The 72,089-nt window shown below is 40.1% G+C and overlaps 1 protein-coding gene and 1 non-coding gene across 2 annotated transcripts; one reads left to right on the top strand and one right to left on the bottom strand.

Annotated features, from left to right (window-relative positions):
* Positions 1-21,252: 21,252 nt before the first annotated feature.
* On the top strand, positions 21,253-38,555 carry mmp17b (matrix metallopeptidase 17b). Its single transcript, XM_030061658.1, has 11 exons — positions 21,253-21,384; positions 23,463-23,595; positions 27,770-27,926; positions 28,372-28,480; positions 29,275-29,452; positions 30,436-30,612; positions 32,569-32,662; positions 33,553-33,626; positions 34,878-35,027; positions 35,637-35,888; positions 38,140-38,555. Exons 1-11 carry the CDS (start codon positions 21,253-21,255, stop codon positions 38,553-38,555), a joined length of 1,872 nt encoding a protein of 623 aa, XP_029917518.1.
* trnal-uag (transfer RNA leucine (anticodon UAG)) lies at positions 37,181-37,262 on the bottom strand. The gene has a single exon. It is a non-coding gene; the product is annotated as a tRNA-Leu (tRNA).
* Positions 38,556-72,089: the final 33,534 nt, after the last annotated feature.

The following is a 72,089-nucleotide window of genomic DNA, read 5'->3' as shown; positions in this document are numbered from 1 at the left end:
CACAGGTGTATAAAATCAAGCACCTAGGCATGCAGACTACTTCTACAAACATTTGTGAAAGAATGGGTCGCTCTCAAGAGCTCAGTGAATTCCAGCATGGTGCTGTAATAGTAATGTAATAGGATGCCACCTGTGCAGTAAGTCCAGTTGTGAAACTTCCTCGCTACTAAATATTCCACAATCAACTGTTAGTGGTACTATAACAAAGTAGAAGCGATTGGGAACGACAGCAACTCAGCCACGGAGTGGTAGGCCACATAAAATCACAGAGCGGGGTCAGCGGATGCTGAGACGCACAGTGCGCAGAGGACGCCAACTTTCTGCAGAGTCAATAGCTACAGACCTCCAAACTTCATGTGATCTTCAGATTAGCTCAAGAGCAGTGCGTAGAGAGCTTCATGGAATGGGTTTCCATGGCCGAGCAGCTGCATCCAAGCCTTACATCACCAAGCACAATGCAAAGCATCGGATGCAATGGTGTAAAGCACGCCGCCACTGGCCTCTAGAGCAGTGGACACGTGTTCTCTGCAGTGACGAGTGACTAGCAACTTCTGATCAACCCATATCAATTTCAGGCTTAAAATAACCTACTGGTTAAGCCCCACCATTTCCGGTCAAACTCAGCCAACGTCCGGGTTTAGCCACACCCACTTCCGGTTTCGACCCCGCCCACCCCGAGTATGGATACAGATCCAGATAGTGGTATACTCGCTCATCCCTACAATCTAGTAATGGAAGATAATGTAATAACGACCAATAATGTAATAATATACTAATATCACATTATTGAACTTTCAGTTATTCGATATAACTGTGAAAATGCATACACTCTCTCTTTCTGTCGCTTTTTCTTTTAACTGTTTTGTATGCATGTATGTAGAAATCTAACTTGTATATTTTCATTTTGTACCTTTTTCACCCTTTGTAGAGAAGGAGATTGAGGAACACCTGCACACCAGGGACCTCACTGAAGCAGAAAAGGCATTCATCCAGACATTGAACCTTGGACACATCTTAGCCTATTGCACTGTTGGATCTTAAGAAGGTTCTAAGTAGAGCTTCAAAATGCAAAAAGAAGAAATGGGAGTGAGACCAAAAAAAAAAAAAATGATTGCAAACAACCATTAAACTGAAATAGGCTGTTCATCAGCTGATCAAAAGTTTAAGACCACTGCCTTTAAAAGCCCAAACCTTGGCAAAAATGTGGATTCAGTGTCATTTTCTGTCAGGTATCCACACTGTTAATTGGGATTATGTTTTTCAAACATAGCTACAGCTGATCTTTACTGTGGATCACATAACCTTTGCTAGTATCCAAGTCACACTGACAAACGGTAACGTTAGCTTGTCGGTCTGGCTAACTACGTTAACAGTAACTCTGTCTAGAATTAGAAAAAGTTCAACTGCTTCACTTACCGTTTGTGGTGTGGACTGCACCTGTGGAATCATCCCCTGAAGTGCAGCCCACACACCAGCCATAATGGCCCTCTTGAGTTCGTCTGTTGGGAGCGAGCCCGCCATGTCTCTGCCTCTTCACCTCGCCTCACCCACTGAGCCGCAGTCGGTGGTGTGGGCAGGGCCGGGTGATCTGAGGCTACTGCCAGGATGTGGACGACGGGCGCTGACCTGCCCAGTTTGCATAATTTCTAAATATTTAGCTTTACACTTGGCGACTGATTTAACATTTACATTTAATGTTACACCTTACACTTAGCGACTGATTTAACATTTACATTTAGATTCAACATTTACATTTAGATTCAACATTTACATTTAGATTTAACATTTAGATTTATATTTAACAATTACATTTATATTTAACATTTACATTTATATTTAACATTTACATTTAGATTTATTTTTCATGTGTACACATTTTTTAACAATTATAGAACATGCTGTTTTACATGAATTTTTGTCTCAAATGAAAGAAAAATGAGCTAAATGTGAGGAAAGTGAGCTAAATGTTCGAAATATGTCTATAAAATGGTGACCGAATTTTTACATTCGGCACCCCATATACATATTCCTCCTTTGGCACGCGCACATTTTTCGCACACTTTAAGCCAGTGGTTCCCAAAGTGGGGGCTGTGCCCCCTACAAGGGGCGCAAAGCATTTGCAGGGGGGGCGCGGCGCACGGGAAATATACAGTATACAGTAAATGACAGCTAGCGTAACATGGACAAATTTTTGACGGAGCTCCCACGTAAACGTAAAGCAGAGGATGAAGCACAGTAAAAAGCTGCACACAATAGCGGAGGAATTAATACTTCCCTGTGCTATGGACATGGTGTCAATTATGCTTGATGACTCCGCAGCCAGCAAACTAAAGGCTCTTCCTCTGTCCAACAACACCATCGGCAGGCACATTTATGACATGTCGAAGGACATAGAGGAGCAGCTTAATGATAAGGTGCGTGGCAGCTGCTTTTCTCTGCAGATGGATGAAGCCACTGACAGTAACAAAGACTGTTTACTGATAATTTATGTCAGATTCATAGATGAAGATGACATGAGGGAGGAATTGCTTTTCTGCAAACAAATTCCTGGCAGAGCCACAGTAGAAGAACTGTTCAAAATCAGTGACACTTACTTGAAAGAGGCCGATCTGAAATGGGAGGACTGTGTGGGGATCTGTGGGGGGGATCAGACGGGGCGCAGGCTATGGCTGGGAAACGGGGAGGGCTGTAAGTGTGGTATATCCAAAATATATATATATATGGTCATGGTGGAGTTTAATAGTGAAACTGGTGTTGACCTGTTACTTCCGTAATTTTTGAGCACTTTATTTTTTTGCCAATTTTAATTTTTTTATTATTTCCATATCAGGGGTTACACTCAAATATTAATAATAATGTCATAATTGTTTGGAGATAACATGATCAGACCGCAGGGAAACAGGGAGGGCGGAACAAGTTCACGTTGCGCCCAGGTGATTCCAGGTGACGGACTCCGACGGTCCTTCCCTCAGAACATGTTAGAAACGCAACACGGGTGGTTCATCTCTCTCTTTCTCCTGTGACATTTCCCTTTATTTTTCAGGTTAGTACACTGTGACAACCACAAAATAACTACCTCTTAAGAGTTAACATACTTTAGCATTAGCAGCATGCTTTTGGTGATGTTTGTCAATGAGTAAAAGTAAGTTTGATGCGAGTTGAAATCTCCGCTCTAGTGAACAAAGCCGCTTGGCGGGAGTCTCCGGAAAATGGCGTCTGCCTGTTGTAAAGTAAGCGGAGCTCATGTACATTGTGTGTAGCCACTGTTTTTTATGTATTTTCCTCTTTTGGGCGCTGCACACCTGACAAAAACTGTAAAAGAAGTTATTTTGTTGGAGATTAATATTATCTGGTGTTTGTTCACTATAGGAATATTGTAGAAAATTACTTGAAGGGTTGATGTGTATTTTTGAATGTTTCTGTTCAGACAGCTACAGTTTACTGTGTCAATCTGTGTTTTCATTTTGTTTGATGGTGCTATTAATATTGTAGATGAGTTTATGAACATTCCCTGTCTCACATGCTGTGTTCTAAAATGTTGCACTTGCTATAAAAGCAAGATTTCAGGTTTTACCAACTAAACTGAATCTCTCCATCTGGTTTCCAGGCAGTCATACTCCTTACTGTATACACCATGATAGTAAACAAATAGCTGAAACCATTTCTCACATCTTAAATGCTTGCCTTGTTTACATGGGGCTCTACATATGCTATACATAGCGCCGGCCTCGCGCTGCACCCTCCTTGGCGCAAACCGGAGCGTCCTGGTGCCCAGTAATCACATACACAATAAATGGCTACGCCGTCGAGGTCAGCGCTGAGCGCGCGCTATGTGAAAGCCCCTTAACGTCTGAGAACATAGTTGATGATGTAGTGATTGATGCCGGCTGTCCTTATATTACCGGTGAGAAAAGGAAGAAAAAAACTTAAATAAGAACGAAATGAACGAGTATGGAAGAAAATGACATGGCTAGCAGCTGTGGGCAAATGAACAATCGTTTACATTGCTACGGTTGCTATGTAAGCACGACAGGAACGAAGCTAACGTTAGCTACAGATAATAAGTTTGAGACGGCTTAGTTTAAGTTAGCGTAAGTAACGTTAGTGAAAATGTCACTTACCTTTGCTTTTCTGTTAAACTTGGTCGAGGCAGACGACCCTCGGACTGAATCCATTTTTTATAAGGTCCCCGCAGGAGTCGTGGAGGGGGCATGTTGCAGATAGCTAGCCTCTATGCCAACAGTCACGTGACGTTGGCATAGAGCGTCTTAACAAATTCTATTCTTTTTTTTTTTTTTAAGTATACATTTTTATTTTATTGCACCAGAGGTTAAAAAATGTATATGTTTATAGTGAATTGTTATCTATGTTGTGTTTTTCATATTTGACACAAAAAAATTTAAACTGATCGACAGTTACACTTAGAACGTGCCCAAGTGCACAACACAAAATCTAGATTTAGCGGGACAACTGTAGAGAGAAGCCACAGGGAACTACAGCGCGATCGGAATGCACCTTAACTGAAGACATGTACGCACTGGTATATTTCTTTCAAGAGGAGATTTACGAGGTGATCCCAGAAAAATGGATTATTGACTTTGACGGTGTGATGGACGAAGACGTCGAATATGAGGTCAACTGGCGTGACGGGAGAAGTGGGAGAATTTCAAAATGTCCAGCAAAAATCATTGCTGTCAATGGTAAGTTAAGCTAAACAAAAGTAAGCTAACTTTAGGATTTCCCATTAATTAACGAGACTATGTGGCCCACCACAGGCTCATTTGGTCTGCCATAGTCTCTCAAAATTATTATTATTTTTAAACATCTTTTCACCGTCTCAGCTGTGTCAGTAATAGGCATGCACTGATTGCTGTGGTGGCTAACGTATGGTAAGCTAGCTAAATTGCTAATTGTGCAGTATGTGTTATGTTACATTTGAGATAAGATTTGATAGGATGTAGAGTCAGATTGGTCGAGAAAATATTTTTCTAACAGGCAGACAGTCATGTGAAACTAAACTGAACTCAGGTTTGCTCTACTGAATACCCATTATTTCAATGTAGACAAGTGTATTCGGGGAACGGTTACCTCCACATTAGAACTGTCCTGTGATTTTCAGCCCCCTTTTGTATCATAACAGATGGTGAACAATACATGACATTTATATTCTCAGCTGTCTGCACCCTGCTGTAAATAGTGATGTACTCATACAAGGCTGATAATCACAGATAGGGATGGGATTCGAGAACCGGTTCTTGTTAATGCTAGCACGGCCGAAGCTAGCACGGCTAAAGCTAGCGCGGCCAAAGCTACCATTGTCTAGTAGCACGGTTCTCAAAGTGGGGTCCGCGGACCACAACGCATAGCCACGGGGTCCGCGAAAAAAAATTCGCAGAAATGTTTTTTTTTTTTTTTTTTTTTTTAATTAATTTTTAAAAACTTTTTTTGTCCGTCACTGTAGTCAATGCTAATGGTACACAAAGGGTTACCAGTCGGTCTCCGCTATAATTCCCACCTCTAAAAAAAAACCTCTTAAAAAAAAAAAAAAAAAACCTCTAAAGGGGGTTTCACGTAGCGCGCGCTCAGCGCCGACCTCGGCAGTGTAGCCATTCATTGTGTATGTGATCACTGGGCGCCAGGACGCTCCACTTTGCGCCGAGGAGGGCGCAGCGCGAGGCCGGCGCTGCCGCGGGACAGGGCGCTGCCGCGGGACAGGGCGCTGCCAACTTGGGCGCAGCACCCTGTCCCGCGGTACCGCCCTGTCCCACGGCAGCGCCGGCGTCGCGCTGCGCCCTCCTCGGTGCAGAGCGGAGCGTCCTGGCACTCATACACCCTTTTAAAAAGGAAGGAGCATTGTCTAGTAACATGTTAAAGTGTTTTTGGATTTAAATTTCTACTTTAGAATTTCAGCTTCAGATTGAGGGAAAAAATGACTATTTGTTTTGTACAGTTTTTTTCCAAGCAGATTCGATCACGGAATCGGAATCGCTAAAATCCTGTCAAATCCTATCCCTAATCACAGACATGTCTGTAGTAATGATACAAGTCAAGCTCAACCGTAAGGTTAATTCGTATGCACTCTCCCTTTTAAATAAATAAATAAAACCAATATCCTTTGCAGAGGATCGACACAAGCTTGTCGAGCAGCTTAGAGGAAAGAGTTCCTTGGAGGGGGAGCGAGGAAGAGGAAAAAGGGAAAAAAGAAGGAATCCACTATACATGGAGGATGAGGAGGACATGGAGGAAGAGAATCCTAAAGTAAGATGTTATTATTTATTTCCCTGAATTTTACTCTTTATTTTTTTTATTCAATTTCCTCAAATATTGACAGTATTATTCTTGTTGAGAATCATGATTTTAAATTTTAAAGTGATTTTAAATTGAACACAGATAAAAAAAAAATCCGAAGTGATACCTCTTCTCTGAATAGACAAGCTAAGCCAGTGTGCTGCTGTTAGCCAGTGAAAATATAGCGGAGTGGCAACTCTTCACTTTGTTTCACAATCTATGTCAGTGCGCTGCTGTAGCTGGAGAGTTTCTCTGCCCTTTGGCTCGTGCGGTGCCGGTGCAGTTGTTATGTCAAATTCAGCGTTAAAAATAGATTCCGTTTTATTTGGCTAATCTGCACGCTTCACACAAGTCACCCAAATGGCCAATGGATCACTGGTATTTGCGAGCGCTTATGTTTTTCGCGCTAGGCGATTCATACATTCCACCACCGCCTGGCCTACAGCGGATGTGTTGCGGCTGAAAGCCATCCTCTCAGCGTGCACGCAGAAACTATTCGCTGCAGTGATTGGTTAATTCCGTTGTCAGTATTTCATGACGTATGGCCCAGTGCCCGCCTAACTCCCCCCAGACAATCCAAGCTAGCATCAACAACAGATTCCTAAAGGAGCCGCAGATTGAATATATCGATGTGCGTTTTTTCCCCTTTCCTCGTTTATTTTAACTAGGTGGTCAGTGAAAACGTCTAGGCGGTGTGCCTAAGAAATTATAAGGCAGGGAAAACCCTGCTTATGACTTTAGATGTGAATCGTCACTGGCCTCACAATTGTATTGTCCCGTCCTACTCGGTCTATTTGTTTGTTTTGCTGTTCTGTCCAGCGACATTTGCTGATCAAGATCACACATTTTATAAAAGCTATCATGTTTTTATTGTAGTTTAAATAATTTTTACATATCGGAGGAGTTCTCCTTTTGCAAATGATGCGAGCAGTGTGCGGGAGTTTTTTGTTCTACATATCGGAGGTCTACCATATTCACACGCAAGGTACTTGAGAGTGTCTATTATTATATGCTGTAAAAAAAAAAAAAAATTTGACGAGTACTTTTGTCCAAGGTAGCCAACGTTTGGGCTTGCGATGACAAGAAAACTCGTCAAAGGTCGCGAAAGAGTTAATGGACTCGTCCACCTTGCATTGCAGTAACAGACAAAGACAGTGCTTATAAAAAATTAAAGGCTATTGAATATATCATCATTATCATTTAAAAAAAATAAAATAAAGTGATGGGTAAAAATAGATTATGACGGGATTTTTATGACCCTGTCAGTCAAAATGACAGACAAGTCTAGCGCAACCTCTGGTCACACCTCTACATATTTTTCTGAATTTTACCAGGTAGAGCTAGCCGAAGGGGTCACTGTTAAAAAGACTGTCCTCACAAGACTGAGCAAGGACCCACGGAAAAAGGTCACTGAGCTCATGACCATCTTCTTTTCAAAAGAGGTCATGGCATCATCCTCCCTGTCTGGCAAGAGGACAAACGCATGGAAGGACAGACATGCAAAACCCCAGCTGGACCCCAGAATTGTTGGGGCCATAGCAAGTAAGTAGGACCTTTTCCTCTTCAGCAGGGTTCGGGTTGTCATATCACTGCGGCTACGGCCACGTCGTCTTGCTCTTTTTTTCTCTCTCTCCCTCTCTCTCTCTCTCCTCTCCTCAGCTCCAAACTCACTTGTCTACACTTTGTTAATGGGCCACAGTGTGGTTTTCCACACAGCAGTCAATTTAGTCATGTGAAAGAACAACAACAGTCTCAGTACAGATCAGTGAGTGCTGCTGCCGCTGTGTTTTAAAAGTGGGTTTGATTCTCGTGTCAGATGTTGCGCCAGCGACTCCTCGCTCTGGCCAATCAGTGGAAGGCAGTCAGTTGACATGTTTTAGTATCGTCTCAGCTTGCTTGGAACCTGGGCTGAGGCGTTACCAAGAAAGTACCAGGAAAAGCAAAAAAAACAAACAAAAAAAAAGTTGAGCCATGGCGTGTCAAGCTGAGTCGCACTATTAGAAAAGGACCATAAATAATGAACCCCTTAAAGCAGGGGTGTCAAACTCAAATACACTTTGGTACAAGTCAAGTTGTTCAGTGTTTATTGAGAACTTATTGAAATGACCTAATAGCACTTATTGAACCCAAAACCCAAAGTTATTGCATATAAAAACATTAATCAGTAATAAATAAATAAAAAATCTGTTACATCACTTTCTTATGGCTTTATCTGCAGCTTTCCATACTAATTTTTAATTAGAAATGCACATGACTGTTAACCGATAACAAGAACTTTGACCGATTAATGCTATTGACAAAAAAAATTGAGGAAACACTACTTTTCCACTAGTAGCTGAATATGGCATTTCTTAAATTTTAAAGTATTATATTCTGTTTCTCACAGATTACGTTCAGAAGCAGCATGACAGCTTCACATTTAAAGATGTCATGAGCGTCATGAGGAATAAGCTCAATAATGAGAGCAAAACTCTTCAAACAATGTAAGTACCCACAAAACATCAGGCACACATTTGTACATGTCCTTAAAACAGTCAGTTTTTAATGATTAATGTAAAAACTGGTAAATAAGTCACACTGTAATAAAATTGAAGTGGGGTTGAATGAGGTACGAGTGAGTTTCCTGCAGACCTGTTTTTTAAATTCATTTATTTCCAGAAAAAGCAATTAATAATTGAAACTTGTAAAATGCCATTAGGGCTATCCCCTTGTGTTTCGTAATTTCGTTCTTTAATATTCCCAATTGAGGCCAGTAATTTTTTGCTTATTTCTTACAGCCCCACTGATTTAAGTGTATGATGACCCCCCTGGCTGCTCCTCCTCCAGTGTTTCACCTGGCCAACAGGGCATGGCCTGCTTGCCTGTTGAAGGCTGTTTTCTGTTCTTTTGTTTGTTGTTCACCTTCCAACATCCATTACACACACGTTACACATCCATTCTCTGCAGACACTAATAATGGGATCAGACACTAATAATGGGATCCTTCACCATCTCCCAGTCTGTATCCTGCACACACACACACAAACAAAACACATTCACACAATGTGAAACCACAAACTGGGAGTTTGTACCAGCAGATCAACATGTATAACAAGTTAAGTCTCAAAATAGGAAAGAGAAGTTGACTAAGCAAGCTAGAGGAGCTATGGATTATTGACCAAAACAATCAAATTTAAAAAGAACAGACTGACTTTTTTCCTTAATATTTCAAAAATGATTATAATGGATGTTTTTTTCTGTGGTATTTGGATTTCTTTTTCAGAGCTTAAAGCAAAACTGAACTTTGGTAGGGTCAGGATATACAGTTACCTGAGTGCAATGAGCCCACATGCTGGCAAAACATCCTCATTAGTTTCTCAGCACTCCCTGGATACTACTTTGTTTATGTACAAAAAAAGTGTTTTCTCTTTGACCTGTGTTGCTAAGCTTATGGACGTGAATAGAGAGGCACAAATAGACACTACTGATTTTCCTCTTATTCACATATATCACGCAGCTGTAAATGTTTTTGATTTCAGTTAAATAAATGATTATTTTAAGGACTAGAACTGTGTGCTGCCTGTCTTCCTGCTGGGAAAAGGAAACTTCTGGAGGGCAGACATGAGTGGGGGCGGAGACACCAATAAATGTATTCATAAGGAGGTTGTTCTTGAGTTAAGAGTATAGTGTTACCATAAAAGCAATATAGTATAACTACAGTCAATTTCTTATGGTGAAAGAAATACTAAAGGAAATACTATAGCAATACTCAATGAACACTACCGTTTAACTGTTGTATCACAATAGCCAACTCTATAGTATCATTATAGTTTTCCTATAAACATTATAGAAATCACCTCAGCAATACTACACAAACTCTATAGTGATCTCCTATAGTGCCCAAAATACAATAGAAATACTATAGAAAAACTGAAGCAATACTATGAAAACAAAAAATTTCACTGTAGTATAACCATAGCCAACTCAATAGTAATTTTCTATAGTGCGTTCCAAAAAAACCATACAATTACTATAGTAATACTTGAGGTTTTTTAGTGATATTTCTATTGTAATTTTTTATAGTATTCCTATAGCGCTTTTTTGTAAGGGAACAGCACAGACACTGAAAATATGCTTTTGGATAAAGTCAAATATGTTGTGAATCCTTTTGATTCATCGATATTTATTTTGGATTTATTTTGAGTTTTAAAATGAATGGAATTACCTGTGGTGTGAGGTGGAGTGAAACACACTGTATTCCTTGAATTTATGTAGGGACAGGTGAGGACCAAAAAATGGACACTGAAACAGAGACTTACAGTAGGGAAAGAATGTTTGTTGTATTGTGAAGAATTGCAAAGTAAAGAGAACATGTTGGAAACGCAACACAGGTGGTTCATCTCTCTCTCTCTCCTGTGATATTTCCCTTTATTTTTCAGGTGTGAGGAGGAAAGAACCACCATTCATTTGTCACCTAGGTCACTCAGTGTTAGAGACCGGTAACATAAGCACTCATCAAGCGCGTCTCCCCCAATGTGCAGTGGACGCACTGCATGTTACACCGCGAAGCAGTGGCGTCTAAACAGCTGAGTCCTGAGCTGAATGATCTAATGACCGACGTTATTGCCACAGTGAACTACTTAAAAAAAAGACCCGTTTTTTCGGCGCTGTGTGAGGAAATGGGCTCCGACCACACAGCTGTTCTGTTTCATAGCGAGTCCCGATGGCTGTCACGTGGGAAGGTGCTGTCCAGGGTCTTTGAACTGCGGGATGAAATCCACATCTTTTTGGAGGAAGAGGGCAGTGATCTTGCCCACAATTTTTCCTGTAACAAGTTTCTCATGAAACTTGCATAGCTCAGTGACATGTTTCTGAAACTCAATGAAGTGAATTTGCAGTTGCAGGGCCCAAATACACACCTCCCACATCTGGCAGATAAAATCACATCATTCATCAGAAAACTTGCAGCGAGTGAAAGATGTAAATGTGGACTCATTTGAGAACCTGAAATCATTCATTGAAGACAACAAGCTGCAGAACACACAATGATCCCATACATGGAAGCACACATCTCTGCCCTTCAGAAACATTTCCAGAGATATTTCCTGATGCAGGATCCCAAAGAATATGACTGGATCCGTGACCCCTTCAGTGCAACACCACCTGCCGACTTCAGCACATCAGAGGAGGAACAGTTCATTGATGTCACCTCTGATTCAACAATGAGGCTGCAGTTTCAGTCAAAGACACTGGCTGCATTTTGGATCGGAGTGGAGAAAGATTACCCACTGCTGGGTAAAAGAGCCCTGGCCATACTTCTGCCTTTTGCCACATCCTACCTATGTGAGACAGGTTTTTCTGCTGTGGCCTCAATCAAAACAAAATACAGATCAAAGCTGGACATTGAAAATGAACTCAGAGTGGCAATCTCAAAACTGCAACCCAGATTTGAAAGATCTGCAGCATGAAGCAGGTCCACATCAGTCACTGAAAAGATGTGAGGATTAAAAGTGTCATTTTTGCCGGGAACCATTGCTTTAAGCTAACCATGAACTCGGTCAGTCATGTTACCCCTTGGAATTTTGTCATTAAAATATGAAAATAGCTGAAATATGGGGAACAACAAAATAAAGTTAGTCTAAAATGCTGCTAACATACCACCGAAATGTAAAATAATGGGTTTTTACAAGAAACTTACCGCACTTGAGGAAAAGCAGAAAATGGTGTTGAGAGAAAATACTCCATTGGCTTTTGAACGAGGAGGTGGGCGGGGCGTTCCAGAGTCATTCTTTCACTCACTCATTTTACTCCACAAATTTCCACCAACACTAGAGGGCATTCTACTCAAGCTGGTGTTGTAATAATTCTGAGTCAATGACCTTTGACACTTGATATTTGACACTGAGAAATTTACTGTGTAGTTCTGCTGTCTATCAGTGTGCAAATCACTGGTGATGTAAAGAAAAAAATGATGTAAAGTGTAGGGGTTGATGCATAAGTGACAAGAGCCAGATAGACAGCCTGAGTTTATATTCGCTAAACTGCTTATACACCAGGAGTCTAAATTTGGTTTAGTTTACATTTGGTCCATCAGCTCTGATGATTCAGGTGCACTCTGCAGAATCACAGGATATCTTTCTGTGGGAAAACTGCGGGTCCGGCCAATGTTGGGATTAAGATAAGATAAGATATTCCTTTATTAGTCCCACAGTGGGGAAATTTCCAGCATTACAGCAGCAAAGTGGATAGCAAAATATGAAGCATAATTTACAGTATAAACAAACAATAAATAGTAACAAGCAATATAAACACTATAAACAAGGAATATAGAAAAAAATAGAAATATGAACAATTTAAACAACAGAAGAAAATAACCTAAACCTGAGGAACAACCCGCTCCGACGGAGGTTCAGAGTTAGTGTGAACCCATGAGACCAAGTGACAGAACCCAAAGCCCGGTACTGGGATAAGGAACTGTCAGACGTTGGCGTAAAGCGTTGGGTGTTGTGCCGGATGGGTGTGGGTTCTGGTCAGGTACAGCTTAGATGTTTGGGCATGTTTAAACTATCTACTGTCAGCCAACTATCAAACACCAGACCTGGAACCACACACTGTTAATAATTAGGTCAGAAGACAAGAAAATGAATGTCTGCACTGCATTTATGAAGTGATTCCACTATCATTCCAAATGCTAGATATAAAGTAGGTGGAGAATTTATAGCCTAGGTCATTTGTTCAGAAAAAAATGGAAAGACTTTCGCAGGAGGCAGTGAGGATGCACCTGTGTTTCCTCACTCAAGCCTCCTCAGGGAGCCTCCTCTCTCCTTGCTTCCTTGCCTCCTCACTGCATGCTTAGTGCTGTGACACCCCTCAGGATGGAGGAGACATCAGTTTCTGGGTCATGAGCTGGAGGAGCGAGACAGAGACATAAAATAAGTGAATGGAATGCATCTTTGGTCTTTGGGCAAATAAGAAGGTATACATTCTTCTGGGCGCCATCTTTCTAGTTTGAAATAAAAATAAGAAGTAAAACATAACATTACAGGTACTGAATGCCAGTAAAAAATATTGATCACTTGCACCAGGGAATATCAGTAACAGTATAAGCCTTCTAAAGCCCATAGCAGTCGAACCCTACACTCAGTATTTGTGCATCAGTTCAGCTCGCTGAATATCATCACTGTCCTCTGTGGCCTGGCATTCACATTAGCCATGAAGGCTTTTTCAGGGAACAATGGGCTCTTTATTGGCCTGGACTCTCAGCATGAGGCTCTTTGTGGGTTTACCACCATTTAATCACCAGCCACCACCCTGGGTCAGCCCCGTCAGAGTAATGTCCAGTGTGAGTAAGAGCAAATACCATTTCCAGGCAATCCAATCAGAGGAGTTTTCTTAGCCTGTTAGCTTGTGACTAGTCATTTTGAGGCCAGGCTTACAGCAGACTTGTTATACTCATTTGTCTGAATTTGTATTGCAGTGAACTGAAAAGGTTTGACACAGTCATCATGAGCAACACACCAGGCAATGTTTAGAACGTCATGCTGAATATCAATTTGGACCCTCATTAATTAAAAACCCATGAGTGACAGGCTTTTTTTTTTTTTTTGCTTCTTCTTACTTTTGTCCTATAAAAAATAACCCCTTTTTTCTTATCCTTTCTTTTATTTATTTTTCTTCTCTTTTTTTCCTTTTTTCCTCCTTACTTTTACTTATTCTTGTTTTTTCATTGTATGGTGGGGGTTAGGATTATTATTATTATTTTAGTTTTTTTTTTTTTTTTAAATAAGACTACCTTTTAAAATATTTTTTGCAAAGATTTATGTTCAGAGGGTGAACTAAAACATTTAAGAAATAGCCCATCAGTTTTAGGTGGTTAAGGGGTCTGGTGAAGCCAGTGTCATCCACCGCTGTTATGACAGATATGATATAGTTTGATTGATTACATATTTATTATAGAGTTGATCAATACTACACAGGTTGTCCTAAATGTCCGTTTATTCTAATGTGACATTTTGATTATATCTCAAACCAGTTAGACATAGTTAGAGTACAAGTGCACAGAGGGGTCCCATGGGTGCATGATTTCAAAGAAGGTCATTCAACCAAACAAGAGGGATACCATACAGTCCCAAAAAAGCATCTCTGTTACCAAGGATGACAACAAGTCAAAACCCACAGGCCCAGACACAAAACCCCATTCACACACCCAAGACCTCCACCACACACACACACACACACACACACACACACACACACACACACAGCTCCCATCACGCATTACCCCCAAGTCACCTTTAACCCCTCCCATCTACTGCATTCATGAGGAAGCTGTCTGTTGTCATGGTGATACAATACACTACAGAGAACTTAGACCACACAACAAAATAGCTCTACTTTTTAACCTTTTGCTGCCATTTCAGAATGTAAAAATTTTGCTATGCATCATCAAACTTAAACTTTTTTTTTTATTATGTAGCCGCCAATAGTGTAATAAATGCCATTCTTCTTTTTCCATTCTTAATGTAATAAGAATTGATATGTGATGACTTACCAATAATATAATACAATTTGTGAACCAATAACATAATAACTTTTTGCCAATAATGAAATAAGGTATTACATTATTGGCTGGTTATTAAATTATTGGCTGGGTAAAATAAGTAAGTAAGAAAGTAAGTTAGGTAGTAAGTAAGTAAATAAATAAATAAATTCATATGTTGAGCCGATAATGTAATAATAATATGCTGCTCTTGTTCGACTGTGGCCGAACAGGCAAGTTTAAGCCTTCAGTGAGGATGGCCAGGAAATTACATGTACTGTCTCAGCTTCCCAGTCTAACCCAACTGATACAACTCCAAGACTGTTTAGGCCCCAGTCTGCACTAACACACTATTTTACAACAGGCCACAAGAAAACATTCGGACTGCAGGCTGCCCAGAGAACCCATTTTCATTCAGACATCTGGAGGTGGGAGGCCAGGGGGCCATCTGAAAATGGCCATGCCATTTTCCCCTCACCACAATTTAGTCCAAATTTGGAGCAATATTTAGTCAACTTGCAGACAGCCTAAACTGACATACATGACATACTTGGTAGCAATGGATTCCTTACATTGTCTAGTTTGTTATGATACCAGTATATTGACTCTAGTTTTAGCTGAACCCGCTACAGCAATTACAAACAGTGATGGTGATCAAGGGCGCAGATGCTTCCGTTGGTCTCTGAGGGTTAATTAGAATGATATCACAAATTTGTATATCCTTTTGCACTAAATCTATAAGAAATGTTAATCTATCTAGAATCTCAACTAAATGAACTATTTAGCCCACTAAATTAAATTAAATCACTAATTACCCTTTTAAGTGTCTGATAAGGAAGACAGAAGTTTGCAGACATGTAACCTTTCAGGAGTCAGGGTTAGTATAGACACATAGAGAGAGGGAGCGCTGAATAGTAGTGTATAGTAGTGTGGCTGAAACAGTTTGTGTGTGTGTGTGCGTGTGTGTGTATGTGTGTGTGTGTGTGTGTGTGTGTGTGTGTGTGTGTGTGTGTGTGTGTGTGAGTGTGTGTGTGTGTGTGTGTGGTAAGGTTTTTGAGCAGCTATTTGAAAGAAAACTTAAATAAAGCAATATCAGTATATTATTACATTATCAATTCCACTTATCATATTATGTATGTTTTTTTACCCAGCCAATAATTAAATAAATAGCCAATAATGTAAGACCTTATTACAAAATGATTGGATTAATGCAGGTATTATTAAGAATGTTAGCTGGGGGGAAGTCCAGCTCAATGGTAGGAGGCTAACAGTTAGCATTTGGAGCATCCAGCCAGTATCCAGCACTCAGTAACAATGAGAGCAAGATAGCACCACTACCGTCATACAGAACAGCTGGGGGGAGGTGAAATAATATTACACTTTTCAAAATGGGCAAACTATCCCTTTAATAGTGCTGATGAGTTGCTGGGTTAAAGTTCTGATTTTCTCTCCTGACTTCCTGAATTTCTGTTAGAAAAACTGATAAAAAAAATGTCCACTGCCCCACAAACATTAATAAAAAGGATCTTGTTCAAAACAAATCAGCACCACTCGCCTATATGTAAAAGAAGTTCAGCACCCAAAAAAAGACGGAATACAGTGGTCCCTCGTTTATCGCGGGAGTACGTTCTAAAAATAACCCACAATAGGCGAAATCAGCGAAGTAGTCAGCTTTATTTTTTACAATTATTCTAGATGTTTTAAGGCTGTAAAACCCCTCACTACACACTTTATACACTTTTCTCAGACAGGCATTAACATTTTCTCACTTTTCTCTCTTGTTTAAACTCTCAAAGTTCAAACCTTCGTAGAAAAATAAGTCCAGTATTATAGAATGAACGCATTCTGTACTGTACAGGAGACACGGCACGGAGGAGATTGATTGACAATGGTCTACAGTCCCTTAGCCAATCATGACGCAGAACACAATGCGCTGTAAAAAAAAAAAAAAAAAAAAAAAAAGCATGCAAAATTGCACTAAAATAATCCGCGAAACTGCGAGGCCGCGAAAGGTGAACCGCGTTATAGCGAGGGACAACTGTATTAAATTCTACAGCCATTATACAGCCTTATGTTGAACCAGCATTATTCTATGTTCTGCAATGAGCTCTTTCCTTCTCCCTCCCTCTCTCTCGCTGCCCCCCCTCCCCATTTTTCGGTCCATCTCTGTCCATCCCTTCTGGTCGAGGCAGATGATCCGGGTTCTGCTCAAGGTTTTTGGTCCTGTTAAAAGGGTTTTTTTTCTCACTACTGTCACCCTGTGCTTGCTACTGGTGGAGATTTTGGTTGAGATCTGTGTTTAACTTCTGTTATGATTTGATGCTATACAAATAAAATTGAACTGAATTTAATAAAGGAAAATAACAACAGGACAAAAAGATCCAAGAATGATTGGTGCTGAGTCAGTTTAGTCAGTCACTGGATCCCTGTCTGTCTGTTCTGCTGCAGGATCAGGGGAATCAGGTTTCCCTGCAAAAACACCAGTTCAGCCCTACATGTGCTTTTTCTATCAGCCATTGTGTGATGCATGCTTTCAAGCAAGTAGTGAAGCCTCATGAACGCCTGTAGGGACGGACTTCAACGTGCTTCCATATTATCCACAATGGTTATCACTTGATGAGTTGGCTTGATTGGAGGTCTAGGTTGAGTTAGGCTGCAGCAGGATGAATAAGTGAGTCAGTGAGTGAAAGGGCATGCAGTGTGCAGCTCGTTACACTTGTATCTAACAAAGAATGAAACATTACTGTTCCATACATGTGTAAAACTCGCAGGATGTAGGTATGCAGGTATTTAAAATACTCAAACTTTACATTTGGGGGGGAAATTTATGTTGATTTTATGGTAATTAATTATGTACTTTTAAATATCGATTATTCTTATTATTGTTATTATTAGAAATAGCTTTCTTGTAATTTGTTTTTGCTGACTATCTCATAGTTTTTGTGTTTTGTTTTGTTTTGTTTTTTTTAAAAAAAACTTTCTTTGTTGTAATTTTCTGGTAAGTTTTTTTTACAACTTTTTTTTTTTTTTTTAGCTAATTGTCAGGTCACTTTTTGCTAATTTCCTTCACTGACATTTTCCTATGTGTTTGAAAGAAATCAAGTGAATTTACTCAGGTTTCAGCACAGTGTGGAATCAGTGGGAAAGGATATATGCAGTGCATTCCGACTTAAAGGAATAAGAGCATATGAAGAAAAGAAAAGTAGAGGAGTGCATTTCCAGATGAGCTTGTTTCTCTTTTCTCGCCAATCTTTCCAACAGGTGAGTCCAGTTTATTTTATCAGCTACCAGAGGAAAAAAATAACTTGGACTTTACTGTGCTGAATGTCTCTACCAAGAATGGAACCCTCAACAGGAGGGATAGCTTCCAGAAAGAGGTCACTCGAGCTGGCCAGCCGGCTGGTGTGGTGATGTAAACACAAAGAGCTGAGAAATAAAGGGTCAGACAGAGAGAGTAAGAGAAGAGGGATCCATTCAAATCTTCATTTTTAATTTTTTTAATCCTTCCGTTAAGAGGATTACATTAATGCCACCATGAGTGAAGATACGCACGCACATGCAGATGTTGCGCGCGTGCACATACATGCACATAAACATAAACACACATACTAAACCCACCCTCTCACTAATCCCTGGGTAAAAAGCAGGCTTCCACATTCAGAGGAACTTCAGTTTTTATACACCACGCAAGGACTAATTGTAGCAACAACACTATGTATGTATGTATGTATCTATTTATATATGTATACATACATACATACAGACACACATATATATATAGATACATACATACATACATACATATAGACATAGATATCTACATATATACATATAATATCAGGATGTGGAGCTGACTGATGGGAACTGAGTGACAGAGAGTGAGGAAAGCCAGGAAGAAGTCAAAATCTTCTTAGATGTGAGGAAAAAGTGTATTTCTGTGTAGATCACATGTACACACACACACACACACACACACACACTTAGACTTTCATGCAAAGCCACATTTGTAATGGCAGTGGGGGGGCAGCAAAGCATATTGGCAGAGGGCGGGATGAATGGGGGGTTGGGGGAGGAAAAGGTGGGAGTTCATTGGCTAGAAAAGGGAGGAAGGAATGAAGGGAAAGGACACATCTGTTCGAGGCAGCAAATGAAGACAGAACGGGAGGGAGGAAGAGGAAGGTAAGAGTAAAAACAATTTCTCTCCTGTGGTGGAATTACTTGTTGCTGCCTGTTGGTACATTAGGTTTGTCTGGTAGTCCAGATTTACAGTTTCAACCGTTTCTGTACTGTCACAAAGTTCAGTTGTGAGTTTCTCTCTCTCTCTCTCTCTCTCTCTCTCTCTCTCTCTCTCTCTCTCTCTCTCTCTCTCTCTGTGTGTGTGTGTGTGTGTGTGTGTGTGTGTGTGTGATATCAAATGTAGGAGGACAGTGCCAGATAATAATTATGTTGTAGGTGAGCTGGCTGCTGCTAAATAAATCTACTATTGCAATACCATTAAAGGGATAATTCACCCATTTTGAAAAATGTGATATTATTTCACTTCCCCCCAGCTGTTCTGTAGGATAGTAGTGGTGCTATCTTCCTCTCATTGTTACTGAGTGCTGGATACTGGCTGGATGCTCCAGATGCTAACTGTTAGCCTCCTGCCATTGAGTTGGACTTCCCCCCAGCTAAAATTCTTAAAGATAACTGCCTTAACTCACTCAAATAGGGTTTAATATCCCTTAAAAAGACTCTTTCCGTAACTAAAATGTACATACACACAGATGATAGCTTTGCTCTAATTGCTATTGATAACTGTATTTTTCCTGTTATCAACTTGTGGAGAGGTCCAGTACCTTCTGCACTTCTTGTATCACCCCACGCCACCAGCCACCACAGAGATAGAAGTAGATTGATTGAGTTTGCTATCATTTGTTTTCTACATTAACTGCATGTATGCATGTTGTAGAATAAAAATAAGAACTTTCTCTGGAGTACTAAAAGATATCAGCAAGTAATGTCACAGCTAAATTCTGCAACTCATCATCAAACCCAAACTTTGTTTAATTAACAGTTTGAGGGGATTGGGGTCTCTATTTTTAAGAGTGTTAAGTGGGGGGAAGTCCAGCTCAATGACTGGAGGTTAACAGTTAATAATAATAATAATATGAAATATGAAAGAAATAATATGAAAAAAAATTGAGTTTGGATAAATGAACGAAGTATCCCTTTAACTGCACACATGCACTGCACACCTATTCACAAACACTTTTGCACTTGGTCCCTTTTTTTTTTCTTTTTCTTAATAGTCTCATCCTTTTTACCCCTGTCCTCCATCCTCTCTGCCACTTTAATCTTATTACTTCAAATGACTGTTCTCCTCCTTCTCTCATCCATTCATCCTTCCTTTCACCCTTTCTTCTCCACCCCCATTCTTTGGCTAACATGGTACCCACTAATTTAATTAAACTGCCACATCTTCTTCTGACATACACACCAGCATCCCATACAGAAGCTACCAGTGCCCCCCCCTCCGCCCCCCCTGCATCTCATGGTAATTTCCTTCCATCTCCTGATTGCATCTTCTTGGATATCCCAGTGGGAATATCATATGGATCTTTGCTGTCAGCTTCTTTCACTGACACTTTAACTCATTCATGTTAGTTTGACATTGTAAGTCATGGTGTTATTCCTTGCTTTGTTATTTTGCAGGTGGACATTGACAGGGTATTCAGTCAGTTGACCTAGAACAGTTTAAGCACAGAAAGCAGCTTGAAAGGACCACACCAGCAGGGCGGATCTACAGAAATATTCATGGGGAGGCAAAACAGTGGCATGGAAATTTTACAGGGTGCCATTACAGCATAACATACTTGATAGATAGATAGATAGATAGATAGATAGATAGATAGATAGATAGATAGATAGATAGATAGATAGATAGATAGAGCAAAAGAAGTAGAAAGAAAGAAATCATCATTCTTGATAATGAGCAAACACCACCAACTGAGTACAGAACCACCAGCTTGACATAGTTCTGATTATTCTAATTTCTTTAGAGTGTAAAAGTCACAATGAGTTTATTCTGGTTGTATCGATTGTTATCTTTCTATCAGTGTTGAAACTACTGGCAAGGCCTATTTTTAGCTGCCAACCCATGCCACCATGGTAGAGCCGCCCCTGCATGCCAGTGACTTTGCATGTTGATATCTAACAATTTGATATACTATATATTTCTACTATTTTTTTCCCTAAAGCAAGCAGTCGTGTTTTAGAACTCTGATATCAAGTCTGATACCTTTTATCAACTCAGCTTCCTAATAAAAATCAATGTTTGATCAAATCTTTTTTCTTTTCTTTGATTAACTCCCTCCAGACCCACAGTATGGCACGATAAACTACTGAATGGCAACTCAGGGTTTGAAAAGCAAGATGCAATGCTGGGACACAAACATATATGCAGAATGAGGACGTGGGCTTGGCTTGTTCTCTCCCTCTGCTGGGAACGCTTGCAAACAGCGCCTGCTGCTGGTATAACCCTGGCTCCCTCCTCTGCACCGGTGACGCCCACTGAAGACGAGAGCACCCACTTGGTGGTAAGAGAAACACAGCATGTTGATGCAAGATGATCCAAGACAAGTACACAAACTTTGAAATGCATGGATTACAGTGATTTACGTTGACATTTGCTTATTATAGTACTCTCATTCTCTGCTGATCATGTAACTTGTAATACTGTAAGGTTTTATTTCCCCCTCTTAACAATATTCCACCTTATTTCTTTTCTTTTTCTCATTTTTTTCTTGTGTGCGTGTCTGTGTCTGGCGTGTAATTATGGTAATTATAATTTATTGAATTGAATAAGTTTAATATAAATACATTTAATTCATTAAATATAATTATTTAATTAATTTAAATATATTAAATAGATTTTCTTGTATGTCTTTTATCTTTTTTTTCTTTTTCAGCATTTTTTTTTTGCTAAGTTTCTGGTCATTTTCCTGTGATTTTTTTTTTTTTTTTTTTTTTACAGTTTTTCTTTCAATTTTGAAAAATTTCTCTCTCTCTCTCTCTGTTTTTGTTTTTTGTTTTGTTTTGTTTTTGTTTTTTTTGTTTTTGTTTTTTTGGTTGTTGTTGTTGTTCTTATGTTACAAGTCATTGTCTTATTATACCAGAATGAGTCACAATGTTGTGGTACATGAAGTGGGCTACTAATCTGATTTAATGAGCCTAAGTCCCAAGAAGTCCAAAATGTTGCTGTGCTTCATTTCTATTTAGGATCTTGACTATGAATGTGACACATTCAAGACACTCACACACAGAGGGAACGGTCACCACATTCTGCTGGCTGAATTCCCAATGTGAACCCATGACTCCCTAGTCTGTTAGCTGTGATCTGGACTTCTCTGGATTAGTAATCTATCATCTGTCATGAGTAGTGAGGTGTATCACATTTCCACCTGGTGGTTACATTCACCATCTCCTCACCCCCTCTAAATCACATAAATTCTTGATAGGTGATGTGTGAATGATTGAGAAACTGAGATACCTTGTGACGTGGAGGGGTCCATTACAGGTGATGTGTTCTCATGTTTGATGTTTTAGAAGATTTATTAGAATACTGAAATGATGAAGGTGTTGTGCCATTTCCTAGATTCCTTAGAACTCCCTCTTCTAATTTCCATTTCCTAGATTGTCTTTAATTTAGGAAATGGAACATCCCCGAAACCTTCAAACCTGGTGCTTATTACATGTTTTTTTGTCTCTTGAGTCTGAAGGGTCCTGACTTTAGAACAGTCTTACCAACAACTCCTCCAACCCAAACGACCACATGGCTCGTTTGTTCCAACCTTGTAAAGGCTCATTTGTGCTCCTTTACACAAGAAAATAAAAATGTCCTTGTCAAACGATGTAACCATCACTCCCCACATACTTTATGTCGGCATGTATATTAAGCAATAAATCCACTAGAGAGCATCTCAGAGTCAACAGTTTCTGACAACATCCAACATGGTGACGGTGGAGGGGGTTGAAATATTGGACCTGCCACAGAGAGCCAAAAAACGGAGGCAGTATTGTAGATGGTGATGGTCTGTGAGGTCATTAAACACATCACGACAAGAGGACAGAGAATTCTTTTCTGTAATATCAGACACTCCACTAATACTACACCATGGTGTTGTTATTTACAGGACTGCTAGAGGTCGCTTAACTTTAAAACAGAACTACAGGCCATAATAGGCTCATGTACAAATGCTCAATGGGGTTGTTTTTTGATGGAGGACAGTCTCAGTCTTACATAGTAAACCTTTAAGCATATATGAAACTGATTATCATAAAGAAGAAGGCACGCAAAAATAGTAAAAATCTTAGAAATGGAAAAACCCCATGTGCAATTCTTACCTGTTTATTGAATTGGTTTAGTATGCTTGACCTGTACATCATTTGTACTTACATGGGCTCAGAATTTAGAATTTTAAACAGAATTCTAACAACAAAATCAAATTTCTAAATGCCAGTATTTCACCTTTAGTGGTTTTATATATGCTGAGGGCATCAGAACCCATTTTTGGACTTGGACCTTCAAGCGGACACTGTATTTACTAAGTTTGGGCACAGGACTGAAAAAGTTCAAGAACTCCCGTTTCTAGATAATTTTCCTTCTCTCTCATAGGATTGGCTAATGAGGTATGGCTATCTCCCAACTTCTGACCCCTCCACCGGACAGCTACAGGCCTGGACAGCTGTCACTCATGCTATCAGGTCTATGCAGAGGTTTGCAGGCCTCAAAGAGACTGGAGTTGTAGGTAAGATTGTATATTTTTAGGTTTGGGGCTTATGTAATTGTCTCTCTTACTAATCTATCTTTCTGCATTTTAAACATTTATATAGTGTTACATCATTATAAGTTTTGTAAACAATGATACCATATTGGAGGTTACTGGTAGGGTTGTCCCGATCCAATCACGTGATCGGAAATCGGGGCCGATCACGTGACTGCAGACTCGATCGGAACTCGGACGTTATGTCCTGATCAGGTATTGGATAAATAATATATATACATATGTATATTTGTTGTTATTATTTTTAATCACATTTACAATATATGGGCTATTAGTGATTAAAAATAAATGAGAATAAAATAGTATTTATTAACTACCAACGTTTACAGGCCGGGTCTGTGTCTGTGACAGACGCCATTGAACAGTGCATGTGCGGAACACGGCAGCATGCAGAAGTTTGTTTTGAAGCTGAGGTGTGTGATATGCTGCTACTATGTCTGCTGTGTGGAAATATTTCAAAGAGAACGACGAGAACAATAGTTAATTCATTTCATAATGTTTTATCAGGGCTTTCAAGTCTCCCGCATTTCAGCCCGTTCACACACTCACACACCACACCTTGTATTTCTCACGCAGAGAAATTACCAGGGGTGTATTCAACGACATAACGATACATAACGTTGTGTGACGTTGTCTCATTGAATGGTGTGTTTGGTTGTAACGTTTTGTAACAGAGAGCAACATGCCTCACAGTTAGTTTTCCTCCATTTTGTGGGCGTGTCACAGGTGTTATCCAATCAGCATCAGCCTGTATTGAAGCCTCCATGATTTAAAACACTAGAGCTCCATTATGGCTTCCAAGTCGCTATATTAGTGCAGCCTGTGTTTAAAATGCTGACCATCATTTGAAGAGGTAAAGAACATACATGTATGTGGTAAGTATGACAATAAATCAGACATAGTTTATTGTTTTTCTCAATAATATGGCAACTTTTTTTCAACTTAAAACTTAAAACTCATTTGTGTAGGCGTATGATACAAATCTTGGAAACAATGTTTAACAATAGCTGTTTTTTTCATAGTGGAAATTGAATGTATTGCAGTACCCCTAAAATTAATGATCCATGTAAAGTAATGTCCTGCTCAGAGAGTTCTTCGGCTACAATCGCGAGGAGAATGGCCCTCTGGGCTTCCATACTCCCAACGCTTGCGTAATGCAACAGGTTGTTCAGAGCTTTATCGTTTCTGTTAGCTTGACAACAAAAAACGTCTGCAGAGCATTGTGCATGAGTGTAGCAAGATTGCTGGGGATACCCTAAATGACCTGCCATCCACCTACAAAAACAGAGCCATTAAGAAAGCCAGATCAATCCTAGATAATCCTCGTCACCCCCTACACTCAGAGTTCACACTGCTTCCGTCCGGCCGTAGATTTGTATCAAAAAGATGTAAGACCAACAGACACAAGAACTCTTTTATACCCACTGTCACTAGTTTTTTAAACACCATCACATGACTGTTTTTTAACTAGTACGGTTCATTGGTTTGCATTGGTTTTATTGTATTTATTTATTTATTTTTCTTTTCTTTATGTTGTATTTATTTATCATGTCCACTGTCTTGATGAGTTGTATGTCCATGTATGTATGGAGGAGTGTTCTCTCTGCTGGCTGCACAACAAATTGCCCCATTGGGGATAATAAAGTTACCTTGACTTGACGTTACATACCGGTACGTCTGCGCTGAATACACCCCAGGATAACACCCACCAAGTTGCACCGCTATTTTTTTTTTTTCAGAACAGTGGTATGGCCCTATAATTTCCGCAATCATGGAATCACGGACAGAATCGTGGAATTAGCCAAATAAAATGGAAACCGAGTCCAAAAGGCAAAGAAAATTTCTAGGCTACAGCAGCGCACTGACAGAGATTGTGTAACAAAGCGAAGAGTTGCCACTCCGCTCTATTTTCACTGGCTAACAGCAGCACACTGGCTTAGCTTGTCTATTCAGAGAAGCGGTATCACTTTGGCTTATTTTTCAATCTGTGTTATCACATGCATACTACTGCTTATTCATTGTTAGTTGAATTGTTAGGTCTGTTTGATAAGTAATTTACATTGTTAAAACAAATAATAATTTGACATATTATCACTGTAAAAAGTACTCTGTCAACCCTCAGGTGAAATAATTACTGATGCATCCTCTTGTCATTTTTGTTCAATCATTAATAACATATCATTTTCACCTTATATTGCTATAACAACGTAATCATTACATAAATAAATAAAGTGTTGTTTATTTGTTACCTCAATTAATTTAAGGTAATTTCTATTTCATTTGTGTGCATCCTAGTCATCAACATTTTAGTCATTAACATTAAAAATGCCCTGTGACACACTCACTCAGTTATACACATTCACACCCCAGTCTGCCCTTCTGCTCCAGGGGAGTTGAACATCAGCTGTGGGTATTGAGGGAGGAGCATTGTTAATCATTCCCCCATCCTCATTTTCCTGCTGGTCCAAGGATCAAACTGATCTTCCTTTCACTAGCCTTTAGGCCATGGCTGTCCTGCACATTATGTGTTGCATTGTATAATTACCAGGGTGTGATTTGACTAGATAGATAGATAGATAGATAGATAGATAGATACTTTATTGATCCTGAGGGAAATTCACATCCAGGCAACCATGCAACCAAACACTCTATAATACTCTGAAAGTTTGACTTGACAGTGTTCTGACGTAGTGAGGTTTGATTTTATATACATAAATAAAATAAATATTTCTTGATATGATTAGTATGTTACAATCCGAAGACTCTGCATTCATTGTCACTGCACTGAGGGAAAAAAATTGAGCCATTTTTCGTGGAGTTCGATACTCAGCTAAGGGTTTTATGTGACTCATTTCTTAACAGTCTTAAAATGCTTAGATATTTAATTTAATTGAGCTATTCAAAGTAAGTGCAAGTGTTATTATTCATATCAAATGTATTAGATCTGCAGATGTTCGTGTTGAACATATCTATGGTAACGTGACATCCTGCCTAGTTAGCGCCTTTTGTACCCTCCCAGCCCAGCGCCCTTGCAGACTTCCAGAATAATGATGCAAAGCTCTAATTAACTTAAGACTCAAGCCTGTGAAGGCTGAGTCTGCTAGTCCACACTGTTGACATTCACATCCAGCCTGTATCTCACATCACAGTGGTTGGTGTGAAGACCTCATTTCCCATAAAGCCAGTTGTTTTCTGTCCCGCCCCTCTTTCCTGAAGGATATGAACATTTTGGGAGCGATTTCTCTATTCAGTAACTCTGAAAGATTGAGCGCCATTTGCTTTGGAAAAACAGCACCCTCTTCCTGTTTTGTGCCATGAAACAAACAAACACCAGATTTACTTCCAAATACAACCTGATGCCACACACACACACACATGTAAAATGCAGTGTGTCAAAACAGCACATTTACTGTTTAACCATCTGTGACATTTAAAAGCAACTAGTTGCTTATGATAACTTGAATGAAATGAAGCTTTCATATGCACAAGGAAGGGATATTTTTATTTCCACCAACAAATCCTTAAGGAGGTTGTATTCTTTTTTCTGTCCCAAAAAGTTGATTTGATTTGGCTAAAATTTGGAAAATTTGAGGACTGATTGCATTTGGCCCCTCGTTAGCTGGGTGTTGATCCAGACCTGGGACATCCACAGTTGGATGGTTGTATATTTTTTAGCAGTAATTGTTATAGTGTGCTCATTTCCTTATTGGAAGGTATTAGTCCCAGTTACCATTGTAAAGGAAAAATCTGTTACACATATGTTTGGAGGAGAAAATACTGCACCATCCTGGTGCAGTATATGATGTTCCATGCACCAAAAAATACTATTTAGATACACAATTTGTACCGGGCGGCACAGTGGTGCAGTGGTTAGCACTGTCGCCTCACAGTGAGAAGGTCCTGGGTTCGATTCCCGCTGGGAATAGGCTCTAGCACAGCCCCGCGACCCTAGTGAGGATAAGCGGTTTAGAAGATGAATGAATGAATGAAGTTGTGGAACCATGCAGGTGGGAGTGTGCACTGGTGCTAGATAAAATAATAAACTTGTGTACAAAGTCTTGAGCTGTAGATCCTGGATGGTTCTGATGCTCTATAGACCACTTCTGGCTCTCCTCTTGTTCTTGTGTACCGTGCTCAGATGAAGAGACAATGGCTCTGATGAAGACTCCTCGCTGCTCCTTGCCTGACCAGGAGGAGCCATCCAGACCGCTGGTCGATCAGGGGGGAAGCAGCTTGAGGAGGAGGAGGAGGAGGAGGGCTGCCTCCATGTGGGCCCGGCGGAACATCAACTGGAGGTTGGCTAAATATCCAACTATGGTCTATGTCAGGAGTTTTCCAACTTTTTCATGTTGACTGTCAATAAGCCAAGGACACTCATTTCAAGTGACTTTGCCCAACTCTTCATTCGGGTGAGGACCCGCAGAAGAACCTCAAGGACCTCTTGAGGTTCTTTGATATACTACTCTGATATACTCAAATGAAAATGGATTTGTTTCTGTTGAAAGTAAATAATTAGAAAATGTAGTGCAGTTTAAATGTCTGTTTGTGCCCTACAAATAAATGTTGTTTTTTATGTGTGTGTGACATAAAAAATTAAAATTGTTTCCAGTAGTTATAAGTGCTGTCCCTTACTGGCCCCCACACACAAAGAGCAACAAACTGAGATTTAATAATATGATCAAATCTGTTTTCCATTTTGAATTGCTCTCAATCAGCTCTCTCCCTCTCCGTGTGTCTCAGGTTACATTCATACCCCTCTTCTTCCCATCTGTCCCGAGAGACAGTTCGCTCACTTGTCTTCTATGCCTTAAGAGTGTGGGCAGAGCCGACTCCTCTAGAGTTCCATGAGGTGAGTCTGTTTGTCTGACTGTGTCTTTATGTCACACCAGACACAGAAACATTGTGGATATATGAGTTTTATTGAAAATATGAAAATATTGTTCATCTCAGCTTTGAGATTATAAATTCTAATAGTTAACTTCACTTGTAAATACTAGTTGTCCTGTCTCTCCCTAGCCCTGTCTCTGTGTTGGCTGTATGACATGAATGCTGCATGAGTGTTGAGCTGTATAGTTACCTGAGAGATAGATGAGTCCACAAGGAGATGGAATATCCTTGTTGGTTGCTCTGTGCTCTCCTGGGCTGCAAATCCACAATGCTATATTTCTATCTTTACTTTCACTTCAACAGCATGGCAAAACAGGTTTCAAAATAACACTTTTAGCACATAAAGGAATGCAAACAAAGCAGATGATGTTGATATAAAAGGCAACAAGTCCTGGTACCCATTTATTTGAGGAAATTAAACAGCTCTTTTCTTGTTATTTTCCAATTTGAATAGGAAAGTAGACCCGGCAGGTAGTGTCTGCAGGTTACTTCCTCACGGTAACCTTGCACCAGGAGGAAACAACCTGATAGTGTTTTTATGAATAATTGTAATTACACACAAAAAATGGGTACTGGGATTGGTACTGTTTTTTTGTTGGCATATTCCATGTTGTATGCAATTAATCAGGACATTTCATCATCATGTGGACTCTTTTCATGCCCGGGTACCTACGCAATGCAATATTTTACCAAGGTTTTAAAGTGCTACCAAAATGCTACCAAAGATTTTTGCTTTCCATTGGCCTCCATCTCCAGGTAGGCAATCCAGAGGCAGCTGACTTGCAGGTAGACTTCCTCCATGGTTACCATGGCGATGGCTATCCCTTCGATGGGGTAGGTGGTGCAGTTGGCCACGCCTTCTTCCCATCGGACACCACTCGGGCTGGGGAGGTTCACCTGGATGCAGAGGAGGAGTGGGCCTTCAGACAACCAGGTGGGGTCTTTTTAAGAAAACTGCTAATTCTTACACTTTATCATTATTGTAAATAATGTTGTAAATATTGTAAATGCAGTATGACCTAGCCAAGTTGGGTGATGATGATTTTATACCCATGGGACCAATTCTGGCCTTATATTAAAGCCAACCGGAAGGGATGAACCTGAGAGAGATATAGAGATATATCACACTACTGAGCCAATGTGCTGCCTGCTCTTCAAGCAAATTGGACTTTGATAGAGTGTTGGGTTGGACAGTTCCTTGGGCATTATACAAGTCCACATGGTGGTGAAATAAAGGAAACTTCCACATAGTCGCCTCATGCCAGGAGGAAATAACCTGATTGTACTTTCTTAAATTGTTATAATTAAATAATTGTAATTACATGAAAAATGGGTACTGGAACTTGTTTTCTACAGGTATAATCCACTTTGTCCTTGTTTGTTTATGGACTAAAAGTGTTATTTTGGGACCTGTTTTGCCATGCTATTGAAGTGACTATTCAACCCAACAGATCAAGTTCAGTTTTGCTTTAAATAGTAAAAATGTTCTTTATTCTTCAGTGCATCTTAATGGGAGTGTGCCATGAGAGCTAATCTCTAACCCTAACCCTAAATGTAGCAAATAACTCACAAACATGGGTCAGTGCCTTTTCTTTAGGCATTTTCAAGCAGGACCTTGAAAGCCACCCATACTACTGAAACTTGAAATAGGAAAGGTGTGAGAACCTGTGGCTATTATTACTGAACCTAATCCTAAATGTAGGCTATTGAGTAATAAATGAGGGAACACAGGCCTGAGTGAGCATACTGTAAGCCTGACCTCGAACCAGTCAGCTAACAAGCCATTTTTCTTGGAGTTCCTTGGCCATGTGCTTCCTCAGCCATAGTCACAAATCAAAATCAAAATCAAAAATAAGATTAAATTAATCTAGAACTTCAAATTTAGTTAGCTTTCTCTCCTTTTTGTTTTATGCTCAGCCTCTGAGGGCACAGACCTGTTCACAGTGCTGGTCCATGAGTTTGGCCATGCCCTGGGCCTGGCCCACTCCTCAAACCGCCGCTCAGTGATGAGACCATACTACCAGGGCCCAGCTGGGGATCCCCTCCATTACCGCTTGGGACCTCAAGATCTGGATCACATCACCCAGCTCTACGGTATGCCATCTCTAATAAGACATTATCCAAAAATGAAAAGAAATTTGCTCAGTATGGAGATTGTGTGTGTTGTAGATTGGTTTTGCAGTTTGTGGGAAAGGAGTGAGATGCCACTTTGTGTCTTTTACAGTACTTGGTTTAAAAAAAAAAAAAAAAATCAAGGGAAAAAAAATTTCCAAATATGTACTTTAATTTGTTGTTCAGGGTCACCAAACCACACCAGAGTACCTTGTTTAGGAGGCTGGCTGAAATGACTTTCCCTTTGAGAAAAGAGGTAGGGGAGAGTGGGGTAATTTGCACCAAGGGGCAAGTAGTGCCACCCCTGTTATCTAGAAAACCATAGAAGAAGTTGGTCATGTGACCACATATTTTTGAAGAGGCATCCATTTCACTCATCCTGCAAAGAAGGAAGACACATGGCTTGAGAGGTAAGCACATTTAAGTTCAAAAAACATTTTTTTGCCCTCCAAAGTAAAATTTCTATGATCAAGGTTTTTTGATTGCTGTGTTTGAACAATCATAGAAAACTTTGAAAACAGTTCACACAGGTTTTAGTACTTTAGTAAGCTACACCATGAGTCTATACAGTTAGCATGATGTTGGCTCAAAACAGCTGGGGGATGCATTTTTTTCAAAATGGTGGGCTTGGGGTAATTTGTGCCAAAGGGCCTGGGGTAAGTTGTGCCAGTGACACAACTTGTGATTAGAGTTCTCATATTCTGCCCGAACCCGACCCGACCCGACCCGACCCGACATTTTCGGGTCGGGTCGGGCCTAAAATTTACGTGAATTGGGCGGGTCAGGTCGGGCTTCGGGTTCTGTGGGGGATTTTTATTTATTTTTTTTAAATAAAAAAAATAGAATTATGTGTTCTGTTATTGATTATGACGTTTCATTTTTATGTGACTGGTGGAGAGAGTGAGAGACTGGATTGGATTTGGAGGCTAAACTTTCAGTGACAGACAGACAACCAGCTGTGCGAGCGCAGCGCAAACAAGTGAGAGAGAGTTGCAGCAGTATCCCGCTGTGCTGGCAGACTCGGCAGCAGGGACGGTTTCTGCTATGGGCAGTGCAACTGGGGGCGCACGGAAAAAAAAAAAAACAACTTGCCCTCGGTGCGGGGGCAAGTTGTGCCACAAAACCACTTTTTTTTCGAAAGCTATATTTCTCAAACAGTTTATATAAGATCCAAAGTGATTGTTCCCAGGGATGCACAACATCCTAAACTATATGTGCATATTTTAGTTGGAGGCATTACTGTAATCCCCTCGCTTTAAAGGCACTTTAAGTAAAAACTGGCACTACTTACCCCACTCTCCCCTAGTCCAGTCCCATGATTTGGAAAGTTCAGAGGTGGATATTGCAGTCTAAGTTCATTTTAGGAATCATGTGCCAACATATGTGTGAGAATATCTGAGTAGGATATTCATGATATATTTTGTGACTTTTTTTCATTACAGAAAAAAATATTACTTTTGTATATTTTTGTTTTTGGTGAAATTATTTTGTGAACGTCATTATGTATAGTATAGTGTGCTCTTTTGTATGTCCTTTTCTCTAACAGTTGATTTACAATAGCATTATTAGCCTATGGAAAAATACTTACATGTACATGCACTGTACATATATGATGTAAATACTGTGTAAATCTCCCTAATATACACTTTATTTATCTACCATTTTCTGTGCTGAATAGCGCAGAACCTTTTTAGTCTAATATAAAGGTTCAGGATATGAAATTTGGTGTATTTACTACAATACCACTAGTTACATTCTTGATTGCATTACAATAACTTTCTATTGTGTAATATACAGTAAAGTGGGTATGCCTTTATAAGGGTATTATAAAGTGTTTACCCATATGCACCCAAAACATTCTCCTGAAGTGCACATATTATTTGTGTGTGTGTGTGTGTGTGTGTGTGTGTGTGTGTGTGTGTGTGTGTGTGTGTTCAGGAAAGATAAACCAGCTGCTACCCACCAACGCTCCTCGTCTGGCCCCAGAGCCTCAGTTGCGCCACAGAGGCCATGTCCATCAACACAGATATGAGTAAGACTGGCAATATAAACCTTATGATGAAACGTTTTGTCAGAGACAGGGAAAAGGGGTGATATTAAAAATATCACAACTGAATGAAAGGTATGAAACTATATGATTTATAGCCAGTAGCCTCAAGAGGTGCTAATCTCTGTTCCACTAGTAAAAATGTGGGACAATAGGGGTTAAGTTGGTTTACCCTCCACTTTTGTCAACTCTAGGTCACTGTAAACTACGTAGCAGACTGTTTGGTGATGTTGCAGTTCTTAATTAAAGGGATAAGTCACCCATTATGAAAAAAAATTGATATAATTTCACTTCCCAGTTGATGTAGGACAGCAATGATGTTATCTTCCTCTCATTGTTACTGAGTGCTGGATACTGGCTGGATGATACAAATGCTAACTATTAGCCTCCTGCCATTGAGCTGGACTTCCCCCAGGCTCACCACCTTAATCCACAGAAGGTTTATGATTTCACTTTTTTCAAAATGAGTGAACTATCCCCTTTACGTCATACATTGAATGGCACTAAAAGAGAAGAAAACTGAATTAATAATGAAATATTACCACTAAGCTGGTGTCTAAACATTTAAAAGAGACAGTTATCTATTTAGATAGTAGTAGACAGTAGTAGATACTTTTTATCAATCATTATCTATTTGGATATCTATTTGGCTTTTTGATGTGAATTCCCATACAAGTTAATTTACTCTCCTAAATGTAGAAAACAATGCAGTGAACACTATTTTCAGTACAACAGTATGCCTCTCTCAGATTTTCAGCAGGTGATGGAATGTATACAAATGTATGTATGAATGTATAGAACATGTATATTCTATAGTCTTATATCGAATCAAGGCTTGTAACTGTGTGACATTATTCTCCTTGTTTGTCTTGCAGACCCTCCATAGATCGCTGTCACAGCAGTTTTGATGCTGTGGCCAAGATCAGAGGAGAAACGTTCTTCTTCAAAGGTCAGATTGCAAACTTCACTGGCTTTTTTAGCAGGTCTTCATAAACAAACTAATCAGGTTCAGGTTCAGGTTCGTTTCTTGTCATTCTTACACGTAACACATAAGAACAAAATTTGTACTCAGATCCAGCAGCATACAAGAACAGTACTAAACAATAAATGAATGACTGCCTAGTTAAGTTGGGATAAAGATAAAAATAAATAAATAATGTAATGGGTAAAACAAGCAGCATGGTGAGAACAGAGCATAAAGACAGTAGAAAGTGCAGGGCTGGTTAGAGGGGGTAGAAGCTATCTTTTAGCCTCAATGTTCTGGCTTTAATGCTCCTCAGCCTTCTGCCAGAGGGGGGGAACTCAAACATTTAATGCTCCTCAAACGAGTAAGGACCATGTGAGGGACACACATGGAAGCAGAGAGAATAAGGGGCCACACATCTGGTCACATTGCACCTGCCACAGTGGGGCAGCAGACAGCAGGAAAAGATCCTTTACTGCTGCCTTGGTGCTTGCTACATGGATACTGATGGCTATTTTAAAGCTGCTAGGCCAGATTGTTATGTAAATATCCACCTGTAATCAGTGTAAATGAGGAAGTGGGGCTATAACAGAGAAGATCATCCCATTCACACTTACTGTGGTGTGCAGAGTCACAGCAAAACCAGACTGACTTTATAGGGTGATCAGTTCACACCTCAACTCCCCTTCAGGCAGTACCATCACACGAGGTTGACCTCATAGTAACTTCAATACAAGAAAATCACAATAAAATTATGTAAGAAAATCACAATAAAATTATGTAAAGTACATACAAGCTCACTCACATAACTAAATGCTCCTGTATAAGGAGGAAATAATCTTAACATTACTTTGTATTGTGTCAATCAACAAATGAAACATTGAAAAATAAAGAAAAAACACTTCACCTGGTTTAGCCCAGTGATGTCAGCCAATGACATCACTAATACCATAAGAACCAGGAAATGCTGGGCGAGCCCTCCCTCTGAACAAAGGAGGGATGCTTTGATGTGAACTATAACCAAAACACAAACAAACCCAGAGTGAAGCAATGTTATACTAGCAATGGTAAATTACAGCAAACTGAACACAGTAGAAAATAATATAGTGCAATGAGTTAAGTTAATGTGTAAGGGACAAGTGCTGAGTAAGGAGAGTTCTTACCCACTTTGTCACAAGGTGCTACACAAAAAGTGCTCTTATGCCCAGCCATCCCTTCATCCTGTCCTGTCAGCAGGTTTGACAATGTGGCGGGTCGGTGCAGGGGGCTTGGTGTCGGCCAGAGGAGCTTCAGTCAGAAGACTGTGGCGAGCTCTACCGCCGGACCTGCCTCATCTTCAGGCGGTGCTTGAAAGACAGGTGGACCATGCCATCATCTTCATCAGCAGTACGTTGCCCCCACCCTGCCCCCCCACCCTCACACTTTTTATAGATTTGAAACTTTGTTGACACTGTGTTATATATACATAAGTCAACTAAACTTTAATTGAATTGTACATTCTGACTACTGAATATGCTTTAAAAATAGTAAACTCACCATAAAAATATCACATCTCTAGTAGATGCTCTTAAGAGATTCATGCATATGCTTACGATTTTTTTTTCCATCAAGTTATGCTTATTGAAAGGTGTTAGTCAAATGTATCTTAACCTTTTCTGCTCTGGCTCTGCTTTCTCAAAGGCTATTCATACCCCTAAATGTAGCACTGTACCCATTTCAGCCCCTTATTTGTGGGGCTGCACGATATGTTAAAAAAATTAGATTGCAATTATTTTTACAGATATTGCGATTGCAATGACATTTGTGATTTTAGTGGTAGTGATTATTTTTGAATGAATAATTTTCATTTTCAACTGAAAAAGAATAGTGATAATGTAATTTTTCCTGAGGTCTGCACCATTGTGTTTTGTTTTGCTTTCTTGTTTGTATTCATATTGATAAATGTTAGGTGAATCCTCCAACAAACTAAGCAGTGTGTCTCCTATCCTACTGTAGGTTCACAGTTTTGGCTGTTCCGGGACCTTACCCTCCAGGAAGGCTACCCCAGACCCCTCTCTGAGCTCAGGATGGGGCAGAGCTTGGTGGGAGCAGGTGATGAAGAGGTAGCTAGTAGGTGGAGCCTGGTCTGGGACCCGGAGGAGGGCCCCGTATGGGGTGAGATGGGAGACACTGAGGAGGAGCAACATGTCAACATGTGGACCAAGCTACTAAAAGAAGGAGTTAACGGAATCACCACAAACACAGATGGTGAGGAAGTGTAGTGGTGTGTGTTCTGTGTGGACATGTTGTTTGGGTGTTTGTGTATGGGTGTGTATGTGTGTTCATGTTCATTCAATTCTATCCCTATGAGAACTAACTATTCTATCTATTCTTTGGACCCGTACCCAGTCAGCATAGCAGTGTCAAAATTTCTGAAGATGTCTCAATACATAAAACCTGCATGTCTTGGGACACTGTAGGACATTACTGGAATCCAAGACATCTGAGAATATCCTAAGATGTAACAGCTATGCAGCTAGGGTTGGGTACCGAAACGCGGTACCAATAGGGCACCGGTTTCCAACATAAACAGTAGTAACAAGACCGAATAAGAATGAAAATTTTGGTGCCGCCCCCTGGTGTTCCAGCATCAACTTGCGGTTGTCGAACATCAGTGCCACTACTCAGCACACTTGTTGATCAGAACTGATAGTGAGAGGATCAATAAAGATGCCGAAGGTAAAAAGCTCCAAGGTTTAGCAACATTTCACGTCTAAGGAGGATGCAGACTCTGCAACATGCAACAGATGCCTTAAAGCAATGTCATGCAAGGGAGGTAACACGTCAAATTTAATGAAACATCTGGCGACACATGGAGTTTATTTAAAAGCCGAACAATGCACCGTGTTTGATAATCTATGTGACACAAGGCCAAGCACTTCAACAGCAGCAGCCAGTGTTGGCCTCCCCAGACAAATAGAAGAGAGTCCCAGCCCATGATGATGACAGCAGCCTTTCCTTTTCAGGTATTTCTAGTAATTTAATGCCAACCGCAAATCTTGCATATCAAGTAGGCTACCAAACACTGTTCCCATTCAACAGTGTGTGTGGCAACGTGTACTATGTCCAATACTTCCACTCAGTACACTGAGTTTATTATTACCATATGTTACTTGTATTTATATTGTTTAAAGATTTAAGTTAATATTGTGTTCAGTTTGGCCCTGGAAACAAAAGGGTATTGTTTTTTGGGCAAGTATGTGCGTTTTTGTTTTTTTAAGTACCGGTTTGAGAACCGTTTAAGCACCGGAACAGTTTAAAAAATACAGAATAGGCTCCGGTATCGGATAAAATCCAACCGATACCCAACCCTAACTATCAGTCCTTTGTCCCATGGTCAGTCTTTTATTCTGGTTTAAACTTTGACTTTAATGAGGAAGTCGTGGAGAATGTACAACAACCTTCACTGGACTTCTCTAGATCACACCTGTCCTGCCATGTTCTTCAAAGCTCTTTCAGAGGCAATGAGAGCACAAGAACAAAGGCAATGATGAAGCATATGGCAGTGGTGGGATTTGAACCCACGCCTCCTGAGAGACTGGAGCCTAAATCCAGCGCCTTAGACCACTCGGCCACACTACCATGTTCGCTGGTGCCAGCACTGGTGCCAGCACTGGTACATCCAATCACAATGACTCAAACAATAAATTTGACATTTTCAAGAACAGCACAGGTGAGGCCAATTAGAGAAGAATAACAAACTGATTGTGGAATCTTGTGTTTGGAAAAGCTTACACCTACCAGAGGATGGTTTCGATCCATTGACCTCTGGGTTATGGGCCCAGCATGCTTCCACTGCACCACTCTGTTGTTAGTCAATCACCCCAGGTAGGGCTTGAACCCACAATCCCTGGCATAGAAGGCCAGTTCCTTATCCATTAGGCCACTGGGGCATGACTGGCAACCACGTCATGTGTCATGAAGTTGAAAAAGAAGTACACGTGCTGTTTCATGGTCAAAATTCTGGAGGTACAAGCGGAATATTAAAGGAAGACAGATGGACGATTGCTTTCCATCACAAGACACTCGCGCAGTGCTTCTTGCAGTCAGTGTCACGCTGGATGTGTATTCTACTCTGTGTGAAACTTGGACTGTTCCGCACGTCATGAGGACGTTTTCCACCATTAGACGACGACAGATTATTTCCTACCATCAGTCACAAAACACCGATGCAGTCCTTTGTCCCATGGGGGAGGTGTCATTTATCCTGCTTGAAACTTTGCCTGGTATCATCATTTAAAACAAACCCTTATAAGACACGTGTCTGTACAGTCTTGAAAGACGGGGTTAGTCTATGGCTGCAACATGAGTTTGGTGTTAAAATTTGAAAAAGGATTAGGTATATATCATAGTAAATGAACAAATGTGGTCAGTGGAAGGTCCTCATAGGTAAATGCAATTTATTTGTGTGTGTGTGTGGTTACTAAACCCTGACCCTCCTTCTCTCCCTCTTCTCCAGGCTCTATCTATCTCTTCAAAGGGGATTACTATTGGAAGTTCCCCTCTCCAGGCTCGCGCCCTGAAAATGGATATCCTCGATCCTCAGCCACTGATTGGCTGGACTGCCCTGTGGCCTCCTCATCCTCACCTGCTGTGGACAACCTCTCCCTGTCTTTGTCTCCAGCCACAGGAAGGCAGGAGCTCCAAGAGAGATGGAGGGAGGAGAGAGAAAGAGAGGAAGTGGGAGGAACGAGTAAGGACCATGTGAGGGACACACATGGAAGCAGAGAGAATAAGGGGCCACACATCTGGTCACATTGCACCTGCCACAGTGGGGCAGCAGACAGCAGGAAAAGATCCTTTACTGCTGCCTTGGTGCTTGCTACATGGATACTGATGGCTATTTTAAAGCTGCTAGGCCAGATTGTTATGTAAATATCCACCTGTAATCAGTGTAAATGAGGAAGTGGGGCTATAACAGAGAAGATCATCCCATTCACACTTACTGTGGTGTGCAGAGTCACACTCTTTGTCCAAATTCCATTTTTAGATGAGATACAGATACTGATGGGAAATCTTCCCTTCAATTGGCCAGTTGAAATCAGAAGAGTAAACTCCACTGAGCGCTCCCTCCAGATTAAGCTGGTCTGACCAATGACAGATGAATGTGTTCACCACTTCCATGCCACGACATACCAAGAAGGTTATGGCCACTTAAAAGTTCCTCTTGCTGCCATTTGGGATCACTAGCATTCAGAGTTGCCTCTTGCAGCTTTAGAGGCCTATTTACCCATTTTAAAAAACATGATGTTACTTCACTTCAGCAGTGGTGCTATTTTCTTCTCATAAGACACTTGTGGATCAGACTACAACTACATACCTTCAAGGTGCGTTTGCACTGCCAGTGGGAACTGGATTATGGCACTGAAGTGACATAAGTCACCAGTTAATATACCATGTATATTTTTTGCTTTAACAAGTCAAAACTTTTTTTTGTTTTTGTTTTTGTTTTTTTTTTTGCACTCTGTCTTTTGTTTTGTGCTGTTTCCATTGTGTAAACAGAAGGCTAACCATGATGTTGTTTAACACAGATTGTTAAAAAATGGCGCTTGCTGCTGCTGCATTGGCTTGTTAGTTTGACTAATCAGCGTACACTTGCATCACTCAAGGTTCCTCTTGTGTGTGGAGAGTACCTACCCTGAAGTAGGAGTTGGCAGTGGTTCCTCAAGACTGTATTCTACAAACTATGATCAATCCCAGTTCCTAAGGTGCAGACACAATAAAAAGAGGCCAGTTCTTTCAACTGTACTTAAGTATGAAAAAGCTCCAAATGCTAATCATGATAGTATTTCACTCCCCCCCAGCTGTTCTGTTCTGTATCTTCCTCTCATTGTCACTGAGTGCTGGATACTTGCCGGATATGCTAACTGTCAGCCTTGTGCCATTCAGGTGGACTTCCCCCCATCTAAAATTCTTGAAAAAAAAAATCACCTTAATCCACTCAAATTGTTAAAAAAAAAAAAAAAAAAAAAAAAAAAGATTGAATGTGATGATGTGTCACAGAAATTTTACTGCCTGAAATGTTGTAAAAAAAAGATTGCTTATTTTCCAGAGAAGAAAAAAAAAAGTTTAATTATATCTTCCACCATTAATACATGTGTTCAGTGAAGAAAACAAATCATAGCAAACTCAAGCAATCTACTTCTGTCTCTGTGATGGCTACTGCTCCTCTAACGTAGCATAATATAGGAAATGAAGATGTTACTGGATCTTTCTTGATGTTGATAACAGGAAAAATACAAATACAGTAATTTGAGAAAAACTATTGTCCACACGCACGCGATTATCTCATGTGCATTTCAGTTTCAGAAGGCAACAGATTCTTTGACCAGATTTAGGCAGAATGTTAGCTGGGGGGAAGTCCACCTGAATGGCAGGAGGCTAACAGTTAGCATCTGGAGCATCCAGCCAGTATCCAGCACTCAGTAACAAGGGTTAGGGTTAGGTTAGGGTTAGAGGGGGAGTGAAATAATATCACATTTCACAAAATGAACTATGAATTGTTATCCTCAGGTTGCTTGGTTTCTTGACATACATGACATCTATGCTGCTAAGCAATAATTTCTTGGGTGTCAGTCAGTGACATCATTTTACTTGGGTTTCCTCTGTATATTTTTGGTATCTCACTATCTAGTTCTTCTTCTGTTTAATGCAGAAACATAAAACAAATCACGCTCTGTGGTTGATTCACTGTTGTAGAAGTCAAAAATGAGAGCAGTAAAATAGACATTTATTTATTCGAAAATTTCACTGATTATTAAAGCTACATTAAGTGATATTACATGAATTTAGTTGGCACTGTGGATCCTCTTTCCACAATGCAATTTACAGCCAACCTGTAGTTATTAGCTGGTTTCAATGTTCGACTCAAGAATAAGCCCTTTTGCCTTCCACTTCAAAAGCATCTCTGAAACTGAACTGCCGATCCACAGTCTTGCCTGGCAGAGAAAAATGTCCAGAGATGATTCTGCAGTCTGACAGAATCTGTGCTGTGACTGCTTCAAGGTACTCTTCATCTGAGGAATGACAGCTCCCACTCATATGAGGATGTGCATGACAAGCATGTGTTATCTTCACAGGACTGTGTAGTGTGTGAGCCACTTGTTTGTCAGTAACTACTGTTTTGTGCATCAAATGCTTCTCTCTGCCAGGAACAAATTTCAGCATAAATGAGGCGTCCCAGAAATTATCTGAGCTATGACTTACTTTGCATTACTTTGCAACAGTTTCAAGTTTATTTCTTTTTTTTTCTTCTTTTTTTTTTTTTTTTGGCATTTCTTACATACAGGAAAGGCTGGGGACAGAGAGGCAGAAAAGGCCTGGGCTCAGATTTGAACCCAGGACACTGCAGTAAGGACTTTGCCTTGATATGTGGTTCATGCCCTACCAATTACCACTGGTGTGCCCAAGTTTATCTCATTGAAATAGCACTTTAAAAACAAGTATTTTTGCAAGCACCACAAAAACAGAAAACAGGACATAAAGACAAATACAAAGGGACATAGATGTAGTCACAATAATGTACATGCAAAGGTGAATTGTAAAAGAAAATGAATAAATTTAAAGGCTGATGGAAGTACATAATTATGTTCATACTCATATATACAAGTGAGGTTGAATAGCCTATACATACATAATAGATGTAAGTTTTGACAATAAAATCAGATAAAAGATAAAACAGAATTGTGCACAACTGAAAGCAGAAGAACAACAGTGCGTCTCAAGGTGAGTCTTCAAAACTTCAACAGACTGAATATATGTGAAATTAATCCTGAAATGAATGGGGAGCAATTAAAGGGGTGCAACAGCAGGGGGGATGTGATCTCTCTTTTTTTTTTTTTTTTCTTGGACCCTGTTAATAACCAGGTGGCAGCATTTTCAATTAGTTGTAAATGGGAAATGCAAGTCTGAGAAATGCCTAGTTAGAGGCTGTTATAGTAGTCTATAGAGTCTTTCTTGGTTGGAGGGTGATAGTAAAGGCCTAATTCTGGAGATGGTTCTAAGCTGGAAAAGGATAGATCTCGCAATGGAATTGAACCTTGCTTATTAAATTTTAGATTGCCATCAGCTGTTGGAGGCAGGTTCTTGGCATGTGCTCTGGTGCAGGTGGACAGGTGGACAGGTGGAGGTGGTGCGATGTGGGGGTTCGAAGACAAGGATCTCAGTCTTATTTTTGTTTATCAACATCTTGGCCAACATCTTGGCCACAGTCTTTTAGTTGTTTCCATCTGTTTCCAGATGGAAACAATGGAGTATTAAAAAGGTGCAGGGAGTCATTTAAAAATAGTAGTGTAAAACATGCATTAACACACACAAACACAAACACCAACAGATAAATATACATTTTAAGCAAAGAGGAACTAAGTTACTCAGGAAGATAAAATAGAGAAATAATAATATAATCAATTAAAAGCCATAAAACAAAATGGGTTTGAGTGATTAAAAAAAAAAGCAACTGACTCTGCCAGCCTGGAAAAAAAATGGAGCCAGCGGAGGGGGGCCATATTCTGAGAAAAAAATTCTGAGAATTTCCGAGATTAAAGTCGTAAATGTACAAGATTATGAAGTCACAAATTTATGGGAAACAACAGTGAGAATTAGTTTTTCTTCTACTTTAGTTCCTCATTACTAAATCCCATTGCAAAATAGAATTTTCCTTGTAAATTTGTGACTTTATAATCTCAAAATTTACATTTTTTTTCTCATAAGTTTGTGTTTTTTCTCGTAAATTTAGAACTTTAATTTGAATTTTTGTCTCTGAATATTAATATAGATGTTTGTAAACCTTCTATATGTTGTCTTGACAGATTGAACCTACATGCTGAGGAAAAAGATTTTCCTCTCTTTTCTCCAGCCTTTGGTTTCCATTCATTCCACTACGATCTGAATATGAACTTTGAGAGACTTCAGCCTTTCTCCACACCAGTATTCCATCATGTAATAAAGTCCTCCGCATTAGTTTTCCTGAAAGCAGCAGCAGTGTTGTGTTTTAATGACCTGAAACCGGGTGGAGTGAAAGTTAATCTCGGCCGGAAAATTGGCCCCGGGGAAACATTTGCTTTCCACGGCTGATTATCAGTTCTGTGGTTTATAAATGCTGCCTTTGATAGCCGCAAATGCAGAGCATTATAAGGTGGGTGTATCAAACAAAAATCCACATTTGAAAAGTGAGGGATTTTTATTACATGTTGTGGAATTTTTTGTTCCCCACATGGTTTGTTGTCATGTAAAATGGTAAATTGTAGTAAACGGGAATATTCTAAATTTCTGACAGGGTCCTTTTAAGGAATATTAAAGGGGATACATCATATGTTTCATAATAATTTGCTTTAAAGTGATAAATGTGGTGGTATTTGCTAAGAGAGCCTTCATGTTTGACCTGTCACCTCCTTCCCAAGTGCCTCACTGGGAGAATTATTTTCCAAACTGAATGCGTGGATCTGGGCAAAAACTGGAAAAAAAAGGGGGCTGGGAACAACTTTGATAATGAATCCCAAACAAGCATGTGTTGTTGGGCATTAAAATCATTTTTCAGCTTTGAGTTGCTGCTTAAAATCATATTGTTTGCTGGGCCATGTACACTTGGTTCATTTTGGAAAAGAGGCGTCTCAGTGAAGCGCTTGTTCTCGTGACAGTGAAGGAGCTGACAGGTCATGTAAATGCCATAAATTCTCACTCCCAAACAGTGGTTGAGCGTGGTTACCCTGTCATACTCATAAGAAGACCACTAACAAGATAGGTTGCTGCCAAGCTTGCTTATCTGAACTCTGGTTTTCAATGAGGATCACTGATGCCACATTCATTTCAGAAGTGTGGGGCCAAAAGGTGTGTGTGTGTGTGTGTGTGTGTGTGTGTGTGTGTGTGTGTGTGTGTGTGGAGGAGCAGGGAGAAGTGGCAGTCTAATGCAGTAAGATAGTTAAGTAAATTTTTCTTTCTATAGCACTTTTCACACACAAAGAGAGATGAGAGGAGCATAAAGAGAGTGAAAAAAATAATAGAAACCAGGAAAAAAATAAGACAAAAACAAACAAGGCAAAAAGTATAGATACATGCAAATCAAAAAATATAATTATTAGTGGAAAATATTTTTAAGTTCCTCTCCTTTTTAAATACACATCAGGATGCAGCATGATGAAGGCTCATGGAGCTGAAACACATTGGTTAAAAAGTGTGTGTGTGTGTGTGTGTGTGTGTGTGTGTGTGTGTGTGATCATTCATATGAGAACAAACCACACAGTGACTGGCCATAACGCAAACACAAAGTATGTCCCATTTGGGCATGATAAGAGTGGGTCCCTCTCCACACACAATATAATCCAAAGAGGCAACAAATAAAAACTCCTAGATGAGCAAACAGCCAACAAACTTGACAAGATGAACACAAGATGAACACGATGCTTGCCTTCAGTCCTGAGCACGTCATATCACCTCTTCATTTTACCATCACCATTTTACCAGACGTTCATTAGACAAAACAGCGAGGGAGACAGCAATAAAGCAGAGAGGCTGTTAGCTTTCAAAAACTTGTGTGAGCCAAGTATGGACTGTATGGAGTTTCCATACAGTCAACAACAATGCAATGGTTTTTATTGTAACCGTTGCAATATCAACACATTTGCAGGTGCTAAAGTGATTTGCGACTTAAAAAGAAGGACGGCAGCATGCGGGTTTTCCCTCAGATCCCCTACTTGGAGCACTTCATACGAACTTCACAAGAATCAGGGAGACTCGAGTCATTGAGCACAAGACCTGAATCAAAAGCAGATCTCTCACAGTGATCAGTAGTGATAACTGAAAATTCACCCTCAAGGGGAAATCAAAACTACACCAGATTCCCTATCATTTAAAGCAGCATACCAGTGACTTTAAATGTTTGATCTGTTTACTACTGCCTTGAACTTCCAATTTGAACTTTTGGTTGAAACATTCACCTTATAATAAACACAATTATAAGACCAGTGCCTTAGGTCTTATCAAATTACACACACTTTATATGCAGTGGTAGGCTATGTTAATGTTGAAATTTTACAGCTGTATGAATTACTAGCCTATTATTAAATATGGTTACATAAAACAAACATGGAACAATTTTGTGCAATATATATATTTTTGTCCTGCAAGCAATACATCACTATAGGAATCCTGCTGTCCAGCTGTTCTGTTGCGCAGTTTTTTACATGCTGCATCCAACCTCTGTTTTCCCTGAAATATATATACACTATATTACCAAAAGTATTCGCTCACCCATTCAAATGATCAGAATCAGGTGTCCTAATCACTTGGCCTGGCCACAGGTGTATAAAATCAAGCACTCGGGCATGCAGACTGTGAAACAAGACATTTGTGAAAGAATGGGCCGCTCTCAGGAGCTCAGTGAATTCCAGCGTGGAACTGTCATAGGATGCCACCTGTGCAACAAATCCAGTCGTGAAATTTCCTCGCTCCTAAATATTCCACAGTCAACTGTCAGCTCTATAACAAAATGGAAGCGTTTGGGAACAACAGCAACTCAGCCACGAAGTGGTAGGCCACGTAAAGTGACGGAGAGGGGTCAGCGGATGCTGAAGCGCATAGTGCAAAGAGGTCGCCGACTTTCTGCACAGTCAATTGCTACAGAGCTACAAACTTCATGTGACCTTCAGATTAGCCCAAGTACAGTACGCAGAGAGCTTCATGGAATGGGTTTCCATGGCCGAGCAGCTGCAGCCAAGCCACACATCACCAAGTGCAATGCAAAGCGTCGGATGCAATGGTGTAAAGCACGCCGCCACTGGCCTCTAGAGCAGTGGAGACGCGTTCTCTGGAGTGATGAATCACGCTTTTCCATCTGGCAATCTGATGGACGAGTCTGGGTTTGGAGGTTGCCAGGAGAACGGTACATTTCAGACTGCATTGTGCCGACTGTGAAATTTGGTGGAGGAGGAATTATGGTGTGGGGTTGTTTTTCAGGAGCTGGGCTTGGCCCCTTAGTTCCAGTGAAAGGAACTTTGAATGCTTCAGGATACCAAAACATTTTGGACAATTCCATGCTCCCAACCTTGTGGGAACAGTTTGGAGCGGGCCCCTTCCTCTTCCAACATGACTGTGCACCAGTGCACAAAGCAAGGTCCATAAAGACATGGATGACAGAGTCTGGTGTGGATGAACTTGACTGGCCTGCACAGAGTCCTGACCTGAACCCGATAGAACACCTTTGGGATGAATTAGAGCGGAGACTGAGAGCCAGGCCTTCTCCACCAACATCAGTGTGTGACCTCACCAATGCGCTTTTGGAAGAATGGTCAAAAATTCCTATAAACACTCTCCTCAACCTTGTGGACAGTCTTCCCAGAAGAGTTGAAGCTGTAATAGCTGCAAAAGGTGGACCGACATCATATTGAACTCTGTGGGTTAGGAATGGGATGGCACTTCAGTTCATAGTATGAGTAAAGGCAGGTGAGCGAATACTTTTGGTAATATAGTGTATATATATATTTTACAGCTCTGAGTGTTGGCAAGTCAGCTTTCTGCATTTTTTTCTCCCACTGTTTGTCCTGCTTTTTTTTCTTTCACTGTTAACTGCAATGCTGCCTCCAAGGCTACAGTCATGGTTAAGGCTACGGTTAGTGCGAGGGTTATGAGGTCCACATTCCATCATCCTGAGACACTGACTCTAGTGTAGCGTTTGGTCACACTACGCTGTTACTTGGTGGCTCCATGCCTGATTATTCCTGATCAGTGTAACGGAGAGCTGGAGCCTATCCCAGCATGCAGTGGGTGGAAGGCAGGGAACTACACTAGTGAGGTTGTCCAGTTCATCACAGGGCATAATGCATTGTTCACTGCAATAGTTAACATTATAATTTAATACTATAAACCTACTGAGTAATATTAACCCTCGTGATACCTTCAAATTTATTAACCTTTTTTATCAGTTAAAAATTGTTACCCAAGTGTATTTGTCAGGTACTTTATGTCTTGTTGACAACCACAAAATAAAACACCATTTATATAAGACATGATCTCCCCCACTCCACCCCCATACATAAAACGTCTTGTGGGATTCAAGTTTTTCCCTGCCAGTATTACAGTAATTATCAGTGGTTCTCACACTATCACAGGCGTGGTGTTACGTTACTACAGGTGTGATTAATTGTATTCCGACAACTCTCAGTAGTAATGACTTTATGAACTTTTTTAATGATAAGATTCTAGCTATTAGAGATAAAATTGATAACATCCTTCCCACAATTGGCATTAACCAAACACCCCTAGAGACATCTATCAAAGATAATAAGTTAGAGACCTTCTCCCAGATTAATCTATTGGAACTAACTTCAATTATCTCCTCCTCCAATTCATCTACGTGTCTCCTAGACCCTATTCCAACCAAGCTGCTTAAAAAAGTATTACCTTACACATCGCTTCTAGCTATGATCAATATGTCTTTATCGGCAGGTTACGTGCCACAGTCCTTTAAAGTAGCTGTAATTAAACCACTCCTAAAAAAACCTACTCTTGACTCAGATGTCTTAGCCAACTATAGACCAATATCTAATCTTCCTTTTCTCTCAAAGATATTAGAGAAAGTAGTCGCTAATCAGCTCTGTAGCTACTTACAGTAAAATGAACTATTTTAAAACTTTCAGTCAGGATTTAGAGCACACCATAGCACAGAGACAGCTCTGGTTAGAGTTACTAACGACCTCTTAAAGAGCATATTGCAGGTTAAATTTTTTACAAAATTTATACGTAACATTGTGTGAAAATGACCATGTGAAAGGTTAATGCAGGATTTCATATGTTTTACAAGATATTAGGGCACGTATTCAGAGGAAAAAGTGGCCGTTTTGAGCAAAGCTCCAAAAAACGCTCTTTTTTTCAACATCGCGTCATATGACGTAACAAGAGGGAGTCGGTCTCCTTAGCTCTGCTCCAGCTCAGTGCGCAGCAGTAGGTGGTAGTGAGTCTGAGCGGTCTTGGTCTAATGAGTTGGTCTGTTTTCAGTAGTTTTACATAGCATTTATTTATCATCATCATGGTAAATTATTGTGTTTGTGCTAGCTGCACAAACTCCAACCTGTCAAGACGTCGACTCCGCCGTTTTCGAGGAGAGAAACTCAGTGCGACCATAAATGACAGCAAAACACAGTAGATGCTCACACTGAGCTTAAATGAAACAGGTTCACATAAATTAGATAAATAACATTTTTAAAAAAAACAGGCCCTATTGCGTTTTGTTGTCATTTATGATTGAGCTGAGTTTCTCTCCTCTCCTCTGTTTGACCGCGGGCAGAGCTGAGCGCTCCGTGTGTCTCCACTGAGCGAAGCAGAGCAGAGACAGTGAACCGGGTTGGGTTGACAACAACTACACTCGTTACTTTACTGTAAAGGGCTGCTCACACAGGGCAGTCACATTACCTAAAGCGATTGCCCCGGGAATGCACGTCATCACGTTGAAATACGACAACAGGCATGGTCCGATATCATCATAAATCGATATAGTTCAAATACATTCATCATGTCTTCCTTTTAGCTAAAAGACGTTTTTGTTTCTCTTAATCAGACATGGGGTGTTTATTTACCTTGGCAGTGTCGGAGGTAACTTCCTCCTTCTTCAGAAAGCATCCGACTGACAGCCGGAGCGGCACCTGTCAGATCCAGCAGACCGGGTGCCGCGGACCGGGGGAGCGCGGTGCCGGAGCGGCATGTCAGCTGGCTGCTACTTTAAACCGGGTGGTGGCGCACACCGGCCGGCCCACCTGATGGCAGCCAGCACCGCGCACACCAGGTCAGGTCTGCCGGATCTGACAGGTGCGCGGCGCACACAGACTGCCATAACAACTTTTGTTTATACGCGGCTGCAGCAGCACGACAGCGACAGACGACAAGGCGGGGGCTTTAAAATCAGTTTATCGTTTATCAGGAAGCTGTTTATCTCTCTCCTGCGGTACCGGTAAAGCGCTATACGACGCAGTGTGGAGTTATATGATGCAGTGCAAAATACGACTGATAGAAGCTCATTAGTTTCCGTTATGGGTAAGTATCAATACTCCTGCTGGTATTAGACGATCATTACTAGTTATAGCCTGATACGTGATAGCAAACTTTACAATGTTGTGATGTGAACACAGTGTTAGATAACGCTTGCTAACGTTCATAGATAAATGCGTATATATACGAATCTACAAGCTAACCCAGGTCACTGACCAACACACCTGCCCGGTCCTCCGCTGGTTCTCCTCGCAGCACAGCTGAATCTCTCTCTCTGTCCGTTATTTCTTCTAACTCTGGTCTGTTCCTGGTCTCTTTGACGCCTAACAGGCTCGTAATTATAAGGCTGTGGTCCGTCATATTGATATGAATACACATTCACAGCCTCTTCAGTGTCACAACTAGCATTAAGATCCATTATATTCCTATTGTTCAAATTGACCGCACTCCCTCTTCCTACGTCACTTCCGGTTTAGCTTTTTGAGATGCGGAAGTAAAATTCTGCCACAAAAACAACTCCAGAGGTCACTGTAGAATATATATATGCATATTTCAATGAAAATTCAGTTCCCACATCATTTTCCTACACATTGATTCACTGGGGTCTCCAACCTGCAATATGCTCTTTAACTGCATCAGATAATGGACTTCTCTCCGTACTTAGTGCAGCTTTTGATACCATTGACCATCACATTCTATTACAGAGATTTGAGCACCTAATTGGCATTAAAGGAACAGCATTAAACTGGTTTAAGTCCTATTTATTAGATCGACATCCGTTTGTTCATGTTAATAATGAATCCACCCCCTGTGGAAAGGTAAAATATGGTGTTCCACAGGGCTCTGTGCTTGGCCCTATTTTATTCATCTTGTATATGCTTCCTTTAGGTAATATTATCCGGAAATACTCTGTGAACTTCCATTGTTATGCGGACGATACTCAGTTGTACGTATCCGTAAAGCCAAATGAAACTCATCAGCTAAGTAAACTTGAAGCCTGCCTTAAGGAGATAAAGGCCTGGATGGCCACCAATTTTCTACTGTTGAACTCAGAAAAAACAGAAGTTATCATGTTCGGCCCTAAATACCTCAGGGAATCACTTTCTAATGACATAGCTACTCTGGATGGCATTACTTTGGCCCCCAGCTCCACGGTAAGGAACCTCGGAGTCATTTTCGATGCGGATTTGTCATTTACCTCCCATATTAAACAGGTCTCTAAAACCACCTTCTTTCACTTGCGTAATATCTCAAAAGTCCGGCATATCTTGTCTCAGAGTGATGCAGAAAAATTAATCCACGCCTTCGTTACCTCTACGTTAGACTACTGTAACTCCTTATTATCAGGCTGTACCTGCAAGTCGTTAAAGATTCTCCAGCTGGTCCAAAACGCTGCTGCATGTGTGCTGACTAGAACTAGGAGAAGAGATCATATTACTCCAATACTGGCTTCTTTACATTGGCTTCCTGTAGAATCTAGAATAGAATTTAAAACTCTTCTCCTCACCTACAAAGCTCTTAATGGGCAGGCACCATCTTATCTGAAAGAGTTCATAGTTCCTTATCACCCTGCCAGAGCACTGCGCTCCCAAAATGCAGGTTTATTGGTGGTTCCCAAAATCTCTAAAACTAGATTGGGAGGCAGATATTTCCAATTCCAGGCTCCACGTTTGTGGAACAAACTTCATATCTCAGTTAGGAGGGCAGATTCACTCTCTATCTTTAAGAGTAGACTTAAAACTTTCCTTTTTGACAAAGCTTATAGTTAGGGTCGGCCCAGGTTGCCCTGGACCAGCCCTTAGTTATGCTGCTATAGGCTTAGACTGTTGGGGGACTTCATATCATGCTCTGAGCACTTTCCTCTCTTCTAATCTTCCTCTTCCCTCTTCCTTTCTTCTTCTTGCTGTCCCCCTCTATACCCCCTCTTTTTACTCAGTGCATGCTATTGTTCCAGAGTCCACAGCCCCTTTGCTTTCGTTGTGCTTTCTGTGTTTTGTCTAGGCTATACTGTCCTGCTCATCCTGGAAGGTCATCTAGCTGCAGATGAGAAGGCTGGATGCTATATATAAGTGTTTTCTTCTTTTCAGACAAAATCAAGAGAATGAGCTGTTCATACCTGCTTGACAGTTTCGACTGTGTCTCCGGTCTTCCTCAGAAGCGCCATCCGACGTATTGCTGACGTGTCATTTATCAGCTGATCGGCCCGACCGACTCTGACAGGTCTGTCTGCTGTCCCAGTTTGTCCCTATCCCCCTGTCTCTGTCTCCTTGTCTCTCTCTCTCTCCCCTCCAACCCAACCGATAGAGGTAGATGACCGTCCACCCTGAGTCTGGTTCTACCTGAGGGTTCTTCCCGTTAAAGGGGAGTTTTACCTTGCCACTGTCGCCAAGAGCATGCTCAGGAGGGGATCTGTTGGGTTTCTTGTTTTCTACTATAATTTGTAGAGCGTGGTCTTTACCTGCTCTACCTGTAAAGCGTCATGAGATAACTTCTGTTGTGATTTGACGCTATATAAATAAAGTTTGATTGATTGATTGATTGATTGATTGATTGATTTTTAACACATTTTTAACACATGATGTGTGAAAACAACATATTTTGTGTTGTTTTCAACACAATCAATGTGTTAGCACATTTAACACATGTTATCGTTGTGGATACTTACTAAAGGGTCTGGGAACACACCAGGTGATGCAGCGTCCATCTCTGTCTCCTTTGAGTGGCACGAATGGCGAACAATGAAGAAAATGCGAGCCCTTCCCGCCGTAAAATAACACATTATGTCCAACATATTAAGTGTGTTAATTTTTTTTCTCTTTTTGCTTCTTTACACATTTTGTGTTGAAATCAACACAAAATGTGTTAAACATGACAACACATTTTTTGTGATATTTTTCAACACATCCATTCTAAGAGTGTATGTAGGAGCTTCAATAGCCACTTCAACCTTCTAACTACACTATATTACCAAAAGTATTCGCTCACCTGCCTTTACTCATACTATGAACTGAAGTGCCATCCCATTCCTAACCCATAGAGTTCAATATGATGTCGGTCCACCTTTTGCAGCTATTACAGCTTCAACTCTTCTGGGAAGACTGTCCACAAGGTTGAGGAGAGTGTTTATAGGAATTTTTGACCATTCTTCCAAAAGCGCATTGGTGAGGTCACACACTGATGTTGGTCGAGAAGGCCTGGCTCGCAGTCTCCACTCTAATTCATCCCAAAGGTGTTCTATCGGGTTCAGGTCAGGACTCTGTGCAGGCCAGTCAAGTTCATCCACACCAGACTCTGTCATCCATGTCTTTATGGACCTTGCTTTGTCAGTCATGTTGGAAGAGGAAGGGGCCCGCTCCAAACTGTTCCCACAAGGTTGGGAGCATGGAATTGTCCAAAATGTTTTGGTATCCTGAAGCATTCAAAGTTCCTTTCACTGGAACTAAGGGGCCAAGCCCAGCTCCTGAAAAACAACCCCACACCATAATTCCTCCTCCACCAAATTTCACAGTCGGCACAATGCAGTCTGAAATGTACCGTTCTCCTGGCAACCTCCAAACCCAGACTCGTCCATCAGATTGCCAGATGGAAAAGCGTGATTCATCACTCCAGAGAACGCGTCTCCACTGCTCTAGAGGCCAGTGGCGGCGTGCTTTACACCATTGCATCCAACGCTTTGCATTGCACTTGGTGATGTGTGGCTTGGCTGCAGCTGCTCGGCCATGGAAACCCATTCCATGAAGCTCTCTGCGTACTGTACTTGGGCTAATCTGAAGGTCACATGAAGTTTGTAGCTCTGTAGCAATTGACTGTGCAGAAAGTCGGCGACCTCTTTGCACTATGCGCTTCAGCATCCGCTGACCCCTCTCCGTCACTTTACGTGGCCTACCACTTCGTGGCTGAGTTGCTGTTGTTCCCAAACGCTTCCATTTTGTTATAATAGAGCTGACAGTTGACTGTGGAATATTTAGGAGCGAGGAAATTTCACGACTGGATTTGTTGCACAGGTGGCATCCTATGACAGTTCCACGCTGGAATTCACTGAGCTCCTGAGAGCGGCCCATTCTTTCACAAATGTCTTGTTTCACAGTCTGCATGCCTGAGTGCTTGATTTTATACACCTGTGGCCAGGCCAAGTGATTAGGACACCTGATTCTGATCATTTGAATGGGTGAGCGAATACTTTTGGTAATATAGTGTATGTTAAACTTTGACCCACTTTTGGCATTTAACTTCGTGCAATGTCATACATGATACAGAGTACAGACAGTACAGACAACAGACAAAAAAAAAAAATGTCAAGACAACCTGTGGCCCGCTAGATGGCAAGGTGTTTTCAAGAAGCTGCCTGATGCATCTTCGTATAGAAACACGGTCATACAGACAAACTGCAACACTGAAAGGACTTTTAATATGGCCAAAACAACGACCAGATGTACTATATCTCAGATATGATCCAGACATCTCAGATGCTGATCTCAGATGATGATTATTATAACTAGGGCTGTAAGACAATAATTAAAAAAAAAAAAAAAATCTTAATCACATGGTAATTTGTGGATTAATTGTGATTAATCAACTATGGTCATATTAAACACGTCAGATAACATCTGTTGTTGAAATATATTTTGTCATTATTAATTGATGACCTAATTTATTTTTTATTTCAGATGTTGCTTGATCTCATTAAGAAAGATTGATGTGTTAAATGACATTTTGCTCTGCACTGATTTGTACTTGTACTCTTGGCAGGCAGGAGCGTACACCGGGGGGCCTCAAAATTTGCTTAGAGCCCAAATTTGGCCAGGGGCAGATCTGCATGGAAATCTATTTAGCAACTGCATCACTCAATTTTTTGTTGTGCTGACAGATTCAACCCTCACAAACTCCACAAGTGTGGTTTGACAGCACCACTGCAAGTGGTAAATTGCCAGTAAGACTATGGGAAACATTAAGTTACTTTACTTTAAACTTGTTGTGCTCCGACCAGGGTGGGAATTATACCACTGCCCGTCGCTCTGGCCATAGTGCCTGGAAAATAATTGTACCCCTCACGGCCAATTTGGCCGGTGTGCCCCAAGCAGTCAATCTCTCAAGGTTATCATGGATGCAAGAAAATCCCAAGGGGAAAAAAAGCGAATCCCAACCCAAAATGATTTGAATTCCTGCTCATGTTGGTGGCTTTGAAGCAACACAATGTTTTGCATGCACGTGCAACCATTACAAACCAACATTACAAGTCTGTGAAACGAGTTCACGTCAGTTCTTATCTGAGGGGACCGCAAGAGGCCACGCCCCCACCACCAGGTAATGCTGCATTCTGTTGTCCTCGCTTCACAGCGTGCTAGTTGGATAGTTGTGCTAGGTAATCTGCTTCATTACTAGTTCCTTGTTAGGTTACGAACATTCTGAACCAGACCATTGCCTAATGCCTACGGCTAGCTAGCACTAGCTAACGTAGCTAACGTACCTGTTGGTAGCAAGGTAGCTAACGTTACACTGGGTACTCTTTGTTGTCGCATGGTTCATAGTTCATGAGGAGCTTGCTAACTGTTGCCTTCTTATTCCAGTCATTCTAGTATAACCTTACTGTATAAGACCAATGTTATTTTAGGTTGATACAGAATGCCATTAAACCAAGACAATTCCATTGATATATACAGTACATCACTTTTTTGCAGACAGAGCAGGGCAGGGCAGGTTCAAGGAGATGCAGGAGGAGTGAGACAACCAGGACAGGGAAAGGGACAAGAGCCACAAAGAGGGCCAGGTGATGGGCAGGGAGAGGCACAGGGGGAGACACACCAGGAGGGACAAGAGCCACAAATAGAATATGGCAGGCCAGGTATTGTTGCTGTCCTGTAGTTTGTACTGTTGGTACTTGTCTTTCTGTGAGTGATGTGTCTGTCTGTCTGTCTATCTATCTGACTTAATCTTATCTATCTAGGTGATGCGCTGGGAGAGGCACAAGGAGAGAGACAAGGAGAGATGGGTGATGCATCGGGTACAAGACAGAAGAGGAGACTATGGAGACTCAAGAAGAAGCACAAGGAGACAAATGACATGTATTGCTATGAGCTATTTAATATTAAAAAGTGAAACTTATGTATTTTGTGTGATGTTTTTTTTTTGTTTAATTGTATGAAGTCATGATGTTTATTCATAGCATAGGTTACAAGTCCACGCATTTTACTCAATGGCCTTGGTGCCCTGGCATGTGACCTTAATGCCCTAAAAAAAGTTGCAACTCCAAAGGCCAAGTGGCCTTGCCCCTAAAACTGTGTAATTCCCACCCTGGCTCCGACAGAACGTCCTTTCAATGTTGCAGTTTGTCCGTATGACTCAGTTTCTATCCAAAGATGCATCAGGCAGCTTCCTGAAAGACGCCATTCAGCGAGCCACAGGTTGGAGCTGGGGTTTCAATCCCATTTCTTTTTAAGAGGAAAATATGTTTCTACAATATGTTTTTATATATATTCGCCATGTAATATATTTTGGAAATGCAGACAATACATTTTTGCATGAAATATGGGAGTACCCCTTAATTCATCCATTTTGGAGGGAGGACATCCAGGAGGTCTCTTCCAGACTCTCTGTGAAAGTGTCTTCTAGGGATAGATCAATGATTGGAATGATTCAGGGTGTGAATAAAGCACACTTCAAACTAGACTTAGTTGTTTCATGGCAGCCAGGCTAATTTTACACAACGGGAAGAACTCACATCATCCAGTGTGAAGGGAATGACTGAAAATGATGAGTGAGTTTCCTTCTTTTGAAACCTGGTTATGAGTGAACAATCTCCAAAGGGAATTTAATTTAACCTGGAATCACTTTTTGACATATATAAAATGGGTGAAATCTTATTTACAGTTATAGCACAAAGAAAACTGTATTTTATGACTTACGGTGTTGCTTTGTCTGAATGTCAGGTTAGTGTTAGTTGCCTGTTTTTCTTCTCATGTTTCTATAATTTATGTTCTATACAAGTGTAGTTATTAATAATGCTTAATGTCTTCTAGATGTAAAAATAATGAAATCTTGAATGACAAAAAAAGAAAACAAAACAACTTAAAAAAAAAACAACAACAACAACAACAACAACTTTTGCTTAATGCCTTTCAGTTTTGTTAAGCAGACTTACTGCCTGACTCAAAATTCAGGCCTTTTTGGGAAGTCAAAATATTCTACAAGTCTCATTTGCACATGCAAATTTGTACATGCTATATAACTTCTTTAGCACATTTCAGTTACTATAATTATTGCTGCTGTTAACAAGAAGTATTTTTTGCCTCCCAACGCTGGCCCTCATGGGTTGAAAAAGTGACTTCATGGGAAACATTCATTGAAAAGTCACTGTATAGGTTCAAAAATTCCTGTTTGTCAATCTGAAAACAGACAGATATGTCTCAATTCTGAAAGGCTGACTCATTAGGAGATACAAGGATTTCGTGTGAGATGCAACAATATGATGCCTGAGATAGGGAGCGAGAGGTGGTTGGCTTGTCTTATCTCTCCGCTATGACGAATGGGTATTGTAGCAACGCAGCAGCACACAGTCCTCCATTACAGTTTCCATGCACTAAAGGGAAAACTTTGAGCGTACATATCGTCAATTTTTGTCCTGTTTTACCTTAGAGTGATTTTTTTTCTTTTCTTCAAAAACATTTACTGAACTCTTCAAGATCACCTCATGTTTTTGTCACTTTTCTTTGTTCTCCTTTACCACCAAAATCTGTGTGTGTACGTTCAAACTTGTACATGCAAACAGTTTACTTATTTATTTATTAGTACATGTCTTTTATTTGTTAGGTTATTTATTTTCAAATTTGCTTTTGGTTTTATTTTTTTCTATTTTTGTATATTTTTCATTATTGTTATGATTTTTGTAAATGATAAAAATTGGAAATGTTAAAATAAAATAATTCTTCTGTGTTGAAGCTTAATCAATTAATAAAATGTTAATACTAGCTCTGATTATTTCTTGCACTATTTCAGTTAATTGAATATATATACATATAAACACACACACACATACACATACACACACAAGATAGATAGATAGATCGATAGATAGATAGATAGATAGATAGATAGACAGACAGAGACATAGATATAGATGTAGATATGTATACAGATTTAGATATAGATATATATGTAAAGAACATATAACTTCTCGTACTCATTTTTTCTTTCTTCTCTTTTATAATTTTATATTATTGTTGTTAATTTAACAAACTGATCCATCATAGATAAAGTAATGACATGCAGATAGATTAATCAGATCGGCTTATGTTTATTTATTTTTTTACACATAAGGCATGCTATCATAGGGGAGGACAATCCAGTAATAGCAGTAATACCCCTACCAAACCCAATATACAAGATGATGCACAGTGCATTCAGAAAGTATTCAGACCCCCTTCAGTTTTTTCACTTTTGTTATGTTGCAGCCTGATGCTACAATCATTTAAATTCAGTTTTTTCTCTCATTAATCTACACTCAGTACCCAATAATGACAATGTGAAAACAGAATTGTAGATTTTTTTTTTTTTTTTTTTTTTTGTAAATTTATTAAAAAGAAAAAACTGAAATGTCACATTGACATAAGTATTCAGACGATTTACTCAGTACTTAGTTAAAGCACCTGTGGCAGCAATTACAGCCTCAAGTCTTTTGGGGTATGAAGCAACAAGCTCTGCACACCTGGACTGAGAGATTTTAAACCATTTTTCTTGGCAAATCCTCTCAAGCTCGGTCAGGTTGGATGGGGACCGTCGCTGGACAGCCATTTTCAGGTCTCTGCTGAGATGTTGGATCGGGTTCAAGTCAGGGCTCTGGCTGGGCCACTCTAGGACATTGACAGAGTTGTCCCCAAGCCACTCCTGTGTTGTCTTGGCTGTGTGCTTAGGGTCACTGTCATGTTGGAAGGTGAACCTTTGGCCCAGTCTGAGGTCCTGAGCACTGTGGAACAGGTTTTCATTGATGATATCTCTGTACTTTGCTCCATTCAGCTTTCCCTCAACCCTGACCAGTCTCCCAGTCCCTGCTGCTAAACAACACCCCCACAGCATGATGCTGCCACCACCATGCTTCACTGTTGGGATGGTATTGGGCAGGTGCCTGTTTTCCTCCAGGCATAACGTTCCAAAGATGCACACAGGATCTCTGGAGTTCAGTCAGAGTGACCATCGGGTTCTTAGTAACCTTTCTTGCTAAAGCCCTTCTCCCACAATGGCTCAGTTTAGCTGGGTGACCAGCTCTTGGAAGAGTCCTGGTTTTGCCAAACTTCTTCCATTTGTGAATTACGGAGGCCACTGTGCTCTTGGGAACCTTCAGTGCAGCAGAATTTTTTTGTTGCCTTCCCCAGATCTTTGCCTTGCAACAATCTTGTCTCTGAGCTCTGCAGGCAGTTCCTTTGACCTCATGGTTTGGTTTTTGCTCTAATATGCATTGTCAGCTGTGAGGCCTTCTATAGAGAGGTGTGTGCACACCTTTCCAAATCATGTCCAATCAATTTAATTTACCACAGGTGGACTGGAAAAATGGGAGGCACCTGAGCTAAATTTCAAGTTTTGTCTGTATACTTATGTCAATGTGATATTCCTGTTTTTCCTTCTGAATAAATTTGCAAAAAAAAAAAAAAAAAAAATCCTAACATTCTGTTTTCACTTTTGTCAGAGAAAATGAATTTAAAAGATTGTAGCATCAGGCTGCAACATAACAAAAGTGAAAAAAGTGAAGGGCATCTGAATACTATCTCAGTGCACTGTATACACACCCCATTCGGGATGTGTGTATATTTGCGTGTGGTCATCTAATGACCTGCCACAAACAGACTTCTTTCCCCCTTGAGTGCTATCAGTGGATGTACTGTGGTTTATTCTAAGAGCTCTGTGGATTTGAGTCAAGGACCCTCAGAAGATCAGTTGAGACAGAGAAAACAATGCAGGCTGCTAAAACCTTATGTGGAACAGTACCCAGAGCCATACATAGATAGTGTTTGGCCAGTAGAGGTTTTAGTAAAGCCACAGCAAATAGATTTCAACCCTGCTGGATAATAGATTGATATTTGTTAACCTCTATTCATCCGGTGTAGGTCAACTGGAAGCAGATGCTCTTTTCCAGACCCACCCTGCTTCACATTCACACTGGGAGCTGCCCACTAAAGCTACAGCCTCGTTCACTCAGGTCAGGCAGGATGCTCATTTGTAACCCGACGAGTCAATCAACATCAGGATCGACTTCAAGAATCTGAAAATATCTACAGAAATCCTCACAGATTCAAGAGAAGCTCATCTTTATTGACAAAATCGTACTGAGTCAGCAAACAAGAGACTTCAGAAAACTCCTTTTTGATGCAGACTTACCATGAATAATCATCAAATTGAAAAGTTGGACTGTTGCTTGGTGGCTTGTCATTATCCTGCGCTGCTGTGGCTGTCGTGTGTCTCAGTCAAGACCTCCTGCTGCTTTTTGGTTCTCTTTGATATGCCAGTTGGTGTGTTTTCTTGCGTAATTGGACAGTACTGTTTTTGGTAATTTGCACGCCTGGTCAGCACCGATTTGCACAGCTGTTTAACTGGTAAGGGTTTCCCTTTCTCTCAGGATTTCTTCTTCTTTTCTTTATCATCTGTGGGATTTTTGGGGAGGTTTTTTTTTTTTCATACCCACTATGAGGATTAAGTCATGGGATGCTTTGTTAATTGTAAACTTGTGGACCTGTAAAGCCCTTTGAGACTGTAATCCGTGATTTAGGGCTCTAAATAAACCTGAACTTGAGCTGCCTTTCAGCATCCGAGGGCCACAGAGCATCCTGGAAGTGCTGTAAATAAAGCAAGGAAGCTACTTACTTTGACAACTTCCACCATTTTTTTCTTCACAATTGATTGGAAAACCCAAGCATCAAGGGTTTCACCTGTGTGCAGTTTATCTTGGAATTATTTTTACAAGAGCAAGACGATCATGGGTCTGTGCACCAGTAAGTCCACTGTCACCCTGGATCCCAGTGCTCATATCCTGAGTGCAGACCTTGCTAGCCAGGCAGTAAGAGAAGGGGCCAACCCTGGAGGGACCCCCACTCTGGAAGAAGGCATTCTGATGGTCCAGCCTGCCAAAAACAAAGCAGAGGAGGGTGGTGGCGGAGGAGGAGGTGGAGGAGGAGGAGGAGGGGCAAGGAGCGGTGGAGCAGTCAAACAAGCTGCCAAGGGCTACTTGGAGCTAGGGAGGAAGGGAGGAGGAGGAGGAGAGGGGGAGGCACAGGTGTCAGGAGAGGCCGAGGGGGGAGAGGAGGATGAAGAGGATGAGGTTGAGGAGCTGATCAACTTCACTGACAGTGAGGGGAGCCTGAGGAGTGAGTTCCTGGAGTAGGAACCAGGATGGGAGAAGAAGGTGAAGACGGAGGAGAAGGAAGGAAATAAAAACAAAAGGAGAAAGGAAAAGTATAGAGAAACACCCATGACTTCATGGACAGAGAAATACTTTCAAAATGTTGGTTTTATACTTGCTAAATCATAACAAATAAATGACATTTGTCTTCATTGGAGCTAAAGATGTTTCTTTTGTGTTCCCAGTTAAACACTGCTGCTTAAACACTGTTCTTTTTTGTTTGTTTGTTTGTTTGTTTGTTTTTTAAATTGCATTTAAAATTTCACAATAGTACTTGAAGACCATACCAGTGATTTTGAGTGTTTGGCCCATTTGCTATTTAGCATTTACTCCACATTTTAAATTGCAACAAACCATTTTGCAAATCATGCAGGGGTACAAAAGATTACAATGTTTTGCTTCTGCAGCTAACAAAGTTGTCACCTTTCATTAATCATTGAACCGAATGGCTGTGTAAGGCAAACGTTTCCTCAGAGACTATTTTCTGGCAGAGGTACTGGACTGGATGACTTTATTACGGTGATGCTATACTGGTGTGTAGAAAGGTTGAAGTTTCTTAACCCTCTGGCGCATAGCGGTCACTACAGTGGACAGCTGTTTAAAAGTCATTTTCTCCTAAATGCAATGGTTTCTATGGTGGAATTGCATATCAGCTGTTAGAATGCTCTCTGCTGCTCCCCTCCATTGAGGTTTATGCAGAGACTGTCAGTTCTTGTTACTGAAAACATAGTGTATAACATAGTAATACTAGCATAATGACATGGTAATACCAGTCCTGCATCCTTAAAGAAGTTTGGAGTCTCATGAAAATGTTCATGCCCTAAGAAGAGTAAAAACACTTAAGAAAAAAATCTTGACTCAGGCTTTCATAATTCATGCATCAGAGTTAAGGTTCATTTTTCGATTGTACTGGAATGTATAGAAACCAGTGACTGGATAAAAGGTAGGAAAAATAATATTGGGGTTCTAAAATATGACTTCTGCTGCTTGGGAAAAAGATTAACAGGCAAAATCACTGGCAAGGTCCTATAAACAGGAAGGCATTCAAAGCACTCCAAAACAGCGAGGCAGGAAAAGGCGGAGGGCTCCAGGAGTATTTATTGCAATGACTAAACCATTGAAAAACCAACATGTTTCAGCCACTACAATGCCTTCACTAGGGCCCTCACCAAATTACTGATGCTCCCCATTCTCCATTCCATCAGTATTTAGGTAGAATGTCTTTTCTTTTTACTCTCAAATTCACCACGACTGATAAGTAATGGTGCTGTGTGTTACTGACTGATAGGCCTCTAATTAACAAACTGATAAAATTCTGAAGAAGTTGCTCTGGAGTGGTACAATATGATGCAAGGGGGAGACCCCGATACATTAGTATGTCCTAGAGTAGCTGCAATACCACAATAAGTCGCCAGCCAATGGTGCAGCATGGTGAGTATCACCATAAGCCAGGATTGGATTATGTGATATTGAATTGAATGATTTGAAATTGCTTTGATAAAAAATGCATTTAATCACCACAATTTTTTAAATTTTTGAGTTCATCTCTCAACTTATATGACAATTTCTGCAGCTCCTTTTGTAAATGTGTACATGTGAACTCTGTTTCAGAACTCTTAAATTCAGGTTTAAAACCTGACACAAAATGCCGGACACACTAAAGTGTCACAAACAATACATTCAAAACCATGAAAAAGTAGCCGTAATTATTCTACCAACTGTTGATTGAGGTTATGTCGGGCAGCAGTGGTGCTATCTTCTCATTATTACTGAATGGTGGATACTAGCTGGATGATCCAAATGTTAACCCTCTTCCACTGAGGTGGACTTCACCTTAAAAATAACCACCTATTTTGACCAATGGGAAAATTAGTACATTTTTACATGCAAAATGGTTGTGAACCATCATTATGTAATAACATGAAACAGTAGTGCAGTCACTAATGATGAGTTGTGTCTTCTTATTGCTGCTGTTGTTGTGACATCTCCCAGTTATTGCTGAGGCAGAGCAGAAGGACGACTGAAGACTTAACAGCTAGAGCAGTGCTCACAAATGATGGTAGAAATGCAAAAAGATATGCATCCTGTTTGAAATGTAGGTATATGGTTTATATATATATCATTAACACTCACAATACATAAAATACACAATACTTCTTCCTCTTCTTCTCATCATTGCAAATAGTATCAGCTGAATGTTGGATTATTTTTGTTAAAATGCAATTGATTTTTTATTATTAATGAACAGTTTTAAAAATGCAGCAAGACAGTACAAAGGGAAAATTGTTGTGTCAGTCTTGAAAATAGCAAGACTAGACAAGCCTAGTTTAGTCTAACCTCCACTCCGCACTGCTTTTTCACCATCTACCATCCAATACTGCCTTCTGCCTTCTGCCTTTTCCTGGTTCCCAGAAACAGACTTTAATAGAAGCTTTTCATTTTGGATTGTGATAGCACTCTTCGTAACTGTTCCATGTCAGTGTTGTTGTGGACCTGAAACCATGTGGCAGTTCCTGCTTCCCAGTACTGGCTGACTAAACTGTCAGACTTATCCAGCCTTACTGAGTCACTCCCTCACCTTCATTCTCACATGGTGCACTGGATTGGCGCCCTAATGGCATCCCTAGCCTATCTAAGCTACATGTAACATCAGTTGTCACTATGGGGTTACCAGGTATGGGGTTCCTAGGTATGCTGATACCACTGAAGACATGTATCCTTGTTTCTCATGCAGTGATCAGTGCACTGCTGAAGTACCACTGGTATAAGTAAGGTGCAAGTACCCTCAGCAGTGCATGGAAGGATGGAAGGATGGATGGAAGGAAGGATACATGTGTTCAGTGGTTATAGTTCCAGACATCTAACTTGTCTTAAAATGACTTCTTTGTTTGTCTATCTATTTGTTTTTGTGTTTCTTTTCTTGAATCCATGATGTGTATTTCAAATACACATGGCACAGTGTAAATAACACAGCTTCAGAGTTTCTGTAAGGTTTATTTTTTTAAAATTGATGACTCCTATTGACTTCAAGTCTTTATGCTAAGCTAACATGAAATGCTACTCCTAGGAAAATGGTATTGAACATCTTGTCTCAGACTGGATAAGTCAGAAGAATGGTTTTTGGCCAAAATGTTAGAGTGTCCCATTGAGCACAACAACTAAAAACTGTAGAAGTTGTTGTAACTTGACAGGACAGAGGAAACTCTCCAGTGGAAACAGGCTTAAACTTTTAACTTATGAAGTTTTTTTAGATAGCTCATGGAGCTCATGATTTATCCAAAATTCATATGATAAAACATCTTTAGGTTTATTTCACCAATGTTTTGGGAGGATCTTAAAATATTTTCACATTTTAGAGAATGTAACATTTTCCTCATTAATGATGTATTATTTCATCCAACCGCAACCCATCCACTATTCATCAAAATGTTCAATTTTACCAACCAGCCAATCCACAGATATTACTCCAATGTGTGCATCACTACAACCCAAACAAGGCAAGTCTTGGTTTGGGACTCAGCTGAGGTCAAGATAAATTTATTTAGACAGTCCAGATTTGGTTATCCTTTGATTTAGGCAGTGGCTCTGTGTAGGCAAAAGGGGTTAGAATTAGGATTAGATTAAGGTTGGTTTTAGGATCATTAGTTTTAATTAGTGCGGTTCAAGGTTTGGTTAAGGTTAGGGTAAGGTCATGGTTGGGGTATGACTGGGCCTAGTATAAAGGTCATGTGTGGATGCCTGGTATCTGGTTATGGTTAGATTAAGTTTCTTGTTGGGTTTAAGGAAAGGGTGGAATATTTTGAAGTGATGGTAAATTGAAATACATAATTTTTCATAAAATGGTTTTTATTGTCATCAGTGAGCATAGAAAACATGAAACTGAGAATCTGAAGTCCTTTCGATGCAGAGAGAGGACAGAGATTTCTTCTGACACAAATGAGTGGTTTTGGAGGGATTGAAAAGTTACTTTTATATGTAAGATTTTTGAGCAGAACGTATTTTGCAATTGCACTACATTTATTTATAATGTATTTCATGAACATCTGCAGCAGATGGGTCAAACAAATGGCGTTCAAACAGGTGACACGAGTTTGAATCTAGCACGAAGCAGCAGTGGTGTTTGTTTGTTGCAAATGTTACATATGTCACGTTACCATAACCACATAGAGTTTATGCCTGATTAGAAAGAAAACTGATTAGAAAAATGTAAAATGTAATCCACAATGCAGTTTATGGGTATATGAATATGCTTTTTATGAGACAGGGTTGCACTCACTCACTCACTCACTTGGTCTGGCAAAAATGTCACAAATTTATCCTATTATTCTTACAACAGCCTTTACAAATCAGCTAAAAAATTAATGCCCATGTTAATGCTAATCCAGTTCAGCTTCAACACATGCTTTCTCATGACAATCTTCAAGGTACGTTATGGATAATTAAAGAGGGGTCATTGAATGGGGACCCCTTTAGACTGGCAATAAAATGTGGAACTCAGAAATGTGATGGCTGAGTCTACGTGGTTTTCATCACTGGCCTGATTCACTGATACATTATTCAGTACTTATTCCACATTTTTTTTGTCAGTTGGATCTAAACAGTCCTTATTTCAATCTAATCCCAATTTTAGATACTGCGGTGCACCTTTATGATGAGAGATGCTGTAGTATACATTGAGGTGTAAGAAAATCATCTTATACATTAAAACAATTGAAGGTGTTCTCCCCTTCCTGCCTTCTTTACCCTGTGGGTGTCTGCAGCGTGAAACTCTGGCCTGTCTGGAATCCTTGTGTTCCCCAGCTGTTTGACTCATCAGCTTCCACTGATAATTCAGAAGTCGCCTGCAATCAGATATGGCTGGGCAGTTTCGCTTTCTAAGAAAGCAGCGTCAGTGATGTCAACTGAGCTTTGTCACCACACATAATCATGCATCATCTATTTATTGTATATCTATAACACCAAACTTAGACTGTTTGATATGATTAATCAGATACTTTTTGTCAGCAATCTTTTTCAGCCTGTCTCTGATTTTCATCTAAAGGAATATATTGACATTTTGAACTGTATTCTTTTCTTGCATGACACTTGCCACAACTTTTGAGAAAACAGCTATTACAGTGGAACTTTTTCGGTCACGGTTACATGAAAAACAAAATGTTTTTATGCAATTCATTTTTATGTGATTGTCGTTACACTGGAAATACTAAGGCACATTATGCCAGTCACTCATTCCATTCAGTTATCAGTGAATCCCGCATGAGATGAGACTCACGATGTAGAGGAAAGTAAACATTTAGTCTAAAGTAAACATTTCATCTGCAATTAATATTCTCATATGGGAGTTTTCTGGACTATTTAGTAGAATAAGCCTCAAGACTAGTTTTATATTTTTTCAAAATGCCATGACTATGACTTCAGTGTCACTGTATGAAGGTGATCCTTTGTGGTACTTGTCCATCCATCCTTTCTGATACATTTGATTTGATTTCATACATAAAGTTTTAATAATTTCTTACATTGTTTTTGCTCATGTTTCTGTGGAAGGAAGTGGTTAAATGAACTGGAGGACCACAGTCATCTCCCCATAGTTAGAAAATGGGGCTTGAGTGATTGGATAACCTGAAAACTGAAAAAGAAACCTGTACTATTTTATTTGATTACTTTATTGTGCCATTTCATTTTGTTAACTACCAGCTTTTCCCTGCCCAAAAAAACAATGTCAGGAAAATGCTTACCAAGCAATGAAGATGCTAAAAATTATCTTCTGCATCTTTTCTCCTTCTTGATAATGTTCAGTGCTCATTATTCTCTAGTTTCAGTAGCAAAAATCTGCACAGGATGTGTTTGGTTGCCAGTGCCCAATTTGTTGCATTGTTTCATCACAGAAGAAGTAACCGACCAAAAGCTAACTTAGCTAGCTAAGTCAATCCAAGGTTTTAACACTGTAAATGTGATTTTTAGGAGTTGTGCTTGGCATCCATGTTGGTTTTGCAGGTTGTTGGCTAATAATAGCAAAGTTCTGTGGCAGTGAGTGAGGTACACACCATACTAATTACAAAAATGCATCACATACATACAGTAACCCTTTTTATTGAGTAAAATATTAAAGCAAAGATGTCATTGTTTTATGGCTGCAGCATTAACATTACAGCAAATAGGAATGCTCTAGATGTCTTGTGCATCATTTTATACAATTTCCCCTGTAGTTCACTCGGACATATGTGGTATCTTTGGAAACCTTGGGAGCTCCACTAGAATTTTACAATAAAGTTCTGGGTGGTTGTACTAAGCTTAGCCACACAGCATGCATTTGTAAAAACGAACACACTGATAGGAGCAGCAGACTCAAAGGTCTGATAGCCATGTTGTTTGTTCAGGAGCTTATCAGTGTTTCGGTTTTGGCAAATCACAAACCAAAACCTATTTCAGTATTTCTCAATACCCAGCTAAACTGGTTTTGCAGGGATAATCAGCCATGGGCTATGGGGGTATGAGTGAATGCAGGCTTTCATGCCAGCTACTGACACCCCTTTTGATTTCACTGGTTAGTCAGCTGGTTCAAGGTGCATTTATCTCATATCGAGAAGCTGAGGAGTGACTGCAGCGGTTAGATAACCAATGTAGAGCAAGAGCAAATCCAATTCAAAACACCTTAACAACATCCAAAACTGTAGGGATGATCAAACCAAGGCTGAATGGTTTATGAGAACAGAAAAGGAGGCTGAGCTCGTCCTAAACGTCACAAATGAATACAAGTTGCTGAAAATAACTACATGATCAAAGTGGCAGCTGTGTGAGGTTACCTGCATGCTGTGAGCATGGTAGTGGTACCGGCAAGATCAGTGTTATCATATTGTTTTATTTTCACAATTCACATCACAAAAGGTTAAATAAAATCCACTCTGCAGAGTGTTTTCCACAAAATGTAGTTTTGTGGAAAACCTGTGCTGAAACCTGTGCCACCTGTGCTGAAAATCTTTGCATATAGGCAGTTTTGATAAAAGGTGTGTATATCAACTCAGTGTCCATCTGATTGAAAAATCCACTTCAGTCCAACCCCAAGTCTCAAAAAAATCTCAGATTTTAATGATCTTCCCCAGGGACGATTTTTGCTATGGGCAATGTGGGCAACCGCCCAGCGTGCAATCTACTTGGGGGCGCACGAGCGCCCTCCCAATAAAAAAAAAAAAAAAAAGTGTGAGGAAATGCTGCAACAGTCATAAGCAGTCAGATCTCACTGATATGTGGTTTGTACCGGCATATACATACAAATAGATGTTGTACTGTATGTCAGCTCGTTACCGTCCTGTGTGGGAAGCAGTTTTACTATGACGAATCTATGAAACCGTGACCAGTAGTTGCAGGGATTCCCCAACAAATTGGAAATACCATCCACTTCTATTTAAAAAGCCATGTGCCGCATCCACTGTCACACCTTTGGGAGGAAGACAAATCAAATCCAGGTGCTGGAATCATAGCTGCCATACTGAACTGAGCTATACGCATTACTGCAACCAATTAAGGCATAATTACCAACAGCAACCTCTAATATTCCTGACCAGTTTGTTAGCCATGGCTGACTTCTCCGCCTTCACCTTAACTTGGATACCAGTTCTGCTGCTGTCTGTGTCCTTTGCTCTGGCATGCAATCTCAAACTTGAGTGGACTACCGACTTGAATGAAATGAATAAGATGCTGCAGGTAAGGTTGCATTATGCATTGTAAAATATTGTACATTATATGCCACATAATCAAAGATAGGGTGCTATGCCATAAAATTTCATCACATTTGACACTTTCTGGAAGCTCTGACAAAATTGTTCTCTTTATCATCAAAAAATGTTCCTGTTATGATTTTGATCGATGATTATGTTGGTTTGTGATTTGTCAAGTATTTTTGATTGCCTGCTCCAGAGATCAAATTATAAAGCACTGTGTGGAGCACATGCTGAGTGACATATATTTGGCAGGCTTCAAGTAGAGCAATCTTTTGAGAGACAAAGAGGAAATTATAATAATGCTGAAAACAATCAAGTGAAGACATGGCAGTATTGAGTGCGGAGCAGATAGGGAGGAGTCAACAGAGGAGTCAGCAAGCAACTGTGAATATCCTGAACTTTACATTGTTATTTCATGTCGGTCAGAGATGTTGACTATGAAACAGATAGGGCAACCTGACTACATATTTTATTAAACTTTGTTTCTTGTTTGGATTGACAGGAGTGTCCTCTTGGGTGCAGCCTACGTAAAAGCACTGTAAGTGTTACTATACTTTTACTTTTTTCCTGCTGGCAACTTGTGTTACTCCATCTCTTTTCCTCTGACTGTATCCCAACACTCTGCCACCTCCATTTCTCAGCTTCTTTCCTGGTAACCTTGTCCAAAAAGTGAGCAAGATTTGGTGAAAATTTACAAGCACACAGCATGTTTTGTAGCCCACCACAGTAACCAAAAAATGTACTGATGAGGTATTATAATTTGCTTTGATTGAATGCAGTGCAATGTATGAGGTATTGTCTTGAAACAACCAATAATAACTTGAAGTAATACAAACACAGCAGGCAAAAGTAGTAAAGTATACAGCATGACTTTAAAAAATAAAGTAAAAATTGTAGAGTGACAGATTGGAAGTGTTGTACTTGGTCCAAAATAACGAAAAAGCCATGACAGTAAAGGGAAATGTGAAAAAAAGAATCAAGTGCTCTTCCAGAATGAGGGAAAACAATGCAAGATAATGAAAATCACAAAATGTCAAGATACCCTGTGAATTAGGTCCAAATATAAAAGGCAGTCCAAAAATCTGAGGCAGCATGACTGTCAACAAATGATGATCCTTTATTCAGCAAGGGACAAATAACCAACAGAATATATTGTTGTCTTCAAAGACAATGCCGTTGAAATGCATTGGTCATTTGTCCCTCGCTGAATAAAGGCTTTGCAGGACAAATTGCATTACAAGGCTTATATAAGATAAGCATGTTTTGCAGTGTTTCTATGAGCCTGTTCTGCAAAGAATAGGCTCATAGAAGCATCAATGCAGCCCAGCATATTTACCACTTCCTCTCTAGCTGCTATCATCTCATCTGAACTCATTTTAGTTTGCAGTAGTTTGCAGAGGTCTTCTACTGGACTACATTATATTGAGAGGTGTTTCAATTTTTTTGTCCTCCCTATTTATGTACATGAGTGGAATATGAGAATATAAGAAACCCTGAGGAAAATGCAGTCCAGTCCAACAGCAGCACTAACTGTGAGCTCAATGCCAAACATAGAAGTGAATGAACACCTCTGTTACTGTGACTACAAGACAAGCTGAGCATTCAAGGCAGCAGGAAAGGAAACTGTGAGGCAGATCAGATTGTATTAGATTGTGCAGGTTTACATAAAAAAGTGGCCACTGAGTGTATATGTATTACATATTTGTGCTTGTTGCTGCTGTTCAAACACATTAAATGTTAATGTTAATGTTAAAGTAACACAAGATGATAGGTTTTGATAAACTAAAAACTTCTGAATATCTTAAAGAGATAGTTGAACCAGTTTCAAGAGAAAAAATGGTTTGGGTTGACATTGTATTAACTATCTCTTTAATGTGTTCAGAAGGCTGTTACACACATTAATATTGTTAATGTGGAATGAATTGACCTTTACTGTTTTTTTATGACTAAAGTCCAAGAAGACACTTGAAGACAAGTGGAAGAAGGAAGTTGACTGAATTGCCATTTAATGCATCAAAGTGGACTAACTCAACAGTTTAACATTCATTTAATGTTTGGTTAAATTTGATGTTATTTTCTTTTCTTAGACCAAAACATGCCGGTGTCTTCACATCAGCACCTCACATGGGGTAAGTAGGAGGATTATTGTCAAACAGTGTAACCCTTTTCACCCTAACCCTGAGCTGAGATTGTTAAGAGTAATGGTGTTAAGAGTAGTTGCGCACTTGCAACTTGTGGGATATCCCCACTCTTAGCCCAGAGCAGGGTTATCGCTGATTAATCTGGAGATAAATGCAAAATGTCATGGTCAAGATTTGTAGGGTGAATCAAGGTTAGAGCAACCACCCTAGCAAGTGTTCTGAAGACATTAACCCTGGGTTTTGATTTTCAACTAAGAATCCTTAATCCTCATGTGAAGGGATAAATTACGTTGGGCTGGCCTGCACGTCCATGCATTATAACCATAACAACGACTGCGGTGCTTCAGCAGAAAAGCAACACAAACAGTATGCACCCTAAAAAAATCAGGATAGTAATGCAGAAAACACATCAGTTGCTTCTACAGAAAAACATTCCTTCTTATCTGGCAAATACACCATTATAATAGCATGATGGGAGCACACCTGGCTTTTAAGGGAATAGGAGATGGCACTCAGATTTTTTTTTTTATCACATGTTAAGCCATACCAAAAACATAGGCAAAACATACCCATGATTGATTAAAAGAATAAGTACAACCCTTTTGAACAATGCACCTGATGCAACCTTTGTTCCACCATTAAAATAAAAAAGTGGTCTTGGAAACACCCTAAATGTTCTTGCGCCATGCTCTGCAGACGCACATTACATCGTTATAATAAAGCCCTTAATGTCCACTGACTGGTCAACTAGGTGAGTGATTTCTACGTCACATCGTCAAAAGTTCAGGACAAGTCAGCTGTATATAAACTTTGAACTTTTTAATGAGGATGAGCCCACATCCCACAACCCTGTGCTAAAGTAAGCCCAGGCCTTCGGTTAGCCTAGGACTAAAGAATGCAAGTGTGAAAACGACTCGGTGAGAGAGCTGTGTGTGTGTGCGTGTGTGTGTGTGTTACGTAAATTGGTTACGTCACAGTTGCAGCTGTACTAGTTGCTGTTTACACTTGAAGTTGCCTGCAATTTCCCTGTGCATTGTGATGATACATTTTTCTGAGCAATGCAAAAATCTTACCCGTAACGTTACTTTATTGGAATATGTGTCTGGTCTATATTAGATATATAGATATATAAAAAAAGAATATGCAAAATTATTGTGATTATTTTTTCATATGATGATTGCAAGTAGGTGTTTGTTTGCTTCAGAGCGGAGCTGTCAGAGGGGACCAAATATGGCCTGTGAGGGAAAGGGGAAAAAAACACATTTTACATATTTATACATATTTTATAAATGTTTGAAATGTATTTATTTATACATATTTACACATTTATACATATTTTTTTAAAGGATATTTAAAATATATATATATATTTGCATTCAATTATTATCTACTATGTCTAATAAGCAAAATAATAGGTTTGGAGGATAAATTAATAATGAATGATATATTACGATAAAAAGTAGAACTGGGTGGCAGTATAGGCAAAACCAGCAAGTTAGTTGCTGCGTTCTGTTAGTTTATCAAACCTGCTGTCAAAAAGAAAACCAAAAGGTTGATATGGCTTATAGAATTTTTCCAGACAGATGGAAAGAGCAGTTATTTTATTTTATTCTGGGAGGTAAAATGGCAAACCTTTATGCTCTGCATTTGTTGTATAATTATACATTATGGCTTATTTTGATGAGCCAACATACAATTTCTCATTGACCGTTAGGCTACTAACTAATTGATTTCAAATGATAAATCAGAAAGTAGCCTAAAATATGCATGTATCCACTCGGTTTAAAATTTGGGAATCGACTCTTTGACTCATAAATGACATCATGTTAACAATGCTAACAATCAGACAATCATCTCCGAGAGGATGAAACCTATCAATTTAGGTGACCTTATAACCTATTCTCTAGCACCACCAACAGGCCCAGTGGGGCATCTGCTTTAGAAATAACTGCTAAAACACAAGGTGCAGTTGTGAGCATAGCAGCCCTTTCCTGTCCAGCTCGGTGGGGTAGAATGCCCTCAGATGCCTCCACAAGGTGTTTTTATTGTACACGAGCCACCCTATGTATATTTTACAAGTTACTTTTTCCTGTCATCTGTTAAGTCAAAGAATTTCTACACTATGGAAGAGGCTTGCTGGCAGCCTTGGTGTTTGTAGCATAGTACACAAAGACATAGAAAATTCAAGGCACTG

This window comes from Myripristis murdjan, chromosome 10, assembly GCF_902150065.1.
Source record: "Myripristis murdjan chromosome 10, fMyrMur1.1, whole genome shotgun sequence".
NCBI lineage: Eukaryota > Metazoa > Chordata > Actinopteri > Holocentriformes > Holocentridae > Myripristis > Myripristis murdjan.
Note: the sequence above shows the minus strand (reverse complement) of the source record. Positions and strands in the feature narration are given on the sequence as shown.

Bases quoted from the DNA above. Each gene is read 5' to 3' on its own strand.
- mmp17b (XM_030061658.1), top strand. From the start codon at position 21,253: ATGAGGACGTGGGCTTGGCTTGTTCTCTCCCTCTGCTGGGAACGCTTG. The intron at 23,596-27,769 runs GTAAGATTGTAT...TACCGTGCTCAG, and splicing joins CAAAGAGACTGGAGTTGTAG to ATGAAGAGACAATGGCTCTG. The intron at 35,028-35,636 runs GTACGTTGCCCC...ATCCTACTGTAG, and splicing joins TGCCATCATCTTCATCAGCA to GTTCACAGTTTTGGCTGTTC.